Source organism: Tursiops truncatus, chromosome 1 (genome assembly GCF_011762595.2).
Source record: "Tursiops truncatus isolate mTurTru1 chromosome 1, mTurTru1.mat.Y, whole genome shotgun sequence".
Taxonomy (NCBI): domain Eukaryota; kingdom Metazoa; phylum Chordata; class Mammalia; order Artiodactyla; family Delphinidae; genus Tursiops; species Tursiops truncatus.
This window is the reverse complement of record NC_047034.1, coordinates 134405102-134477190: the sequence shown is the minus strand read 5'-3', so window position 1 is coordinate 134477190 and position 72089 is coordinate 134405102. Positions and strand designations below refer to the sequence as shown.

General features: G+C 38.3%; 1 protein-coding gene across 5 annotated transcripts; it reads right to left on the bottom strand.

The window, feature by feature from the left end:
• Window positions 1-16173: 16173 nt before the first annotated feature.
• MYSM1 (Myb like, SWIRM and MPN domains 1) lies at window positions 16174-57383 on the bottom strand. 5 transcript variants are annotated; one of them, XM_019942384.3, is made up of 20 exons: window positions 57291-57383; window positions 53703-53778; window positions 51787-51857; window positions 49764-49841; window positions 49647-49670; window positions 48451-48529; window positions 45600-45698; window positions 42093-42865; window positions 38203-38333; window positions 36980-37083; window positions 35648-35725; window positions 34151-34239; window positions 30681-30735; window positions 30278-30328; window positions 29482-29556; window positions 28670-28858; window positions 27853-27985; window positions 23455-23560; window positions 23219-23276; window positions 16174-21287 (listed from the first exon to the last, which is right to left on the bottom strand). In XM_019942384.3, exons 1-20 carry the CDS (start codon window positions 57353-57355, stop codon window positions 21120-21122), a joined length of 2502 nt encoding a protein of 833 aa, XP_019797943.2. In that variant the 5' UTR covers window positions 57356-57383; the 3' UTR covers window positions 16174-21119. The 5 variants fall into 5 exon arrangements, 3 of the variants coding, with proteins under 3 accessions (XP_019797943.2, XP_019797945.2, XP_019797944.2); XM_019942386.3 differs by having other exon boundaries at window positions 27853-27901; XR_012324595.1 differs by lacking the exon at window positions 16174-21287 and adding an exon at window positions 24885-24933 and having other exon boundaries at window positions 23248-23276.
• Between the last annotated feature and the right edge of the window lie 14706 nt (window positions 57384-72089).

Genomic DNA, 72089 nt, shown 5'->3' with positions numbered 1-72089 from the left:
ATAATACTAATATAATTTGTAATCATAATAAGAGTGATAAAGGCAATAATGATGATAAGTAACATTTACTGAGCTCCTGCTTCATCCCAGGAATTGTCCTGACTGTTTGCATGTATTAACTCATTTATTCCTTTCAGCAACCTTATGAGTTAGGCAGTATTGGTGCCTGAGATTGCCCAAGGTCACACACTGAGTGAGTGGTGGCATGGATTTAACCTGGGCAGTACCACAAAAATAGCAACAGCCAGGAAGATGTCTTTCTTAGATGTGTCGTCTGTTTCTCTTGCCTGACCCTAGGACTCCCTGGCCCCTCACTGGCTTTAACCTTTTAACAGCACTTATTTTAATTACTAGTAGAGAACCAGTAAGATCCGATTATAGGAAATGCAATCTCATTATTATGGCTCATGTGTAGTCTTCCCTCTGAATTTACATTGCAAAAATGGCTGAGCAAGCTCTAGATAGGGCCTTCCCAGGCCTAAATTGGGCAAGAGGAAAGCGTGTCTATTGGCATTGGGAAGAAATCATCCAACTTTTAAGTGCCCCAGAAATCTCCAGAAAGACTAGCCAGGTCTGGGCTAAGCCTAGGGGTTGAGATCCATTTGCGGGTAAATCTGGGGCAGCTGTCTCAGGTAAGGCACACTTCTTTCTCTTACTGCTGAGTCAAGACCTCAAGCCTCCTGGGGTGGAGACGATGTTGGCTACTTTAACTGTCTTGTTGATCATGAACGTGCCTGGGTGAAGCAGCACTTTGGTTCTGGATGAGAGGTGGGTGGGAGGTCTGGAGAAACATCAAAGGGCTTATCAGAGACGATTGGCAGCAGGTAACAGGGATCTAGCTACCAGGTGTGTGTTTTGCCTTAGATTTCAGGCCTTGGTGGAAGGCCCAGCAACATGTGGACTTAGAAGTGTGTTTGGGTAAATTCAAAAAGACACACGCACCCCAATGTTCATTGCAGCACTATTTACAATAACCAGGTCACAGAAGCAACCTAAATGCCCATCGACAGACGAATGGATAAAGAAGATGTGGTACATAGATACAATGGAATATTACTCAGCCATAAAAAGGAACAAAATTGGGTCATTTGTAGAGACGTGGATGGATCTAGAGACTGTCATACAGTGTGAAGTAAGTCAGAAAGAGAAAAACAAATACCATATATTAATGCATATATGTGGAACCTAGAGAACTGGTACAGATGAACCGGTTTGCAGGGCATAAATTGAGACACAGATGTAGAGAACAAACGTATGGACACCAAGGGGGGAAAGTGGCAGGGGGTGGTGTGCTGAATTGGGCGATTGGGATTGACATGTATACACTGATGTATATAAAATGGATGACTAAAAAGAACCTGCTGTATAAAAAAATAAATTAAATTAATAAAAATATAGAAGTGTGTTTGGGTAGGCTGGTGCTAGAATTGGACTGTAAGGTGGGGCCTTTTTCACTGGATGGTTATTAGGGTTGAGGTGTGAGTCACAGGGGAATTTATGGCTTCCTGGATGCTAACCGCTCCAGAGCCCAGGATGTCCTGTATCTCACCCACTCCCATTAAGTTCGAACTGGTTCTGGTATAGGGAAGGGCTGAGCCTGCGTGCAGGGCAGCAGGGTGTCAAGTGGCTCCAGCTTCCAAGGTCAGGGACACCTGGGGCATTGGGTCAGGCCCTGGTGACACTGCACAGCCAATTGGTCATTCTGGAAAGCTGGTCTTTCCCCATGTGCCCTGTGGTCATAGCTCAGAGATGCTTCCCTCCCCTAGGGATGGAGCAACGTAACTCTGGCTGATCACCATCGAACCTGTTTCTGATCTCCGACTGCAGATGTCTGCCAATGGCATCCCTGCCCTCCCGTCTCTCTGGACTCCTGCCTCTCTCTCAAGTCTGTTTGCACTTTCCAAATGATTTCAAACTGACCTCCAAAATGTTCATGTTTCTCCTTCTTTTTTTCCCCCCAATTATACAACTAATGTGTGCTAATTGAAGGGAATTAAAGAAATATAGAAAACCATGGCAGACTCTGGGTTAAAGATGAAAGATTATGCACAGTTAACCTCCGTTCCCTCCTGGAACACCCGTAAAGCGCGGCAAGGTGGTGGTGGTTGGTTTGTACTGACAGGTGTGATGTAGCAGATAAGCAGGAGAGGCCTGACTTAGCAGACCTAGGAAAGTCGGGGGAAGGCAAGAAGTAACCCATTTGCCTTGTAGAACCTCTCCGACCCATCAGGGCTCAGGAATTTATAGCCCGCAGCACAGCTGGAATTAGAGATGAAGATGAGGGTAAAGAGGTGCGGACGGGTAAAACGTACTTTTAAGAAGCAGTTACCTCTCAGTGCCTTCCTGCTCCCTTGGCAGGTAACTGACCCTCCCTAACACCACTAGGTCACTGCCTGTTTGGCACCCGGAGAAGGGGAAGCAGAACTTTTCTGGATTGGGGGGGAAACAGGAGAATTAAGTGAGAGTTTACTTTCTCAATTTTAGGACCCTCACTTTTTCTCCTACTTGGCTCCCCAGGGCTCTGGAAGCCAGGCTTGAAAGCTCTGGATGGGAGATTGGAAAGGACACGAAATGATCAGGGCAGCTGGGAGGGCTACGGTGTCTCCTCCCTTCCCCACATCAGTTCTGCTTTATCTGCTTTTGGTTTTGTTTTGTTTTGAGACAAAAATCCACATACCATAAAATTCACCATTTTAAAGTATGGTTTTTAGTATGTTCAGTGGTTCTTAGTAAAGTCACAAGGTTGTTCAATCATCATCGCCACCATCTAATTCCTGAACATTTTCATCATTCCAGATAGAAACCCTATATCCATTACAGTCACTCCCCATTCCTTCCTCCCCCAGGACCCTAGCAACCATTAATCTACTTTCTGTTTCTATCATTGGCCTATTCTGGACATTCCATATGGTTGGATTGTGACTGGCTTCTTTCACTGAGCACAATGTTTTCAAGGCCCTTCTCTGTTGTGTAGCATCTATTGGTACCTCATTCCTTTTAATGGCTGAATATCATTCCACTGTATGGATAGACCACATTTCGTTTATCCGTTTTCCAATTGATGGCCAAATTGGTTGTTTCTACTTTGGGGCTATTATCTGTTTTACAGATAATACTTGGTTTATCATCTGTCATAATAGCTTGGTCTTTATGTAAGCTTTTCTTTAAACAGAGATCTCTAGCTAAATAAAAGCCTGAACATTACTGACTTAGTGGAATCTCTTCATTTTAGGATTTGAAGATGGTGGCTGTTGATTGCCTGAATCTTTTCATGAGGATTATGAATACACCTCTCTCTAGGATGGCTCCTGACACCCTCAAGGTCTGACCCGATTTCCACATCTATGTGGCACCCCATGCCGTGTGTACCAGCCGCATGGAATCTTCATGTCACCCCATGCGGCACTGTCTTCTCTTGTCACTGTGCCACTGCTGCCCCAGTACCTTCTACCCAGAATGCCTTTCTCTGACTGTCCAAATTCTGCTCTCCATTTTACAGAGCTATCTTTTGTCTAGAAATCCAGGGCTCCCTCCAAGTGGCCCTCTCCTCAAAATAAAAAAAAAAATACCTGCTATGCGGAACTTTGCAAAATGCACAGCTGGGTCCTCTGTCTGAGGGCCAGGAGGAAGGACTGTTGCACACCTAAATCTTGGGGAGGGGGTTGGGCTTGACAGGATCCTTTCTTTTCCTTCTGCAGCCATTAGAAAGCCCTCCAGTCCCACAAAGTCCTGATTTTTCTTCTGTTTTTCTGTTTTTTACTGTAGATGTTCTCTCTCCTACAGAGGAGAGTTCAGTCAGTTCTGGGTCCAGAGATCCCAGTCAGCCTGGAGAATACTCTGCCCTCCCTTTTTTCTTTTGAATCATAATTTCTCTTATTTTTTTAAATTATTTTTTTAACATCTTTATTGGAGTATAATTGCTTTACAATGGTGTGTTAGTTTCTGCTGTATAACAAAGTGAATCAGCTATACATATACATATATCCCCATATCCCTTCCCTCTTGCATCTCCCTCCCACCCTCCCTATCCCACCCCTCTAGGTGGTCACAAAGCACCGAGCTGATCTCCCCGCATCACACAGCCACTTCCCACCAGCCACCGGCTTCACACCGGGTAGTGTACACATGTCCATGCCAACCTCCCACTCCATCCCAGCTTACCCTTCCCCCTCCCCATGTCCTCAAGTCCATTCTCTACGTCTGCGTCTTTATTCCTATCCTGCTCCTAAGTTCTTCAGAACCTTTGTTTTTTAGATTCCATATATATGTGTTAGCATACGGTATTTGTTTTTCTCTTTCTGACTTACTTCACTCTGTATGACAGACTCTCTAGGTCCATCCACCTCACTACAAATGACTCAATTTCGTTTCTTTTTATGGCTAATATTCCATTGTATATATATGCCACCTCTTCTTTGTCCATTCATCTGTCGGTGGACACTTAGGTCACCCTCCCTTTCGCCTGGGGCTATGCTGGCTCCCTGGATGAAAAGATAGTGCTGTTCAAGGGCATCCATCAAAGTGGAGAAAGGGCTTGGATGTGAGCTGCCACTGCCTCACCTGCACCGCTCAGCCAGGTCTAAGGATGATGCCCTGTGGTCCCCATTTGCCTGACAGAGAAATACCGCTTGCCCACAGAATAGGGAGCCCACTTCGCTGCCTGACCTCAAATTACCAAGGCATCTTTGTCGTCTTGAAATGGAGGCTATCTCACTACCTGCTCTACCACTCCGAGTTGTTTCCTCCATGTGTAGGTGCCACGGAAAAGAACACAATGTGATGGATCAGAGTGATTGAGCACCACCCCTCCCCCCCCACCAGCTTTCAGTGATGAAAATACACAGGATGTAAAATGGTAAAGTTACTGAAGCCTCATAATTATCCAAGTTCTGTTGCACTTTTGATGAGAAAAATGCAGTTACGTTTATAGTGTTATGATCTCACCTGTCTTTGTGTTTCTGAGGAAACTGCAGGAGGATGTGTCTTCTGGAGCAAGCGACCCTTGCTAATCGGTTGATTCATGTCTCCAGAAGCTCTCAACGCACTTACGCTAATGAAGAGATGCTGCTTCTCCCAGGCCCTCTGCTCCACCTGCCCTCCGCCCCACTCTGGGGCTCATTTTCTGAACAAACATTCCTGCCTCAATTCTTTTTTCCTCCTTATAATAGGAAACAAAAACACCTGGCATCTGAGTGTGAAAAAACTGATTCACCCCTGCCCCCCGCCAAAAGATCTGCCTTCCATTTTTTCTTATTGTTTTCTTTCATTCATTCAATCCTTTATTCATTCATCAAACTGCCATTCGGTGCCTTATTAATTCATGCTAGGTATCATAGTAGGCACTGCGGATACAAAGTTTAAAAAGTTAGGGTCCATGCTATTCAGAAGCTCACAGGACCGTGAACGTGGCAGAAAAGCAGAGACAAGTGAAAGCCAGCGTGCTTGGGGCCGTGACTGAGGTAAGAAGAGGGTGTCAGAGGGGCTCAGCTGAAAGGATCAACCCAGTCTGGAGGGAAGAGTGGAAGAGTAGAATAATGAAGAGCAGGCTTCTAGGGCAGAGGTGGTGTTTGAGTTTGAAGTTCACAAAGAAGTAAGACAACGGTGGGACAAGGGGAGGTGTCCCATGTAGGGGAAAGGCATGGATAGGCTGCAGGGTGGAGCTGCACGTGTTTGGATTCACCCAGTGGTTCAGTATGACTAGAGCAAAGAGTGCAAATGTGTGTGTGTGTGTGTGTGTGTGTGTGTGTGTGTGTGTGTGTTGGATTGGAAGGGCTGGGGGGCTCGTAAGAGGTGAGGTGGAGAATGGTTAAGGGCACATCATAATGGTCTTCTCAGCTTCCATGTTGGACTTGGTGCAGAAAGCTTGGTGAGCCATTGGAGAATTTTAAGCCAAGAAATGACATGCTCAGATTTGTGCTTCATAAAAAAAATCCTTCTGGCTGCAGTATGGAGGAGGCAGGGGGACCTATTGGAGGCAGAGAGATTAATTACTTTTAAAAATGCAAGGTGTTTTTATGAATTCACTTCTCCCAGGCTTGGCTGTAATGGAAAAGACAGGGAACCATGTTGGAGCAAATTTCTATCCATGAGGCCCATTTCTTCTGTTCTTAGGTAACAGACTAATAATCCCATGGCTTAATCCGCTGTGTTAGGGTACAATGTGGTGCAGAGTCTATGAGCACAGGATTTCTTTGGTTATGCAGAGAAGTCAGGGATTCCCATGAGGTGTGATCCAGGAGCTCTGGCAATGGGAAGACCTTGACTTCCCAATCTGGCCTTGACTGGGTTTGTGACTTGGACAAGTCACTTCTCATCTTTGGGAATTAGTTCTCTCATCCAAAAATGAAGAGATTGAACTAAATTGTTCCTTAGGTTTCTTGCAGCTCTGAAACCAATAACATGATAGTTTGGAGAGCTGACTGTAGAATCATATGGATCTCAGTTTGAATTCTGTTTTTGCTACTTCTCACTGCAAGACCTTGGGTAAGTTACCTAAACATTCTAAAGCTAAGTTTATAATCTATGTATCTATCTATCATCTACCTATCTATATCTATCTATCTATCTATCTATCTATCTATCGATCTATCATCTATCATCTACCTATCTATATCTATCTATCATCTATCTATCTATCTATCTATCTATCATCTACCTATCTATATCTATCTATCTATCATCTATCTATCTATCTATCTATCTATCATCTACCTATCTATATCTATCTGTCTATCTATCTATCATCTACCTATCTATATCTATCTATCTATCTATCTATCTATCTATCTTTGGCTGTGCCATGCAGCTTGCGGGATCTTAGTTCCCCAACCAGCGATTGAACCCGAGCCCTTGGCAGTGAAAGCGCCAAGTCCTAACCACTGGACCTCCAGGGAATTCCCTAAAGCTAAGCTTATTTTATATTATTTTTTTTAACTTAATTTTTTTTATAGCAGCAGGTTCTTATTAGTTATCTATTTTATACATATTAGTGTATATATGTCAATCCCAATCTCGCAATTCATCCCAGCACCGCCAGAACATGCCCCCACTTTCCCCCCTTGGTACCCATACGTTCATTCTCTACATCTGTGTCTTTATTTCTGCCTTGCAAACCGATTCATCTTTACCATTTTTCTAGGTTCCACATATATGCGTTAATATACGATATTTGTTTTTCTATTTCTGACTTACTTCACTCTGTATGACAGTCTCTAGATCCATCGACGTCTCTACAAACGACACAATTTTGTTCTTTTTTATGGATGAGTAATATTCCATTGTATATATGTACCACAACTTCTTTATCCATTCATCTGTTGATGGGCATTTAGGTTGCTTCCATGACCTGGCTATTGTAAATAGTGCTGCAATGAACATTGGGGTGCATGTGTCTTTTTGAATTATGGTTTTCTCTGGGTATATGCCCAGTAGTGAGATTGCTGGGTCATATGGTAATTCTATTTTTAGTTTTTTAAGGAACCTCCATACTGTTCTCCATACTGGCTGTATTAATTTACATTCCTACCAACACTGAAAGAGGGTTCCCTTTTCTCCACACCTCCTCCAACATTTGTTATTTGTAGATTTTCTGATGATGCCCATTCTAACTGGTGTGAGGTGATACCTCATTGTAGTTTTGATTTGCATTTCTCTAATAATTAGTGATGTTGAGCAGCTTTTCATGTGCCATCTGTATGTCCTCGTTGGAGAAATGTCTATTTAGGTCTTCTGCCCATTTTTTGATTGGGTTGTTTGTTTTTTAATATTGAGCTACATGAGCTGTTTATATATTTTGGAGGTTAATCCTTTATCTTCCGCTTCATTTGCAAATATTTTCTCCTATTCTGAGAGTTGTCTTTTCGTCTTATTTATAGTTTCCTTTGCTGTGCAAAAGCTTTTAAGTTTCATTAGGTCCCATTTGTTTATTTTTGGTTTTATTTCCATTACTCTAGGAGGTGGGTCAAAAGGGATCTTGCTGTGACTTATGTCAAAGAGTATTCTTCCTATGTTTTCCTCTAATAGTTTTATAGTGTCTGGTCTTACATTTAAGTCTCTAATCCATTATGAGTTTGTTTTTGTGTATGGTGTTAGGGAGTGTTCTAATTTAATTATTTTACACGTAGCTGTCCAGTTTTCCCAGCACCAATTATTGAAGAGACTGTCTTTTCTACATTGTATATTCTTGCCTCCTTTGTCATAGATTAATTGACCATAGGTACGTGGGTTTATCTCTGGGCTTTCTATCCTGTTCCATTGATCTATATTTCTGGTTTTGTGCCACTACCATACTGTCTTGATTACTGTAGCTTTGTAGTATAGTCTGAAATCAGAGAGACTGATTACTTCAGCTCTGTTTTCACCCTCAGGATTGTTTCAGCTATTTGGAGTCTTTTCTGTCTCCATACAAATTTTAAGATTGTTTTGTTCTAGTTCTGTAAAAAATGCCATTGGTAATTTGATAGTGATTGCATTGAATCTGCAGATTGCTTTGTGTATTATAGTCATTTTCAAAATATTGATCCTTCCAATCCAAGAACATGTTATATCTCTCCATCTGTTTGTGTCATCTTTGATTTCTTTCATCAGTGTCTTATCGTTTTCTGAGTAAGGTCTTTTACCTCCTTAGGTAGGATTATTCCTTGGTATTTTATTCTTTTTGTTGTAATGGTGAATGGGACTGTATCCTTAATTTCTCTTTCTGATCTTTTGTTATTAGTGTATAGGAATGGAAGAGTTTTCTGTGCATTAATTTTGTATCCTACAACTTTACCAAATTCATTGATTAGCTCTAGTAGTTTTCTGGTGCCATCTTTAGGATTTTCTATGTATAGTATCATGTCATCTGCCAACAGTGACAGATTTACTTCTTCTTTTCCAATTTGTATTACTTTTATTTCTTTTTCTTCTCTGACTGCTGTGGCTAGGACTTCCAAAATTATGTTGAATAAGAGTAGTGAAAATGAACATCCTTGTCTTGTTCCTGATCTTAGAGGAAATGCTTTCAGTTTTTCACCATTGAGAATGATGCTGGTTGTGAGTTTGTTGTATGTGGCTTTTATGATGTTGAGGTAGGTTCCCTCTGTGCCCTCTTTCTGGAGAGCTTTTATCATAACTGGGTGTTGAATTTTGTCAAAAGCTTTTTCTGCATCTATTGAGATGATCATATGGTTTTTATTCTTCAATTGGTTAATATGATGTATCACATTAATTAATTTGCATATAGTGAAGAATCGTTGTATCCCTGGGATAAATCCCACTTGGTCACGGTGTATGATCCTTTTAATGTGTTGTTGGATTCTGTTTGCTAGTATTTGGTTGAGGACGTTTGCATCTATATTCATCAGTGATATTGGTCTGTAATTTTTTTTGTAGTATCTTTGTCTGGTTTTGGTACCAGGGTGATGGTGGCCTCGTAGAATGAGTTTGGGAGTGATTCTTCCTCTGCAATTTTTTAGAAGAGTTTGAGAAGGATGGGTGTTAGCTCTTCTCTAAATGTTTGATAGAATTCACCTGTGAAGCTGTCTGGTCCTGGACTTTTGTTTGTTGGAAGAATTTTTATCACAGTTTCAATTACTTGTGATTGGTCTGTTCATATTTTATATTTCTTCCTCCTTCAGTCTTGGAAGGTTATACCTTTCTAACAATTTGTCCATTTCTTCCAGGTTGTCCATTCTATTGGCATAGAGTTGCTTGTAGTAGTCTCTCAGGATGCTTTGTATTTCTGCAATGTCCATTGTAACTTCTTTTTCATTTCTAATTTTATTGATTTGAGTCCTCTACCTCTTCTTCTTGATGAGTCTGGCTAAAGTTTTATCAATTTTGTTTCTCTTCTCAAAGAACCAGGTTTTTGCTTTATTGATCTTTGCTATTGCTTTCTTTGTTTCTATTTCATTTATTTCTGCTCTGATATTTATGATTTCTTTCCTTCTACTAACTTTGGGTTTTGTTTGTTCTTCTTTCTCTAGTTCCTTTAGGTGTAAGGTTCGATTGTGGTTTTTCTTGTTTCTTGAGGTAGGATTGCATTGTTCTAAACTTCCCTCTTAGAACTGCTTTTGCTGCATCCCATAGGTTTTGGATCATCGTGTTTTTGTTGTCATTTGTCTCCAGGTAATTTTTGAATTCCTCTTTGATTTCTTCAGTGATCTCTTGGTTATTTAGTAACGTATTGTTCAACCTCCATGTGTTTGGGGTTTTTACATTTTTTTCCCTGTAATTGATTTCTAATCTCATAGCATTGTTGTTAGAAAAGATGCTTGATATGATTTCAATTTTCTTAAACTTACTGAGACTTGTTTTGTGACTCAAGATGTGATCTATCCTGGAGAACGTTCTGTGCGCACTTGAGAAGAAACTGTGATATCTGCTGTTTTTGGATGGAATGTCCTATAAGTATCAATTAAACCTGTCTGGTCTATTGTGTCATTTAAAGCTTCTGTTTCCTTATTATTTTTCTGTCTGGATGATCTGTCCATTGGTGTCAGTGAGGTATTAAAGTCCTCCACTATTATTGTGTTACTATCAATTTCCTCTTTTACAGCTGTTAGCATTTGCCTTATGTATTGAGGTGCTCCTGTGTTGGGTGCATATATATTTATAATTGTTATATCTTCTTCTTGGATTGATCCCTTGATCATTATGTAGTGTCCTTCCTTGTCTCTTATAACATTCTTTATTTTAAAGTCTATTTTATCTGATATGAGTATTGCTACTGCAGCTTTCTTTTGATTTCCATTTACATGGAATACCTTTTCCCTCCCCTCACTTTCAGTCTGTATGTGTCCCTAGGTCTGAAGTGGGTCTCTTGTAGACAGCATATATAGGGGTCTTGTTTTTGTATCCATTCAGCGAGCCTGTGTCTTTTGGTTGGAGCATTTGATCCACTCACGTTTAAGGTAATTATCAATATGTATGTTCCTATTACCATTTTCTTAATTGTTTTGGGTTTGTTTTTGTAGGTCGTTTTCTTCTCTTGTGTTTCCTACTTAGAGAATTTCCTTTACCATTTGTTGTAGAGCTGGTTTGGTGGTGCTGAATTCTCTTAGCTTTTGCTTGTCTGTAAGGCTTTCAATCTCCATCGAATCTGAATGAGATCTTTGCTGGGTGGAGTAATCTTGGCTGTAGGTTCTCCCCTTTCATCACTTTAAATATATCATGCCACTCCCTTCTGGCTTGTAGAGTTTCTGCTGAGAAATCAGCTGTTAACCTTATGGGAGTTCCCTTGTATGTTATTTGTCATTTTTTCCTGTTGCTGTTAATAATTTTTCTTTGTCTTTAATTTTTGTCAGTTTGATTACTATGTGTCTCGGCATATTTAACCTTGGGTTTATCCTTCCTGGGACTCTCTGTGCTTCCTGGACTTGGGTAGCTATTTTCTTTCTCATGTTAGGGAAGTTTTCGACTATAATCTTTTAAAATATTTTCTGAGGTCTTTTCTTTCTCTTTTCTCCTTCTGGGACCCCTATAATGTTGATGTTGGTGTGTTTAATGTTGTCCCAGAGGTCTCTTAGGCTGTCTTCATTTCTTTTCGTTCTTTTTTCTTCTGTTCTGTGGCAGTGATTTCCACCATTCTGTCCTCCAGGTCAGTTATCTGTTCTTCTGCCTCAGTTATTCTGCTATTGATTCCTTCTAGTGTGTTTTTCATTTCAGTTATTGTATTGTTCATCTCTGTTTGTTTGTTCTTTTATTCTTATAGGTGTTTGTTCTTTAATTCTTCTAGATCTTTGTTAAACATTCCTTGCATCTTCTCGATCTTTGCCTCCATTCTTTTTCAAGGTCCTGGATCATCTTCACCATCATTATTCTGAGTTTTTTTTTTCTGGAACGTTGCCTAGTTCCACTTCATTTAGTTGATATTCCTGGGTTTTATCTTGTTCCTTCATCTGGTACATATTCCTCTGCTTTTTCATTTTGTCTATCTTTCTGTGAATGTGGTTTTCTTTCACAGGCTGAAGGATTGTAGTTCTTCTTGTTTCTACTGTCTGCCCTCTGGTGGGTGAGGCTATCTAAGAGGCTTGTGCAAGCTTCCTGATGGAAGGGACTTGTGGTGGGTAGAGCTGGGTATTGCTCTGGTGGGCAGAGCTCAGTAAAACTTTAATCCACTTGTCTGCTGATGGGTGGGGCTGAGTTCCCTCTCTGTTGGTTGTTTGGCCTGAGGTGACCCAACACTGGAGCCTGCAGGCTCTTTGGAGGGGCCAATGGCAGACTCTGGGAGGGCTCCTGCCGAGTAGTACTTTCCAGAACTTCTGCTGCCAGTGTCCGTGTCCCCATTGTGAGACATAGCCTTCCCCTGCCTCTGCAGGAGATCCTCCAACACAAGCAGGTAGGTCTGCTTCAGTCTCCTATGGTGTCACTACTCCTTCCCCTGGGTCCTGATGCACACACTACTTTGTGTGTGCCTTCCAAGAGTGGAGTCTCTGTTTCCCCCAGTCCTGTCAAAGTCCTGCAATCAAATCCGTCTAGCCTTCAAAGTCTGATTCTCTGGGAATTCCTCCTCCTGTTGCCAGACCCCCAGGTTGGGAAGCCTAACATGGTGCTCAGAACCTTCAATCCAGTGGGTGGACTTCTGTGATATAATTGTTCTCCAATTTGTGAGTCACTCACCCAGCAGTTAGGGGATTTGATATTATTGTGATTGTGCCCCTCCTACTGTCTCACTGAGGATTCTCCTTTTTCTTTGGATGTGGGGTGTCTTTTCTTGGTGAGTTCCAGTGTCTTCCTGTCGATGATTGTTCAGCAGTTACTTGTGATTCTGGTGCTCTTGCGAGAGAGAGTGAGCGCACATCCTTCTACTCCAACATCTTGTACCAGTCTCCTAAAGCTAAGTTTAAAATGGGGATAATGAAACTTCTTTCAGCGTTGTTGTGGGGATTAAATGTTATACTGTTATGTATAGCATTTAGAACTGTAACTATAAATGGATGATGCTATTATTATAATACCTTCAAAATGAAACCTTGAGAAATGAAAATGGCTACACTGTAGATACCATGAAACAAGGATGCTCACCCCAAGATCACACAATGTCAAGGCACTAGGCAACCAAATGATTTACAGTGTTTACACATTCAGCCTGATGTACAACCTTCTCTGACTTTGTAAAGCCAATCAACACTGCAGGGCTGAGATCATCGTGCTCATAGACTGTGATGGAGGGCCCTCTAATGGCTTTAGATATCAACATTTTCATTAAAAAGATTGAACAAATGTAGCTTTGTGGATTTATAAGCTAACAGCAAAGATTTGGGGTTCGTTAATCTTAGACAAAGCTAATAAAGCTAATCTTAGATTAAAGCTAATAAAGGGCCATTAATTATATCACTTCTAATAGTAATTCTTTAGTCAACTTTTCCATAAAAGTCATGTTCTGGGCATTTATTAGATCTTGCAGTTCTGAAAGACAAAATTACATTTTAAATTAAAACATAAATTATATTGAAGATTTGAATTGCACATATCTTCAAAGTAGTTCTTTATGCCATGAAATTAAAAATAATTTGGAATCACTCAAAAGAATGGTGCAATAGCAAAACTGTGGTTTTTCTAGACGTAGCCTTTCTACAAACTTGACTGTATGACTGGGCGATGCCTTGCTTCATTTCCATGGACCTCGGTTTCTTCATATTAGAAGATAGAACTCTAAGCCTAAACGTTTCCAAGGTCCTTTCCAACTTTTAAGATTCTTTGATTTTAGGCGGATACGTTATCCATTTTCTTTTAATACTAGGGCTCTGGCACAGTAATTTAAAGTCCATTTGAAGATGAATTCATAACATTTTATAAAACCAACCTTAGCCATCTGTAACAGAGATGGCTAGTCACTAACAAAGATTCGTGTTCTCCTTCCACAGTGTAGAATCTTGTGAAGCAGCTGTGCAATCAGGACTCCATTGAGCAGCCCCTCTTGGCATCAACGTAGGACCATATGACTAGTTCTTACAGAAATGTGAGCAAAACCGATGTGTGTACTCCAAGCCAAGGTCAATTATCATGTGTGATTCTGTTTTTTCTCGACCTGTCCTCAAATGGATTACACCTGTGCTACTTAGCGTCACAAGATGCCAGAGCTACATGTGAAAGGAATCTGGGTACCCGAATTACCTGTGGGAGTTGAGCTGCTCAGGGGAGCCACCCAATCAGAACAGCTGCAGTGCACTTTGTGTGAGAAATAAACCTACAGTGTTAAGACACTGAAAATTAGGGGTGGTTTGTTCTAGCAGCTAGCTTTAATTATCCTAACATACTCTCCAAATCTGTGACGTTGCAATCTAATTAGAGGTTTTGCCTGAAAGGAATCTCCCTGTCTCTCTCTGTCTGGCGGTGCGGGGGGTTGGGGGTGGGGGCGGGGGTTGTGACAGAGAGGATTAGTCTACTCGTTGTTTTGTGATTAGGAAGATGGTTCTGAAAAAGGTCTTATCAAGATTTCCTTTATTTTGTTACACAAAGGGAGTCTGATGTGGACAATCTTCTGGTTATTGATGGTTCAAGATGCCACAGTTACTGCTGAGTCCTAATTATGAGGTGTTTTGGAACAAAAGAATGTTCAATGATCACTAATCTAGGTAAAATGAACTAAGCAGTGAACTCGCTTTCAGAAACTGTCCAATTCTTCCTCATTTTGAGGTGAACTTGTTAATGGGGGAAGGTGGGAGAGGAATCATGGATTATACCCAGTAACAGCTATCAGAGTTATTAACTGATAAGGTTCGTTTTTGATAGCAGGGAAAATATGGAAGACAAAAGCAAGTTTTTTATTTAGCTATATCTCTTTGCAAATATGGACAATATTGTATTTAAGCTAGCATTCTATAGGAAGATAATTGAGAATCATTGATGTAGAAACACATCAGCAACAGTAAGAAAAACCATTATTACAGTACAAATTGGATTGTGGGACAATGCTGGTCTGGAGCTACAGGCTATGACGCTGGCCAATCAGAAAATTATAGCAAATGCTTAATTAGCAGGAATCCATAACAGCTGTACAGCCTCGTGGAATTAGCACTCCTAGGATTTTATTATACTTTGCCACCTAAATTACTTTCATTTAGGAGCCTGAATTCAAATTGGTTCTGTAAACAAGATGATGAACGTGGCTGTACTACTATGAGAAAAATTAGCTTGTGGACATTGAAATTTTTTTTTGTAGATACTAACAAAATGTAAGGGGTACATAGATCTTTATCTAGCAATTAAGCACCTAGGAATCTATTCAGAGAAATTTTAGAAGTGTGCAAACAAAAGTTATTTTTCATAGAAAAATGGGAACATCTAAAGTTCATCAGTTGAAAACTGATCAAATTAATTATGGCAAATCTATACTACAGAATGCTATGTACCTCTTGCAAGGAATGAACAGATGTTTATGTGCTGAGATGGAAAGAAGTCCTCAATAAAAGGACAGACATTGAAGATACATATGTACTGAATATACACAAGTCTGATCCTGTTCTGTTTTTGAAATTGATAGGTTTTGCAGAAAATAAGGACTGGGAAGTTAAAGACCAGTTAATGAGTTAATTCTAAGGTGAGAATTTTCTGTTAATTTATACCTTTCGTATCCTTAGTTGACTGAATGTGAATTACCTTCATAATTAACATCTTCATGTACCCTACCCTCTGGCCAAAGGCTCGCCACTCTAAATCTTTTTTCATTCCTTACTTCCATGCCTATGCTCTAAGATCACTTCCCTACAGAACATCTTCCCCAAATGTCATTTTGGTTTAAAGGCGATCTCTTCCAAGCAATTAATCTCACTGCTTACATTCTAGAGAATTCTCATTTATCTAAACACCTCTGACCCTTGAAGTCTTACAGGCATTTATAATCAGTTCAGTTTGTATCCTAGTGTCTTAGCTACCTATGTTAGGTTTTATGTTGCCCACTTATTAGGTAGTAGGTAGTAGGATTCTTGTGGAAAGCAAGCAAGACATTCATCTTTGTGCCCCTACAATGCTCAACAAATGTTTGCTGAATTAATGGGGCATTGTTTGTAATTCAGTGTCCATGCTGCTGATGATTTAGAAAGCAACCAAATGATTCACCACTTTACTTTCAAAATTTTATTTATATAGAATCTTCAGAATGTTTCCCTTTAAATTTTACAAGCTAAAACCCCAAAGCTCAAAATGATATATTTTATGTCACAGTACATAAAATAAGTACAAGGAGGAGAGTTCATTTTGAAGAAAAGCTTTAATAATTGTACAAACATTAATATTTACAATATTCTTTATTACAGATATAGACAACATGGCATATTTAAAAGCACAAAATAGTTGAAATCATTATATCTTATTACAGAACATTCCAAAATTCAAACTAATAAAGAAATCCATAAACACTGATAACATCTGGGGAAAACAAGAGCAACAGGTTTACCAATAATCATAGTAAACTTATACATAATACACAATTTACACATCAAATCCACAAATTTAAAGATATATATGACCTATCTATTTAAATCATGCTACAATCTAAATACTACTTTATAATCCATAGGTTGAAACAAATGTTCTGTGGTAACCTATGAAACAGGAATACAAACTATAAAATCATAATTAACATACTTCTTAATTCCTAAGAGAAACCCCAGGAAACCTCAAAGACGGCAGATCAGGCATTTTTTGCTGAAATTAAAGTTCTTATGAATATATTCATAAATATAGTCAAAGGTATAAAAATAAAACCACCCAGATACCATGAGTTCATTTTACCTGTTCAAATTTAGTTTGGTATAGAGCCCCTGGCATAATCACAGCTTCTCTGGGATATTCTGACTTTCTCCTGACTTAGGGGGGATGACATATTTATTCTTTGCCTTGCTCCAGAAAGGATTTAAGGTAGCTTAAAAGATAAGATTTAGAAAATACCAGAAAGCACAAATTATAGGTTAAATGAAAAAACAAAGAGTTTGGGGGAACAGCACACATAAAACCATTTAAGAAAAGGTCAGGAATTAAGCTAAAGTATATTACATTATTCTCCACAGTGATTTTCTGGAAATATTCCAAAATGTGGTATTAATTTGTAAGAAAACTATTAAACCACTGGTAAATTGGAGATGCAGATCAAATTTCTTTGTTAAATTTTGTATTAACCCTGATGAAACAGATGATGTTACAAATGTATGTGCTTTTCTCTTCGTGCTTGTGAGAAAAAAGTTTTCCTAAATGTCATAATCTGTGACTCTATAGATTTAGTGCCTAGCTCTGGGTAGAGAAGTGTAGGTAAAAAAAAAAAAAACCCCACAACATTTGGGTACCCTGACTTAATTTCTACTGAGAAACCCACCAACTGGATGCTTGTTGATGACCTGAGGATGGTAGCTACCTTCCGGGTGGCCAGGTGTCCTATGGCTCTTTTGTAGGGACAGAACAAAGCATCAGTTCTAGGGCCTCCTGACTGCATCAGTTCCTCCAGGTCCTCCAGCTCACTTCATTAGGACCCAGCAAGACAAAGAAGAAGGTAAACTGAAGAGCAGGAAGCCCACTCAGGTTGGCATGCTGAGACCACAGCCTCCTCTGCTGCCCAGATGGTCTGCATGTCACAGCCCTTGCCCCAGTCCTTTGGGGGAGGAAAGTTATGGAGAGAGGGCTGGGGCAGCATTAGTCAGCTTCTGGGAAATATGAATGGGTTTGTTCAACTCTATTCTTCAGGCCCTGCTTTCAACACATGACAATGAAGGATCTTGTACCTATACACTGTCAGGTAAGAAGTGAGGGAGTGACGATGAAAATAAAGGGCTTGAGGGAAATGCAGGAAGAAAAGACGGCGGGACATGTGGCATGAGTTTCAAAACTATTGATTAAGAATAGAATAAAATATCTACCTGAAAACTGAAGTTAGCCACAGCGGCCTATCGTTCTTTGGGGGATGAATGGTCCCAAGTAACACTCCTGAATTTTGGTCACATCAGTAAAGAACAAAGTTCAAGTCTATGGATCTAAAGCTGCAGGTACTGCAATGTTCTTGGCTGTGTGGCAAAGCTCCTCTAGGGTTTGTGAGGTGGGCTTATAGGGGAGAGGGTAGTGACTGCCATTTTCCCAATAGCACCCTTCATAGTATAGGCAGGGCCAACTTATCTATTATGCACCAGGTCTCAGGCCCGTAATACATTTAGAGGCCCCCCAAAATGTTTTAATTTCTTTTAAATTCATAAGAAAAAAACCAAACTTTTAGATTTAAGGATGTGTTTATATATAAAATTCATTTTATACAAATGCAACTGTAACATTATTTTCTAATTTTTTATGGAAGAAGAGGCCTAAGAAGGCAAAAGTGTCTAAGGCCTATGAAAGTCATAAAGCTGCTCTGAGGGCCAATGGTTCAAGGCTAAAATTACAGAGGGGTAAGGAGAGTCTGATCTTGTGGGTCTTATTCCACTGATTTTTCTTTTTTTGAATGTTACTTTGGGATTAGATTTTTAAGAGTGCTAGGTCAAATACGAGTGAAGTATTTGTGTCAATTTCCACCAGGCAAGCTGGAAAAGGAAAATAAATTAAGCTCATTATTTTATTGTCACTGTGCAAAAGAAAGAACCAAATCAGGATGAAGAGACTTGGATGTTTTCAAGTCCCATCTTCACTCTGTAAACATTACTAGAGGTAGGTTTCCCTCTGAGACCCTGCCTCCTAAACTTCCTGCATTACACTGCCACCCTCAGCCCTAGACTTCCTCTGTGCTTCTCAAGGCCTGGCTCCTACTGCCCTCAGCAGGCCAAGGTTGGCAGTGACATGAATGTGGGCACCTGTAGTTACAAAAATGTTTTAAGAATATGATGAGAAAAAAAAAAAACAATGAATGAGGGAGGGGCGGAGGAAGATATCAGATTTTAATATAAAATTACATGATGCAAAAAAAAAAATGGGGAAAGATTTATACCAAAATGTTAACTGTGCTCTCTGCTTTTTAAAAAATATTTTCTCATAAATGTACTCTGTCATGAGAAAAAAAAGTATTATTTTAAAAACTGTTCTCTCAAAGCTCTAAACTCTGAATATTACCACCTTTGAGAGCTCCTCACAGTATGGCTTAGGTTACTAAATGTGGTGAACCACTAGCATGCAGAGGACCCAGACTGAGAACAGAACTTTTATCAATTTCCACTATTTTCCAACCCCAATTCATCAATATTACTGGGAAATGTCAAGCAAGAAAGCTAACTAATACCACTTTCTAGGATCTGTTCCTGATACAACGAAGAAAGTATGTCAAAAGGAGGGGTAGAAAGGAACAAATCACTACCCTTTTACAGAATCACAGACTTTCTGCCCTTGAATTATAGGTGAAGATTCTGAGGTCCAGAAGTTTATGTGATCTTACCACTGCCACACAACAAAGCTGGTAAAAGAATTAGGGTAAGAACTCAGGTTTCCTGATTCTTGGTCTATAGCTCTAATAAGCCCAGTCCCAAAAGTAACTGCTTTGTAAGTTATGTTTCACCGTTTATCCTAAATACATATAGAAAAATGGAAAATACTACCATTTTTCTTTACAAACATTCATTAATTTGGGAACTGTAACATCTCAAAATACAAGCTCCAGGTGGGTAAGTCCAACAGTCAGAGTGAATCATAAGATTTTAGACCTGAAAGGATGCAGGGCAGATAATTTAGACCTCGGTTACACATGAATTTAGGCCCAGAGAAGGTAAACTATATCCCTCAAATCACAAGGTTGAGTCAAGACCCAGGTCATCTAAAACTGGCTCACTGCTCCTTCCAATACTGACTTATTTTCCTTGGATATTCATTAAACCAAAAAAGGTAAAAATACAGAATCATATGCAGATTAGAAGTAATAAAACTGATATTAATAAGAATGCTTGGGAAAAGGACATAAGTCAATTCTTTAGTTAACAGAAGTAAACTAAAATCTATCAGAATAAATCAGGCAGCATCACTACTAACTTTCATTTGAAAGCAAATTTAAATGTAAATCACAATTTTTAGTTTTATTGTTGTTTGAAGATGATGCAAGACCTTTCAATGTCTCAGGCTCATGCATTTGAAAATAAATTCTAAATGTTTGCAATTCTCTGGAGCAGGGTTTGGAAGATAATGGCCAGCAACCTGTTTTCTGTGAGGCTCATGAGCTAAGAATGGTTTTATGTTTTTAAAGCGCTGTTAAAAAACATAAAGAAGAATGTCTGATAGAGATGGTGTGTAGCCTGCAAAGCCTAAGTTACTGACTAATTGCCCCTTTACATAAAAAGTCCACTGATCCCTGTTCTGGATTCAGCAAGTATATGAAACGGGGCAGAATACATGATATGTCCTGGAAGGATTTTTTGTTTTTAAAATTAAGTCTGATTTATTTAAGCTTTATTGTAATCTGCCTCTTTTTCCTCATAGCAGGTAGTAGGAAAAAAAAAAAAGTCTAGTTTAAGAGTTATGATTACCTGTGTTCTAGTTAACCGAGCCTTTATCACACAAATGAACATAAGTGGACCTATAGTTGAAGCTTATTATGTTATGTATCTGAAATCCATACAAAATGTTTCAGCTGAGAAAATGGCATATCCTATAGTAGTGTTGTTATACAATAAAATGGAAGCAAATATCTGTAATTAAAAAACTGGTAATTTGATTCTCTCCTTTAGATCTCCTGTCTGTTTTGAAGATTTTCTCCTGATGCCTCCCCTGTCCTCCCACAGCATGTCCTTAGATTCATTAAACCAGCAGTTCTCAACCATGTTAATTATGCTGTGACCACCCACCCGCATCTCATTTGCAACCATAAACAAGCCTCACCAAAACACATGAAAAGAATGGAAGTGCTCCTCACGAGACAGGAGATAGCAAAACTGGAATGACTAGTTCAGGGGGAAATAAAAATCTGAGACACAGCGCACTTATCAATCTGAAGACAGCAGGGAGGCTGCCCTTCAGTCCACACCCTGCTGACCGGGCCGAGGAGGACTAAGCGCCACATATGAGTCCATGTCTCTTTCTTGTCACATGGTTTATGTGGCAAAATTTGGATTTCGTGAACTAGCACACACACACAAAAAATCAAAGCTGTACCACTATTAACTAAATTACAATAATTTCAAGGCTATATAACTCTGAAAGTACGGTCTACTGTGTCGCGGTTAAGACGTCTTACTTTAAAATAGTCACGTTAACAGCGCCTTTGGCTCCACAGCACACTTCTCTTCGGCCACTCCATTCTCTGGCTGGCTTTTGTAATTGGAAAGGAATAAATTTTCTATTTGAGTCAAGAATTCTTCAGCAATGAAGCAATTGGCCACTTTGCTCAGAGTTTTCCTCAGACACTCCAAAAGCTAGTTGAAAAGAAAAGTTTTATATTTAAACACAAAAAGTGGTGAGAAGAGGGTTTGCATCACTATCACTATTTTATCCCTTTCCAAATCTCCCATTTTCTAATGCTTAAACGAGAAACATTCTCCTTAAATGTGATTGAGGATAGACATGTGTTTAATAACTGTACAGCTGAAGTGCAGGAAGCCATTGCTGAGGAATGCTTAGCAAAGCTTGTCCTGAGCCCAGCTCAACAGAAGCAGCACATTCTTCAGTCCGCTACAAATTGTTTGTGGAACTTCTATGGGTTCCCAGGACGCCAGGTGCCTCCCAACTGCTGTCCATGTCCTCATCTGCCCTCACCCCACCCCCATCCTGGGGCAGCGCCTCTCCCCACAGCGGCCTTAAATCTAGGTATGTTAGTCCAGCACCTCCTTGGTGAGTAATTCTTTGAGACTGGGGGGTGGTGTGGGCGTCAGGCCTGCCTCTTGCAGGGCCTGGAGCCGGGCCTCTGACTGGCATTTGTCCAGGCCCAGGTGCCAGGAGAGCTGCACTGTGGCCTCCAAAAAGGGTACCAGAAAAGGGTGAGGGCTCTTGTCCCCCAGCAGCTGTAGGGCCTTCTCACAGCGTGCCCAGGACTCCCCGGGGTCCTCCAGCTCCTGGTGGCACACAGCCAGCCCCACCAGGGTCAGCAGAGGGCCGTCTGGGCCCGAGGGGACACCCAGCTGGGCCTGCAGCTGCCAGGCGTTGGCCCAGAGCGCCAGGGCCTCGCAGTAGAGGCCAGAGGAGGTGAGGTGCAGCTCCTTTCTGATTTTATATAAGGAGATAAAACTGAAATTGCATGTATGATGCTTTCTACTTTGGACAAACTTGTGACTTTGCTTCTTTTTTTAGTAGTTTTATTTACAAAGCCATGAATCCTATGGGATAAAAATCTATGGACATAAAAATACAGGATTCTACCATTTCAAAAATAGAATGATGGAGTCTATTTCCTGGGAAATGTGCATATTAATCTTCCAACAGAGCAAAGAAAAAGTGGCTATAATAGGAGGGGGTAAAAAATATTAAAAAGAGGGACTTCCCTGGTGGCACAGTGGTTAAGAATCCGCCTGCCAATGCAGAGGACATGGGTTCGATCCCTGGTCCCAGGAGATCGCACGAACAACTAAGCCTGAGAGCCACAACTACTGAGCCCGCGTGCCACACTACTGAAGGCTGCATGTTCTAGGGCCCGCATGCTGCAACCACTGAAGCCCGCCCACCTAGAGCCCGTGCTCCACGACAAGAGAAGCCACTGCAATAAGAAGCCCGTGCACTGCAGTAAGAGTAGCCCCGGCTCGCTGCAACCAGAGAAAGCCCACGCGCAGCAATGAAGACCCAACGTAGCCAAAAAAAAAAAAAAAAAATTAAAAAGAAATTTAAAAATTTTCTATTCCCAAACTGTTACCAAAGGAAAAAAAGACCAATGTTGCCAATCTTACTGAAATTCATTATACTCATAGAAACAAAACTAGAAGTGAAATAAAATAATTCAAGACTCTTTTTTCCTACCAGAAAGTTAAGTAAAATGACCATTTAAATTTAATTGTTAGATTTATACTACCGTTTTTAAAAATGATCAATTGTTAAAGCTAAATGGAAACATGGCACTTTTGAATTTAATAAAATAAGAAAAATGTTCTCCATTGTGTACAATAATAATGTGCTAAGAAATTTATCAGCCAACATGGACAAACTTTTTCTAAAACAGCATTATTTCTATATGCAAGCATGGGTGCCAAAACATATTACTAATTATCTCCTAGAAATTAATTTTAGAAAGGAAAAAGCAATGAAGGAAATACACAGAAAAGCGTATTCACAAAGCATTAGGCATCATGGGAAAACACATCAAGATGAATAGCTTTAGAATCTGTGAGCAATGAAACCAATTAAAGTGAAGGCAGCTTACTTTCTGCAAACAAGTCAGGTCAGAATCCCGGCGAAAGATTTTATCCATGGGGACACTGCTGTTGGAAGAAATATGAAAACAAACCAATGAAACAAATACTATAAACGAATCAGTTTTGTAATAAACTATCACTGATGCCATACATCACAATTTTATATTTAACTTGGGTTTTCCCTACAATGTGATTTAATGAGAAACACTGCAGATGTGCAACCATCTCAAACCACAGTACATACCTCCGGGATAGCCTGTATTTTTCTATTATCCATTTTGTCTTTTCAAGCACTAATCCCCACCGAGGTTCTTCTAACATCTGTTGTACTTCAAATTTATAAGGTAAACCTAGAAAAGCATAAAGCAGCACATTTTTACATTTTACATTTTCTTAAATCTCCAATCTCCTTTTAATTACTTAAAATTCCCTTCCGTGTTTTCATAACCGCAGCTTGGCAGACCAGCTAATTAAACAGCACGTTAAACATAGTGGGCATTCATTAAATATGCACTGCCTGGCTGAACTTGGTTCATCAAGTATATTAATGCCAAGCAATTAATAAAGAAAAGTAAAAGTGCCATTTGCATGACAATTCTATGCAAGGAACTGTGACAGGTAAGATGATCACATAATTTATCATCCAAACCAAGACACTTTGGGAGTGAAAGCTGGCACTATTAATAATTGTGCCAGAACCACAGGCTTAAATTGGGACTGACCTAGGCAAACCAAGATATATTCCATCCCAGTGATTTTTTTTTTTAAACACATGTTATCAAGCTTACAGCACTGCTATAAGGTAGGTAGCATTATTCCTATTTAACAGATAAAACTGAGGCTGAGACAGGTTGAATAAGCTCTTTCCACTAGTAAAGCAAAGAGCTTGGATTTCAAATCCCACCAGGCTTGCCCGACTTCTGAGCCCACATTCATTCCACCTCCCTCTACACGCTGATCTAAGACTAGACAGGGGCTAGGTTTAATTCTGGAGAGGCAGTAACTGCACTTGAGTCATGCTAAACTCTGGAGGAAACAAGTCCAAGGGGTAGACATCATGTACGTAAGTCAGAAAGGAAAAAATACCAAAAGATGAGCCTACTTAGACATTTCTCACATATCTTTCAAAATCTCCATGTAATTGTATTTGCAGTATATTAAAGGCTCAGCTGATTCATTACCAAAGGCCAATACCATAATAATAATAACACTTATATAATGCTTACTATGTGCCAGGCTTTATGCTTTTTATATAGATGTAAGGCCAGTTACATAAACTAGCTACCAGTGTTGTCCCCAATGTTTTTTTTTTTTTGACGAGGACACTGAGCCACAGAAAGGTTAGTTATTAAATAACCTGTTCTTGGACATATCTAATTAGTAAGAGGTAGAGCCAGGATTTGAACCCAGGTAGTCTGGCTCGAGTTTATGTTCTTAATGTTTACATTATACTGCCTATCAACTTGCATTTTTGCCATCGTAGGCTTTTCGAGTAAACAAAATGTCAGCAAATCAGAAGGTATTAGGGAAGGTATTAAGAAAAAAATCATAATTCTACTTCCACACAATACAAGCATAACTTGTCAATGTGCCCTAAAAAGGCTTTTTTCTCCCCATTTTTTTTTCAGGTGTATGGAAGGAGAGAAAGGAACAGCAAGCCTGATGATAACTGACCTTTTTTCATTTCTCAATTCTCTTCCATTTCATTTTCCCCCTCCAGGAACTTAAGAAGAGTGACACATTATAGTACATAAGCTATTACACAAACTCCTTCTGTGATAACAATCATTTACTTGATATGTTTTGATTACCTACTAAGCACAGACAATAGCTATGATCATCACTACCTATTTTAGACCTATTATTTACTAAGCACTGTACATACATTACCGACAGCCTCTACAACCTCCTGTAAGCAAGTTAATAATATTTTCTCATTTTACAGATTTGGCAAATGAGAATGAGAGGGATTAAGTAACCTGCCCAAGGTAAAATAACTAATAAATATCAGAGTTGGGATCTGAATCCAGGTAAGCAACTCCTACTCTTAATGAAAGTAAAAAATGAGACTAAAAGAGAGGTAAATAAACAAATACATTTTCAGTCTGTGCTCATAAAAAAAACATGAAAATACACACACACACAACACGTCATACATCTCTATTTGGTATTAAGAACATCTTCTAAGTTAAAAAAATGGCACTAAAACCAGTAAAAATTTCTTTTTGTACTGATTATTTTTTGATATGCTTATTATTTTTTTAATTGAGGTATAGTTAATTTACAATGTTGTGTTATTTTCAAGTGTATAGCAAAGTGATTCAATTATACATATGTGTACTGACTGTTTTTATTCACTGAAGTGTCAGAATAAAACGAATCACTAAGTATATTTCTGGCCTATTACAAATAGAGAAAATGATTAACCATTAGATATACTGTAAAGATAGGACTTGGGTACACACCTACTAGAGGGGGAAAAAAAAAGAATGAATCAATGAATGAACAAATAAATAAGTAAAGGATCCAGTTCAAAGTACTGTAACACAAGGTATCCCAGGGCTTCTAGGAAATTTTAATTCTTGAACCAGAAGGTTTCCAAGAAGAACAAAGAGAAGAACCGAGGATTAAGACCTAACAAGCAGTGTTAACAATGGTCAAGTCATGTAAGAGGCAGCTCTGCCCAAGAGAACTTTCTGCAATGATGATAACGTGGAATACTTGTGTGTTGTGACAGTAGCTTATGTGAGAATCCAGCACTGTGCCCGCTAATCTTTCAGGTGATTCTTTCCCATTTGGGGTAGTCTGTTCACACACAGGCATCGGTCTTTATCTTGCTAAATAATAAATTTGAACCTTCTACAAATCTTTGGAGTCTGCTCTCTAGGCAGCTTTCTGCTCTCTGGTACAATGTCTTGCAAATTTAGTTGCCCTGGTCTCCTTGCTCTTACCTCCATCACCTCAACTCAGGGTCTGCTAGGCTCTGGATGGGTTTCCGCCTTGTGCCACACCTGGAAGTTCTTTTAAGTCAATAAGCTAGGTTAACTTGGGCTCACTTTGTTTCTCATCTCTCAGGAATCATATTCTTTCACTGTCTGATGTTATATCCTAAATACCACTGTTCTCTATATTTTGTCCAGTTTTTTGGTTGTTTCAGACAGGTCCTTGTTACTTCATTTTGGCCAGCAGTAGGATTCTAGGAACTGAATTTTAAACTTCATTTAATTCTAATTAATTTAAACAGTCACACATAGCCACATGTGACTGTATTAGACAGCATCAGAGTAGAGGCTCACTCCCCAAATCTAGCAGAATGTGACAGTAAGACACGGTTTAAATTGAGAACAAGTTCATTGTGATTCTTCCTTTTGTTAACTTTTTGTAAAATTATACTGGCGTAAAGAATGATGTATACATGTGATATGTTCAAAATGGGCATTTTGGACTAAAGTTAATGTCAATACTATTCATTCAACAAAAACCTATAGAGCACTGACCACTCCTTAGGTGTAAGGCAACTGATTAGGTACTACAGGAGATACAAACAAGACATAGTTCCTGCTCTTTGGGGCTCACAATTTAGTGAGACAGGCTAAATAAATAAATTATATTAAAACACGAAAGCAACCACGAAGGCAGGAAACAAATGTTGCAGGTGCACGAAGCACAGAGCAACTAATAGTAAATGACATGAGGGGTGGCAGTGCTGGGGTCTTTACCAAAGAGGGTATTTTTGTGACATTATTAAGAGAGGGTATCTGAGTGACATTATTAAGAATGAAGAAATTAATTTGTTAAACATTCATTTAGTACCTACTTTATGCTGGGCCCTGTGCTAGAAACTGAGAATAGAAAAATGAGTACAATATCATATCTACCTTCAAGGGGCTCATGAGCTAATGGGGAAGAGTAAAATTTAGAGTGACAGTATCCAGAGAGGACAGTCAACTAGAGCAGTGGTATTAAGGACGAAAAGAGAGTATCCTAGAGACGTAATTGTTTCCTCTAATCTTTTCCTTCCATCCACACTCGCTTCTTACACTCCCCTACTTTTCCTAGTCTGCTACACTAATTCTCTACCCAGCCAGTTGACTGAACAGCAGTGGACATAAATCCCAAAGGAACCAAGTCATATGATGGGCTAAACCAACCAAATTCTTTCTTGAGAGAGACAGATATAAAAATAGTTAGGCACTGTTGAGCCTAAACTGGGAGATCATGGATAGCTAGTGGTAGGGTGGTCATTATTCTTCATTATTATTATTTTTTCATTTGAATGTCATTGCAGAGAAAGCCAATCTGCATTTATCAAGAATTTTCAAGAGAACAGAAGAGACTTTGTCTGTTTTGCTTACTGCAATGTCTCCAGGACCTAATACACACACACTGCTTGGCCATAAGCTTTCTCTACATTGTAATGTTTTTGCCCAGTGGCAATGGTAACACAGTGGGAACTTTAATGCAGAAGGAAATCATAAAAGGAAAGAGGGTGGCTGCACTACATGGTATGCAAACAGTGATTCCCTAGTTGAGGACAAAAACTTTTCCATCAAATTGCTTTCAACAGGTATAAATTCTGTGATTTGTAAGATTCAAAAAAAAAATGAAAGTAGAAGTAGGATTGTTTTTGTTGAAAACTTACGATAAGAGCCATCTGGGCTAATTTCATCACTTATAACCAGGCAGGTAATCTGAGAATAAGGTAAAGGATTATTTCTATTATAAGGACTAACAATCATTCCAATGAACTTTGCACCGCCTCTGGAGAAGTAACTCTACAATTTAAAAAAAAGTATAATTAGTTTCAACCACATAAATTTAAAACTCAGTATTTACCCACACCAACATTTTAAACATCCAACAGAGGAAAACGGAATGCAAAAGTACTTCACTTCCAAACAGCAACTAAATTTATTCCATACCCTAAAACCTTCAGGCCAAAACATGTCCAACCCAACCTGAACAGATTCTTTTTTTAAAGATCACCCTTAAAAAGATCACCTGGCCTGCAAAATCTATATTTGCCATGAATGCATTTACAAATTATATTCACTAGCCCCTCAGCTGTAATCTTTATCTATATGGTAATAATTTACAAACAGCTGCCTACAGCAGAAACATCCAGATATCAAACATAAAATTGCAGAATAAAACAAAACTCTGTTTTTTCCAGAGGTGCAAAATATATTATATTTCCAATTATTTCAATTGTACCCAGTCCCTGTCTTAGTTATCTCCTTCATTTTTAAAGGCTCTGGGGGGAATTATCACTGTTACTTTGATGTCTTGTTTATATTAAACAGAATAGCTAATTTTCTAAGTGTTTAAATAAACATGTATTACTCTTGTAATCACTTTGCTAGAAATGTTAAACGTGTATTTATTTAACAGAAAACAACGAGAGGGGAGAAAATATGCAATCATTTACAGACTACATACAAAAAGACCTATAAACACACCTGGTATTTGGCTTGAGTGTCAATATCTCGTAAGGAAGGATTAGGATCAAAGGCAGGATGAGAATGATACCATCCAATAACACTATAGCCCCTGACAGCCAAGGTTTCTGAGGCTTGTGTTTGTGAGACGGGATCCATCTCACACTGTAGTCCTGTACTCAGACTGTTACACGGTTCTGCTGCACAGACCTATAAAGGATTAATCCTTAAATGATTATACTGAAATCTTGTTAATTCTACTGTTTCAGTCCTTTCATACACAGATACAGAAACTTTTAAAAGCCAAGCCTTTTATCTGCCTATATAATAGGCAGCCTTTAACTTGCAAACGAATTACTCTCCAAAAGTGTGATTGTATGCAAGGAACTCAAAATCCATTTTCCTACTCAAGACAAGTTACGGGTTAGTCTCCCAGGTCGGCCTGTATAGTATCTGTTTAAACACAGTCTTTTGATGACCCCTATTACTTATGATAATAATTTCTAGCAAAATGATGTATACCAAGTTTCAATTATAAGGTTATCGCATGCTTCCTGGTCTCTGGCCTCTTAGGAGTTGAAGCTTTTAATTGGCAAAGGCAATGAAGAACTGAGGCCTGGTAATGTTCCCTCTTTCTCAGTGGTAAAAGGAAACAGGTGCTCAATATATGGAATGTTCAGTCACCTCTGGGAATATATAACTGTCCATATTTGCATATTCTCATTTATATCACAGATAAGGTTTATATGTTAATTATACACACTGAAATCTATAAAAATATTTGGTATGGCAGCAGGGCTAAATAATTTTAAAAATTTTAAGAGAAAACTTACCTCAACTATCTTATCAACTTCTGAGTATCTTCCTCCTAACAGACCAATCACTTCTGCCATAGAAACATGAGCATGCTAAAAGAAATACAAGATAAGACTTAGCCCAAACATACAAACCAAACCCACCTGACCAAAAAATCAGAATAAATCTCACTTATCATAGAAGAGTCATTTACAAGTACGGTAATTATGCTTCTCTAAAATGAAATAGCATAGTAGAGGAACCAGATGCTAGGCTCAGCACACAGAGACTTAAGATTTTAGACCTATCTGTACTGCCAGCTGAGAGGCTTTGAACCAAACATTGAAACACTCCAAGATGCCATTTTTTTCATTTACAAAATGAAGATACCATTTGCTCCGCCTACTGGGAAAGGTATCATAAGGATACAAAGTAAAAATCACTCTGGGTCCTCCTATAGAAAACACCATAAACACACACAACCATTGGAGATCTCTGTAGTTTAGTGCAAAACAAGGAGTCTCCAAATTATAAGAGTTGTGCTTTGTTGCAGTTATCTAGAAGGCAGCAGACAAGAATACTAGGAAATTAAAATCGGGTTAATGATGATAAACAGTCTGCAAAAACTCACATTAATTTATTTTCTCTAAAATATGGAAACATGCAATTGTTTGGCTTTTCTCCAAAAGAAAAGACTTATTTTTTAGATTCCTTGTAAAGGAGGATAGTTAAGATCCAAAATACACGTCTTCCATACTCTCTCTTATGCCTGCAATAAAAATACACAAGAATAGAAATCAGAATAACTAAGTAAACACAATATAATATCCTTACCAAATCCATTATTAAAAGTGCTTCTGAAGCCACTTTCACCTGAAATGGCTCCTGAAATATAAAAAAAAAAAAAAAAAAAAATGGGGGAGCATAAAAATAGAGATTTTGTTCTTCCTATCGGAATGCCCACCCTTTTCTCCTTTATCTATCACACCAAGTTCTCACCACCAACCAAGGCTCAGCACAAATCAGACTTTTAAAGAAATACATGTACAATTCAAAGCCCTAGCATGCAGAAATTCTTTTCTCATTTTCCATCTGTATCACTCATCTGACCTTCAGTGTACCCTGCCTTATCCAACCTTTCTTATACACATGCCTTGCACACACAGAGAAAGAAGAAATATTTCATGTCTGAGAGGAGGGTATTATTTACGGTCATTCAGTGATGAATGAGTAGTACCTGCTTTTCTTCACTGAAAAAATTACAAGGTATCAGTTGGAAGGGATCGAATGAGCTGGAAAAGGAAAAAGAAAAAAAAAAATCATTCCTAATATAATTTCAATAACATAATCAGGAAAATAACATTCATTTACAAATTTGAAAATGTGTACCAATAATCTAAACCTAAATTCTGTCTAAGTGAAAAAAATATTAAACTAGGAGAACTTCTTGTGATACAACCCTTTTGAAAGAAGCACTTGTCTTTCAGACTTGATTAAATATTTGGGGAACAACATAACCTTTGGGAAAAAGTAGTTTTGTTGTCTTAATTTCTTTTAACACCCAACGAGGAGAACATTATAAATGGCCAGACATGTGTCCTACACTGAAAGTAGGTTTCAAAAGTTCAATGAAAACCTAAACCTGACATAAGATAGGAAACAAAGTTCAAGAAAGATGGAAGTTTCTCAGAAACACCTCTGTCAGTACAATGTGTTCAGCAGAGTAGGGACTCAATAAGTATTTGTTGAATGAATAAATGACAAACAGTTCTGTTAAAGAAATTAATGGATATCAAAAGTTCTATGATAAACTCATCTTTTACAATGAAAAAGTATAAAAGATGGAAAGAGGGACGCCTAAGCAAGGCTAGATACAAAAGCATGTGCAAATTTGAGAGAAATATTAGAAAGGCTTTGGCCAATAAAGAATTGAGGTTTGAGAAAAATATTTAAAGTGTTTTTAGGCTACAGTCAGAGAAAACAAACAGCGAATATGTTCATTTTAACAACTGGAAAAGAGCAGAACTATTTAGTTCCTATTCTACCAGACACTTAGTGCTAGGAGATCAGACACTTTGTTTTGCTGAATACTGTATTGCAAGTACCTAGAACAGTGCTTGACACACAGTAGGCATTCAAAAAGTGTTTGCTGAATGAGGAAGATCTTCAAGTTAGAAAGTGCTTAGTCAATGCAAATAAAAAGAAATGAAAGGTCAAGATAGATGAGAAAATAGAAAGAAAGCATATGCATCCCAGAGCACTTTGAAGAACCATCATGTGAAACCACCATCAACCCTTTTTGAGGAACCACAGAGAATGAAAAAATTATTGGAGGACTAGGAATAGGCAATTATTGGGTCTGTTTTCAAAACACAAAAAAAGCAGCAGAGGAATTAAATGTTGAGTATCAGGAAAATTCTAGAAAAGGTTATTAAACAGCTGATTTGTGAGCCTTTAGCAAGTGAAGAGGTGACTACTAAGAACAATAATGGGTTCATGAAAATATGTCATGACAGGTACGCCTAAATTTCATTTTTGATAGGAATGATCTGCTAGAAACTAGCAGACTCATAAAGACTCAAATATACTGTTACTAAATGTAAGCAAGACATCTGCTATGATTATTCTTCTGCATAAGATGAAGAAATAGAGTTAATTGTGGTAATATATAGCTCATTGAACAATGATGTCTGAGGTTTACATTTATCTCAGTTAAACATTTTAATCAGTGATCAATGATAGAAAAGGCAAGCTTATTGAAATGTTGATTCAAAGCTACGAAGAAAAGTGGATCTGGATTCAAAAAGGTCCTCACAAACTGGAAGAATGACTTGAAATTACAGTAAGTATGTCTCACATTTAGATCCAGAAAATCAAATGTGTGGACACTAGATGAGGAGTCCTAGCTTATGGACAACTGTATTTTCTTACATAGTTAATCTCATTTAATTTATTCTCACAACTCTAAGTTTTGATTTTAAGTTTAGAGAGGTGATATATAATGTAATGGTTAGGAGTATGGATTCTTAAGCCTTAATGCCTGGGTTAAATCACACCACCACCATTAACAAGCATGGGCAAGTCACACAACCTCTTTGTGCCTCTCAGTTTCCTCATCTATAAAATGGGAATGATTACATTAACTACTTCATAGGGTTGTTATGAGGATTAAATGAGTTAATATATATGAAGTGCTTAAAACATAGCCAACAGTGTTAGCTATTATAGATATTATTTTATAAATGAGGACCCAAGGCTTATAAAGGCTTTGTGTAACTTACCCAGGGACATACAACTGGTTGAGTATTAGGGCTCTTTCCATTGAAAATAACCAAGTGGCATTCCTGGATGTCTTGTTTTAAAGGGACGCTGACAAAACTATAGTCTAGGGCTTCCCTGGTGGCGCAGTAGTTGAGAGTCCGCCTGCCAATGCAGGGCACACGGGTTTGTGCCCCGGTCCGGGAAGATCCCACATGCCGCGGAGCGGCTGGGCCCATGAGCCATGGCCGCTGAGCCTGCGTGTCCGGAGCCTGTGCTCCACAACGGGAGAGGTCGCAGCAGTGCGAGGCCCGGGTACCACAAAAAAAACCAACCAAACAAACAAACAGAAACCCCCCCCCCCAAAACTATAGTGTATTTCATGGGTCATCTGCAAGAAGTGAGGGTCTACAAAATCAAGGCATTTAACTTATTTGGTGACCCTTAATGTTACAAGTTAAATATTTTAAATTATTAAAGAAAAAACCTAACATTCAGCATCAATCAAAGAGAGAATTAGTCATTTCATGAGGTTACCTGTTCATAATGTCTAGAAGTTAAATGACCACCTGTCACAAACAAGGCCCCCTTACAACATACGTTGGATCCTATATTCACTGAACATGAACAAACATACGTTGGATCGTATATTCACTGAACATGAACAAATTAACACTTTTGCTCAAGGTCTCCGAAATTAAAAATTTCAGTAGTTTTTTTAAAAAATTTATTTATTTTATTATTTTATTTTATTTATTTATTGTTTCTGGCTGTGTTGGGTCTTCGCTGCTATGCGCAGGCTTTTCTCTGGTTGCGGCGAGCAGGGGCTACTCTTCGTTGTGGTGCACAGGCTTCTCACTGTGGTGGCTTCTCTTGTTGCAGAGCACGGGCTCTAGGTGCGCGGGCTTCAGTAGTTGTGGCACGCAGGCTCAGTAGTTGTGGCTCGTGGGTTCTAGAGTGCAGGCTCAGTAGTTGTGGCACACAGGTTTAGCTGCTCCTCGGCATGCGGGATCTTCCCGGACCAGGGATCGAACCCATGTCCCTTGCACTGGCAGGCGGATTCCGGATTCTCAACCACTGCACCACCAGGGAAGCCCCTTCAGCAGTATTTTTTTTTTTTTTCTGGTGGTACGCGGGCCTCTCACTGTTGTGGCCTCTCCCTTTGCGGAGCACAGACTCCGGACGTGCAGGCTCAGCGGCCGTGGCTCACAGGCCCAGCCACTCTGCGGCATGTGGGATCTTCCCGGACCAGGGCACGAACCTGCGTTCCCTGCATCGGCAGGCGGACTCTCAACCACTGCGCCACCAGGGAAGCCCCAGCAGTATTTTTAAACTTAATGTGGACAATGTAATGTTGCAATATCAGATATCCCTTCCATACATTTTCTAATCATTTGTGATAAGTTTAAAAAAAACAAAAAATCACACTTATATAATGTCACACTATACCTTTTTGTTGGCCTTGGCACTTTTGAAGATTTACCAGGTTTGCATTTTTCCTCTTCTCTTCTTCTTGCCAACTCCTCAGCAGAGAGATGCTAAAAAAAAAAAAAAAAAATACCATTTGATCAAAGAGTCCATCAACCACTGAGAGGGAAAGTTAATAAAGAGACAAAACAGCATAAAGCTAAAGAGCACAGACTCGGCAGCACCCTGGCCAAGTTACTGAAGCTTTCTGTGTTTCAGTTTTCCTCACCTTTAAAATGAGAACCATAATAGTAATAATAACAATGTCATGATGTTATTGTGAAGATTAAATGAGTTAATGTTTCGAAAATATTGACAATAATGTCTGACACAGTAAGTCCTTTATAAATATAAAATAAAATAATTCTCTTTCATTTCATTTCTATTACCAATCTTATATTCCAGCCCTTATGAACTATGTACCTTTTCCAGAATATATCTGGTATTTTCCTATGTCTGTACCTTTGCTTATGCCTCTCCTTCAGCTTGGGGTTGCCTCATCCACATTTCCACATTTTGAGATTCTCCTGCTCATCCTTCAAGTCACAGATGAAAAATCACATCTTCTGTGAAACCTTCCCTGATCTCACCCTTTGGGAGGACCTTATATTTCTTGGGACCAATCTCATGGAATTTACCATAGGTTTTACCTTTCCTACTAGAAATGTAAGTTCCTGGTAGGCAGGAACCATGTGTTACTAATTGTTTTGCCTAGAATAATGCTCAGATGTGAGGCTGGGTGCAGGGAATGGGGAAGAGAAGGAAGAGAACTAACATTTACTGAGTACCTGGTGTATGCAAAGGCTTACTGAGTACCGAGTATTAGGACCTTCATACATTTTATTTCACTTAATTCTCACAACAATCTTTGAGGGAGATGTTATTATCCACACTTCATAAATAAAGCCCTGAGATTCGGTACAGTTACCCAAGGTAACAAAGCGAGTAAGTACACATTCACATATTATTTCCATTTGACTGCACTGGTTGTTCACAAACAAATTATATATGCACAGAACACACGCGCACACATACACACATACACTCACTGCCTATGTTTCTTTTTAGGAGCATAATTTTTGTTAGTAGAAATAATACTTTAACGTTTGTAATTCAATTTACGTCTAATGCATGGGACGATATTTTAACTGGTATATCAGAACATCATTCAATGACTTTACTGAAATGAAGAGGGCACAACTCCCTGGCACCTTGGCAGATATTCCAGAGCTAGAGACCAGAATATAGAGACCGATAATCAAAGTTCTGAAAATTAGTCAAACTCCTAGTTAACTGTACCATCAGTGCCTTCTTTGTTGTTTACTGATGACTTCTAGGCAAACAAATTAACATGGGAAAGAGACATATATATACACACACACACATAAAACAAGGGTAATATATGTGACATTAAGATATACAAATGTATACTGACAAAACAACTTTCACTTTTGAGTCACCTGAAGGGATCAAAGTTACCTCAAACGTTTGTCCTTCTAAGTCTTTTGCATCACACCAATTTCCCCACGGGTCTCGGACCCTACGTCTCCTTGTGCGCTGTGATGAAATTAAAAATAAAGCAAAAGGTCACAAAATTAGCTTGGACAAATCACAGCACATTAATACACAAAACCAAAATGATAATTTTCTAAAATTCAATTTCTCCATTAAAATACTGTAATACCTGATCAGCAATGCCTGACTATATTTTATTAATTTACATTGAATAGTTAGCACTCTGCTCAGAAATAAATCAGTGATGATTTTCTAAATTTCATTTCAATTTCTCTTTAGTTTTCATTTCCTTTCACCATTTGGGAGTTACAACTCTAGGACAAGAATATTTTTTAGGACCAAAAAGAATCACCATGAAAATGACTTTGTGGTAGAAAACTTGCAAGAACACACAGCCAGAGGTATAATATTGAAAACTAGAAGCAAAATAATTATATCTCAGGCTTAGGAAAAGATTGCCTAGTTAATACAAGTAGTAAAAAATTATAAAGTTGGTTGACTGGATTAGTAATATCCAGTTTTGCAAACATCAGTACTGAAGCCTTTAAAATGGACTGGCTGCCAGAAGCCAGTGTATGACTAGCACCACCTCCAGCAACTGTATATGAAAACACCCTTTCTTAAAAAAATAAACTAGGTAGAAATGGTTTACAGCCTAAACACTGAGAAAAATACCTACTCTATCATCTATACTTTTTCCATTTATCTTACCTATTACCAATTTAACCTATTTTATCAGTAAAGTCAACAAGACCACAATATGACTCTGCCTTTTAGGAGACTTGTTGGATCACTTATTTTCAAAATAAGATGCATGCATTTTAAGATACTATAAAACTCACTAACGTCAAGAATTAAAAAATAAAGGCTAAAATATTTTGAATGGCACTTCTACAAAGCTAAATCTTACGGTAAGAATTTTCAGCAAACAAAAAACAAATGAAAGAGAAAAAAGAGCTAAACTGTACAGTTTTAAAAGATATATTTAAAAAAAAGATATATTAGATACAGAAATCAAAACAAAGCAGTCTAAGACCACTTTAGCAAAACATCATGCTTCTGTGTGAAGTCTGTGTGTGAATTTTTAAATTTTGGGGGTTTGTTTTTTGCCTCATAAATCAACATGAAACTGAATGGAAACCAAAAAAGTGAATGGCTTGGGTGAAATAAAAGCGAAAACATGTTCTTCTACTAGATTGCCATTTGTTAAACAGGGGAAGAGAAGTAGGCGTATCTTTCTTAACAGGGTAAGGAGCAATCAGGAAAGATCATTTAGTGAGAGAAGGGACTGCTTACCATAGATTGCAGACGCTGGGCAAGTTGGTACGCTTCTACTGTGTCTTTTCTGTCTCTGATTCGTACTTTATCAACTGGTTGTGGCCTGTTATATACAGCCTGTTCTATTGGAATCCAGGAAAAACAAAACAATCTATTATTTTGTGGAACTCATTTGTTAAATAGGAAGGCACATCTATACTATTAATTATAAGCCAATATCTAAGTTTTTAAAAAAATATGAGCTTATTTCCACAATACACATTTGATGTGCTACTTGGTAGTTCTCACATAAAAGTATGCTGTTATTATAAGGCAATCGCAATAAAATGAAACATTTAGGAAATGGGTCATTTGTTTAATTTCTGATTAAATGAGTGCTAAGCCCACTTTGTTAACTTTGCAAGTCTAATACAGTAAACATGATTTCATTTTTCTTTTAGTGGCTAAGGAAGGTATGACACCTTAGTTTTCCTGTAAAGCCAGTCCTAACACCGTGCTTTGGGCAAACAAGGATGCTGAAATGGAGGACAGATCCCAGGGCAGACTATAAATTCTCTCTCTACATGAAATGAAATAATCTCTGACAGGAAGTTTTCTGGTTGTCTTTCCATAGACACAGAATACAGAATATACTCCTCTCAAACTATGGGTTACAAGCTTCTAATTAACTTATCACTTTGCAACTATAGTTATTATCTTTCTTCAAAATTGTCATGTTAATTCAATAAAAGGGAGGAATACATTTAAAAATATGCTTAAATTTGAGAAAAACTAGGGTGAAAGAAACTTTCTACCACGAAAAATATTTTGGCACTTTTATTACATTTAAGTGTAGAGGTTCATAAATTATTTTCTTTATTTAAACACCGCTAGACAGTATTTCTAGCATTAATTTCTAGTATTTCCAAATCAAATGGGCTTTGATTGGACTTTTCATAAAATTACTTTTACTTGACAAAGAACTGCATCCTTAAATCATTTCTACCAGTTAGACTGAATATTCTTCCTTTAAAAGCATACCACCAATTTTCAATGTAGGTTAAAAGGAAATATAGTTTATCAACAGAAATCTGTTTCAAAACAAAATCTCAATAATACATTTATTCTATAACGTTATAGCATCTTTCTGTATTCTATATCTATAATAAGTCTAACTTGAATTCTAACTATCAAAGAAATTAATGGGTGCTATAAGGATAAAAAATGTCGAGTAAAAGATGTTGTTGGGTTTTTATTTTTACCACATCCAAAATTGATTGCTCCTATCAACTCGAGGTATGTATGAATCCGTCCAATACAATTAACATCCCCACAGTTCTTCAGGCCAGGACGTACTGAGGTCTTATTTAAGTATTTCGGTTTGCATATCTCCCTAAGAGATGGAAGTACAATTATTTTGGATAAATAAAAACATAAAAGAAGATTTCTGGGGGAAACTTTTAATATTTGAAATATTTTAAAAATGTACCCCCTCTCAATATGTAATGTGTACAGACAACGTTAATACATAATACGCAAGTGTACTTTCTTTTCTGAAATAAAATCTCTTTCAATGATACAGCAACTTACAAGTATAGTGTGAGTTTTACAAGTATCATTTCTTCCCCAATATTAAATTCAATAGATTTCACTTATCCCAGGACTCTGAAGTTAGAGCGTTATTTATCTACAGATCCAAATGCAAGCCTGAATCTTTGAATAAAAAGGGTATATTCATAATATATTGAAAATATTTAGTATTAGACACTCTAATTTTTAATAAATTGCTTAGGTTCTTTTACTTTGCTGGACAACATCTTTTAATTACAAGCTACCTTGTAAATGCTTGAAAGTTTTATATTAGTTTTTAATCATTATGCTAGTAAATATTAAGTGCTCTCAGTGGAAAACAGAAACAGATACTACAGGGCATTCTAAAGGAATCAAGAAACGCACAAAGACTATGAAAGAAATAAGGTTTCCATAACAAAACACATATTTACTAAATATACTTAATGTACCATGTTAGATGGTACAACATAAAGTTTAAGTAACAGAGAACTTAATAACAGTAACAATTACTGAGTGCTTATAACAGATACTGTACTAAGGGTTATATACAACTCTACAAAGCAGATTTTATCATTCTTATTTTAGAGGAAAGGAAACAAGTAGGTGAGAGGGATTAAAGCACTGACTTAAGAAACTGACAAGATTCAAACACAGACTTTATAAACCAAGTATTCAGATATATCATATAACATAGGTATTTCTTAATCAATCTTTATTCTACAAATATTTATTTTGTGTCGTATACACCAGGCACTGTTCTAGGCACTAAGGATACAGAGATGAATCTGAAGTTCCTGAACTTACAGACCTTACATTCTAATAGTCAATAAATTAATGAATAATATATACTATGTTGTCAGGTAGCAGTATGTGCTAGGAAGACACAGTAAGAAGGATAAGGGGATAGAAATATGTACAGACTATTTCAGGTAGGGTGTTTAGGGAAGGCCTAAGCAGAAACCAAATTGAAAATCATAAATTCTATAGAATTTCAGGGAGGGTAAAAAGTAATCTGTGATGTGGGAGGGTATCAGAAGTTCCATCACAAAGGTGAGATTTCAGTGTATCTTGAAAGAAAAGTAAACAAACTGTGCAAATGAAGGCAAGAAAGCTGGAATGGGCATGGCATACCCAGCTATCAAAAAACTATACGAATCTATAAACTGTATTGGTCTAATTAAAGATTATCCAAATTGAAAGGCTTTAAACAAAGAGCTTAGTACTAGTACAGCACTGAACAAATAGTAAGGCCTCTACAAATATCTGTTTATGATATAATGATGATTCACTCTTTCAATCTGCCTTTGTATTCCAAGCATTGTTCTAAGCACTAGGGACGTAACAATGAACAATGAACATGGAACCTACATTATCATGGGGGGTTGGGGAGAGAGGAGACAACACACAAATAAAAATATAATATTTTCAGTGGTAATAAGTTCTATAAGATACATAAAATGCAGGGTTAGAGAATGAGAGGGAGGAGATATGTGAGTTACTATAGACACAGGGTGGTCAGAGAAAGCCTCTAATTTCCCTTGAGCAGAACTGAAATAGAAGAGGAAGCAAGATTTACCAAGATCTGGCGGTGGGGGGGGGGGGGGGGGGCGGCGGGGGGAACATGCAAGGCAGCATGAAAAGTCAGTCAAGGCCCAGAGTTGAAAGTGTGAAAATAATTGGTCAAGACTGCAGTCTCTGGAATCACCTTCACCTAATGTGACCTGTAACAAGTTCCTTTTCCTCTCTGAACCTCATTTTGCTCATCTGTAAAGTGAGGACAAGGCTGTCAAGAGGACTAGAGATGACTTAAATACAATGCATTGCATTTGGTAAGTATTCAATAATGATACTGATTACTATTCTAAAAAAATATTCCCCTAAACAGGAAGTTAACTGCAAAGGATCTTTTAGCAACAAACAAATCTAGCAGGACTTTTTTTATCTTTAAAACTTTAACTCTTCTATTTTTTTTAATACTGCCTCTAGTCTCTAAACACTCTCTTCTATTTGTGAAGAGAATAGGTTTGAGTTCCTGTTCAAAACATTCCTTTTTGCTTTCACACTGTTTGGCTAAATCATCATACTGAAACAGCAATATTTAACTGGTTTCATGAACTAAGGCAAATGACGTTAGGAAACTACTGCCATATAATTTATGCTATCCATATAAATTATTCTGCCTCATAAATCCAAAATTCAAAGTAACAAATGAAATTTGATTACAGTAACATTAAGTAGTCACTGATAATTTATAGACACTTTTGAGTTAGTCATTATTTTGAAGCACTTTTATTTTGGCCATTCATGCTCTTATTTCCAAAAAAAAAATTAGATACCAACAGAGATTTAATTTAATTTGTCTTTTTTAATAGTGTGAATTAGGCAATGTGGAATAATGGAAAGAGTGATTTACAGAGTTGAGACGTGCACTGAAGTCCTTCTTTTGTCAGCAGCTGGTCTGTATAATTCAAGGCGGCTCCCTAAACCTCTCCTGACCTCAAGATCATTCTATCAAATAGAGAAAATACCACCTGCCTATTTTACAAGATTGTTGTGAGGAATCAGATGACAGAGAAAAGCTTTCTGTAAACTATAAAACACTATACAAATGTCAGGAGTGGTTCCTCATAGGTATTCTTTACTTTGATACCACCCTTACCTAGAATTTTCCTAACCTCAACCATTTGCAAGATAAACGAGAGTCAAGAACAAGAAAAAATTCTTTCTTTTAGAATAGGGCTATCTTTAGATTTCAAAATACTTAATATTGTGTGGGTAAAATGAAAGTTACTAATTTAGTAAGCCTGGTTGTTTTCCTTTGGTAATCTTCCTAGGTTACAGCAGAAGCCCTCTGTAAAGATGGCTCTATACAATTCTGTAGCTCCTAAAGCAATAAAAATTATGCATGTTTGATGATGTCTTAATTAAACTATCATGAAAAATGCAAATAACTTTCAGAGCACTTAAGCTAATAAGGTGGGAAGTTTTTGGTTTGTTCCCCATCCCTGAGTAAATAATTCAAATAAAAGGCACTGAAAATTTAGAGTGTAAACTTAATATATCAAAAAATTCCTATATCCTGATGAAGGAATTATTAACACATTATGTCACAAGTTCAAAGTTGAAAGCATTTAAGGCAGCTATTTAGAATGGTTTCTGAAATCTAGCCACATTTAATGATACTATCCTGTCACCAAGGTTTCCTCTCCTTGTACCTCAAAGTACATCATAAACTAAGACATTCTCCCCCTTTTCCCATGCAGTTAGTGTTTTCTATATCTTCCTAACATTGTCCTAAGAAACCGCTTCTTAAGGCAATCATCTATCCCTTTTCTTCTAGGACCACAGACTCTTAAAGAACAGACAGATGGGTTAAGATAGCTATAGATGACAATATTTACCAAAACTTTCAAAAGATTTCATTATGAGAAATTGTAAGTTTTGCCTATTGAAATATATAATATGTTACAGCTCTCTGGAACACTAGGAATATAAAATACTAAATTCTGCATAGGCCTAAGTAAATACTCTAGAGTATCGTAAGTTTTAAACCAGCACCAAAAATACAATTTTTCCTTACCACTGGTCCAAAATATAATTCCGAATTTTCAAATAGCGTTCTGGAGTTTTAGCTTGGCGTCCCTCAAAAAACTCAGGAATTGCTTGTTTTTCTTCCTCTTGAATGATATTTCTATCAATTTCTATTTCTTGTTCTGGTGGCTTAAGCTCTTCTTCCTCATGGCTCTCCTCCTCCATTTGGCAGGAAGAATGAAAAAGCAATTCATTATCACTCAAGTCTTTCTGAACTTCACAAGGCTCTGGAGAAGGTAACGGCCTGGCATCATCTATTATTCCATTTCCATCATGCTTATTACAGTTTTTCATCAGTTTATTCCATTTCTGATCATATAATTCAACTGATTTTTGGTCACTGGTGGTGTGATTTTCAGTCCAAAATGTATTTCCTGAGCTTGAAAGTGTTTCCTTCTCACCTTGCTTTATATTCTGAAGATACTCCTTGGAAGATTTAGAAATGGGATCTTCCTGGCTGTCAGAAGCAATGAATTCTCCTTTACTGGTTTCATGACTTTTATTTTTAGAGATATCTAATAAGAGATCACTGCTAAGATTCTTTTGGGGAGCGTGAGAAGTCAACTCATCTGCCTCATCTGTGATGTCTACTTCTTCATCATCAGATAACTTTTCAATTTTTACAGCATTCCAGTTGGGATCAGCACGACCCCTTAAACCTGATGGTGTCCATGCCTTTGTGCCTTCAGCTTCATTTTTCATCTGAAAACCACTGCTGTTTTTCTGATTTGCTGTTTCCTTCTCTGGACCATCTGATTTTACCTTATTAAAAATCAAGATAAAACCTCCATAATATTAGCATTTTAAAATGTAATCACTGGCACAAAAAAATAGGATAGATACAAAATTATTAAACTGAGTACACGTCAATGGTATATTATACCTTTACTATTCTTTTCTTTGAAGGGTTTACAACTGCATTTTAAATGTAAAAGATCATCATTTCAAATTTCCATAAATATATTTGACTCATTCATGGTCTGGTGATTTTTATTAATCAAATAATCATGACTTACTATTCAATACTTAATTTTCAATATTAAGTTTAAAACAGGAATCTGGCTCAGATCAGCCATAAAGAATGAACCAAACAACCGTCATACAAGGTATTCTCTAAGATGTTTGTAAAGGCTTATTTCTCAGAATGTCTGATACCTCAGCTGATCATTTTTTATAATGCTAAAAAATCCTTTAGTTAAAGGAGTCTATCTCACATATCTTCACTTAGTAAATTAAAATCATCTTTTATTTAAATACAAAGACAATAGAAACAAACTGGTTTTTGCAGGTTCATTTAATGTAGCTCCAATATTATAGAACTTATAATTTAAGACATGAAATTATCTATCATATCTGCTATTATAAACATAAATATCTTGTAATGCAATAAGGAAAAGAAAATAAATGTCAATGAGTATATATGATTTGAAATAAAACCTTTGTTACATATAGAGTTTTTGAAAACTCTTGTACGACTGATATACCCAAGGGATGACAGCTTCCAAAGAGAGATTATTTCTAGATCCTTTATCACAATAGACTCCCAGGATGTCATATTTGAGGTTAACTGGCTTACTATGCAGAGGAGAAGGAAAAGGTAGCAGGAGGGAAAAGGAGATTTGGACATTTAGCCTGAAATAGCCTTTAACAACCTTGCTATTTATTTGAAGTCTCCAGTTTTTAGCTTAAGAATTTAGATAAAATTTTGCATTATATTTCATTATATATTGTTTCTTTTAATATTAAAATGTACCCTTTCACCTCAAGCCTTTGAGTAAAACTGACACTACAAGATGCCCCGCACATTCTAGTCTGAGGAGCACAGGAGTAACAATAAATCAGGGGCTTCCCTGGTGGCAGTGGTTGAGAATCTGCCTGACAATGCAGGGGACAAGGGTTCGAGCCCTGGTCTGGGAGGATCCCACATGCCGCGGAGCAACTAGGCCCGTGAGCCACAACTACTGAGCATGCGCGTCTGGAGCCTGTGCTCCGCAACAAGAGGCCGCGACAGTGAGAGGCCTGCGCACCGCGATGAAGAGTGGCCCCTGCTCGCCGCAACTGGAGAAAGCCCTCGCACAGAAACGAAGACCCAACACAGCCAAAAATAAATAAATAAATTTATTAAAAAAAAAAAAAGAATAACTAAATTAGGCTTATTCTGTTCCATAATACCTTAACCTTAGCAGGCTGTCTTGAAAATACTTTTGCTGATTAAAAGAGGTAGTAGATGACTGATTTACAATGAATCCATTCCATTACTTACTTCCTATGCCCAAATGACACTAAGTTAGATAAATCTTGTATACAGGGTAAACCCCATTACAGCTGACCCTTGAACAACAAGAGGGTTAGGGGTGCCAACCGTCCACACAGTTGAAAATCTGCATATAACTTATAGTTGGCCCTCCGTATACGCGGTTCCTCACCATCTCCAGTTCTTCCACATCTGCAATTCCGCACCAGCAGATTGTGCAGTGCTATAGTATTTACTATTGAAAAAAATCCACATAGAAGTGGACCTGCTCAGTTCAAATTCTATTTACATTAAAAGAAAATGTAGGGCTTCCCTAGTGGCGCAGTGGTTGAGAGTCCGCCTGCCGATGCAGGGGACATGGGTTCGTGCCCCGGTCTGGGAGGATCCCACATGCCGCGGAGTGGCTGGGCCTGTGAGCCATGGCCGCTGAGCCTGCGCGTCCGGAGCCTGTGCTCCGCAACGGGAGAGGCCACAGCAGTGAGAGGCCCGCGTACCGCAAAAAAAAAAAAAAAAAATGTAAACAGTCAACCTTATCTATTTACATTAAAAGAAAACACCAAATTTCACTTAAGGGCCAACCCTATTTACATTAAAACACCAAATTTCACTTAAGATACTTTCAAATTCTATATAATTATGTTTCGAGAACTCAAGCAGAACATATTAGAAAAATTCTAAGTATCAAAACTACATGGTTGAATATAGCACAAATTACTTGAAAGACTAAGGAACTAGACCATAACTACATTTCTGAACACTGCAATTTATTAAAGTTTTCAGACAATTCTTCATAATAATTGTACAAGTTTCATTGCTATTAAAAAGATTTCAGAATCATGTTAGCATTTTTGGCCCCTAAGTTCTAATCATTCTTAAAAGTTTAATGCAAATATTTGAAAAGAAATTTAAATTTCCAGGAAACAATGACTTCTAAGGTTTTCTCTTTGGAATATTATTTGCTTTATAGGATGTTTTTGAGCAATTAATATTTTGTCCTATTTAACTGCATGAAATGAAGTGGAGTAAAATAATAATGCCTATTTAATAGCAACACTCAATACATTCAATATATGCTTTGAGATTTTTGAAGACAAACATTTATAGGGTACTTTATGGGTATAAGTACTTTCACTATAAAAACTTTGAACATTAAGACTTTAATGCTTGAATTAAAGAAGTATTTCTGCTTATTAATTTTATTTATTTAAAATATTATCACTAGGGTATTTATATTCTGCTTACCTTATTTTTAAAGTACTGTCTGGCATAACTCTTCACTTGTAAAACACTGCGACTTCCAACTAGCTTTGCAATTTTGGTCCACCTTCGGCCAAATTTAGCCTATGTTATCAAAATGGAAAAGAAATAGCTTTTGATTAGCTTACTTAATATTCCAAACTACTGCCATATTAAAAAAAAACAACCCTATCTTTATTTATTTTCTAAAGCACACAATGAAGCCTCACGTACAATACAGTTAAGTCAAAGCCCACATTCTTCTTTTCAAATCTTGACATCTGAAAACAGACCAAAATGATTTAGAAATTTTTTTTTATAGCTACCTAAATGAAGACCCATCACTTCTATGTATTCCTAACATTATGTATTAGTAGTGTACATTATGATGTTCCAAATTTAAGATAACTTAAAAAAAAGTGCCTAAAAGGGAGGCAGGTTATATTTTCCAATTGTAGAATCAACTGAATATGTTCTGACACTAATTTCAAAATATTTTTTTTTTTACCCAGATTCCATCTGTTACAGTAACTATTACATGTTCCATAGCAGATACTTTTACACTATACAGATATCACAGTAAACTGACTTACAAGAGTGAATCACAAATGAAGCGACCTGCAACCAACATCTCCCTACACCCCTCCACTGTCAAAGGCTGTATACCTACTTATACTGAAGCTGTGCAGGGAAAAACTGAGAACTTGAGGGAGCTCTGGTGTGTTCTGCAGTACAGACAGGAACGCATTATAATTTTAAAGCGAGACAGAATTTTTAGGTATCAAGCCTATCATCTGATACATAAATCTCCTTTACATTATCTACAACACAAGATATTCTCTACTTCTCAAAGTAGCTCAACAATCCTTTCTTAGAATTCTTAAAACTATTTAAAGAAAAAGAAAAAAAAACCCACAACAATTCAGAGAAGCTGATTCCAGGGCCAGATTTACAGGTCAGACAGTCATGACTTACGGCAATAAATCATCTTCAAAGTTCTGACCTAAATGATAAACCTTAATTTATACACTTATTTCTGGTATTCATTAGAAAATCTGACATATGGACAATTTCTTAAAACTGAAAGTACTTCTGAGAAAATGATTACTAAGTATAAATTAATTATTTAAGATTGTTCTTAACTAATACCTAACTGAGATCAACTTACTGAAGATTTAGTTATCTGTATTGTGTGATGAAGGCAAATAGGTAACGTGGTAGCATGGATCACTTTTGGAAACAGGAAGGATTTGGATAAAGTTTGACTAGTTAGGATTGCAGGGGCTTGGACACTATGAAAATTGGAGAGGGGACACTAACAAGAGGAGCAAAGAAAACATTTACCAATTTAAAAAGAGAGCAAAGGGACAAGACAGAGAAGGAAAAATCTTTCATCATTCAGCACCACATAATTTCCTTCTCTCAAGCCTGACAGAATTCAGTCTATAAACAAATGATACTAATAGGTTAAAAAGCTGGGAATACAACCAATGGTTCCATGTATTTTTGTGGGAAAATATTCTAGGTTTAAAATATCTATGTATATAGATAGATAGGTAGATAAAGATATAGATATCTACGTATGTACCTAAATAAATAGACACTTGCTTTTACAGGCACAAAGTATCTCTGGAAGCATATACAAGAACAGATGACAATGGTTACCTGAGGCAAAGAGAACTAAAGGTTGAGACAGGAGTCAGAGGGAGACTTAACACCCTACAACTTTACGTACCATTTGAATTTTGAACCATGCAGATACAGCCTTTATAACTACCACCAAAGTCAACACTAACCTAAAAATTCACAACCCGTGTGTGTGTATGGGTGTGTGTGTGTGTGTTCTGATCTTTGGTAATGAACAAAACACCAAAGTTGTCAGCAATCTTAAATAAATGACTAGTTAATTAGATTATATAAATGATAATCATGCAACAGACTAAAATACCAATATAAAAAACATCAACAGTACAGGAGAAAAATCTCAGGAGATAAAACCCTCAAAATAGTTTATGTATTTATATAAAACATCACAGAACATAGATGTCATGGTGATGTTAACTACAAAAATACAAACACATTTTATTTCCCGTCACCTGCAGAAATATTAACAATGATGTTTCAATTTGCATTCATGAATCCTACATATTACATAAATATTCTATATATATAATATATAAATATATATAATTTCAAAATTAATTAGTACAATACTGGGTAACATGTAAGAAAAAGATATAATCTACTATTGACAGTTAAAAAAAATTCCTGCATGTTTTGCTAAGCTTCATTATATTACGGAGTTTTCTCATAATCAGAAACTTATGTACATATTTTTCCATTATGCAACTTGTGGACGTTTAAATAGATCTCAGTGAAACACTCATGCAAAAATAATGTTTCTGGTCTTTAATTACACCCACTAAAATATTTAGACTGTGTGCACAATGTCAAATATCTGAATTAAAAAAAAAACTCAGCTGATCACCCAGACGGTTCCAAATATACATGTTTTTTCCCTAGAGAAAAGATCAGGTAACCAAATAATTTTGCCTTTTAATCCAGGTAGTTGGTGTCATGTATGCAGATATAGTACAATCTCTTGGATTTTATTAATACAAAAAAGGGGTGAAAATCAATAATGATCCAAATCTATTTTAATATTTTATTTACTGAGGTATGAGTTAAAAGGAATTCACCTATATTATACTACAAACATCACTCTAACTACAGAAAAACTATGATCACTGTAATTAGAAAGAAATTTCCAGTCTCTATAAATTAATCTAACCTTATAATTCTATCAATATTTGCTTCTAGAATTACTTTACTATAAAGTAAAAATTGCTCTATTTACCAGCCCTTGTTCAAACAGCTCTTTTTCTTCTATCGTCCACTTTACTGAGTAACTGGCTGGTTTTGTAGGAGAGTGTACCCTGAGGGGAAAAAGAGGAGTTGCAAAAAAAATTTCTGAAATGGAACATTCCATATTTATGCAGTCAAAGGTTATACATAGCCATGGGCTAAATTTAATACTTTGAGTCTAAGAATTAAAAAGAGAAGAAGAAGGCTGCAGTCTCCACCTGGGGGAACAGATTTGCCCTGTCTTGTATACTTCTCTAGCTCAGGATGATAGGAGCCCCCAAAAACATAATCCTTGGGTCTGAGTGAAGATAATACTAAAAGACATCAAAGGAAGTCAATGTGATAACAAATAGGCTTCCTCAGACTGGACACAAAGCAGCAGATGTTAATATATTTCCAAATCCAGAGTTTAAATTGGCTTGTCAACTGGCATGTCAGAGTTTAAATTGGCTCCAGAAATATCATCTCTCTTATTCTTCTACGTAAATCTATGTAAATGTCAAGCCAGAAAACAGGTAAAAATACTATGACATTACATTTATTGCTTTTGAAATGCAGGACATTAAGAAATTAAAAAGTGATAAAACTCATTAATTTAATTCAAGCAAACCATTAATCTTTTCATTGACTTTATTTGGTTTCTGTTGTTTGTTCAGCAAAATGCAAAAGCCAAAGTCTGCTCAGGGCTCAAACTGTTGGTAATTGGAAATCTACCCTGTAAGGGATTATAAACATGGAAGTTTAGAAACACTAAATAACATCAAACTTTCTTCAATTGTAGGGAAAGGGTGTTTATAAAACAGTTAATGCTTAATTTCTCTAGATAATTTTTGAAAGCCACAAATTCAATTTAAATTTTTGTTTGAAACGACTGAAAACTAACTGACAGGGCAACAGGAATCAAGTCAATTCCTAACATATTAAAGGGCAGCTTTATAAAAATGTTCCCCACAAATCCCTAGAAAACCACCTTTTTGTAGGGCCCTAAAAAAATTCCGACAAATAAATAACAATAATAAAATTATCTTGTGACATTCCAACATCTGTACAAGAAATTTTGACTTTATATTTTTGTATAACCCAAGGTCAAGAGGGCTTTTCTACAGGTCAGCTATAACTTTTTGCTTAATTTTTCCATAACTTTTAACTACTCAAAAAGATTTTAAAATATAAAACATAAGTACATACATGATTTTTGCTGGTTTCTGCAGACTGCACCACATGAAAAAAGAAAATAAGGAAGCTTGTGAAGAAGTTTTTAAAAATACAATTCAGACTTTTGAAAGTATTATAAATTGATTTTACCTCTTCATGTATTTTTTATCATCTTCCTTTTGATCAAGCCAGAATTTTCCTGGAAGTGACTTTTTGGATAAATAATACCTGTGTAATTATTAAGGAACTTTTAAAAAGATAATAAAGTCCTGTAATTTTTATGCAACTTAAAGCAGGCACTCACATACTTGTGAAAGTCACACTTGAATTCTAGCTAAACCAGGTCTGCAAAAATTATGACAAAAATGTTTATACCTCACAGGGTTGTTATATGGATTAAATATCACATGTGAAGTCACACATGACACAGTACCTGCACAAAATGTGTGCTACATAAAAGTTAGTTTCTCTTCCTTATTTAGTGGCTAAGAGAAGATATATCCTCAATGTTTTATTTAAATCTTTTTTCCTAAAACACATGGAGAATGTAACAGATGAATCTGATTGGTTGTCCAGGGTAATTTAGGAGTATTTGCTTTCATATTTCTGAAAGTAACAGAGAAGACTTTAGGGTTGCTCTCTATCCTAATAAAAATAACAAGCGCTTGGGTCAAATTTACCAGAGAGTCTCCCTCTCAGACTTTTTAAACCTAGCCTATACTGCAATACTTTAGATTAGTCTGAGATATTCTTCACTTAACAAATATTGTATTTTGTGTACATGTATTGTGTACATGAGGCACTATGCTAGGTACCAGGTGCTGAGGACAAAGAGAGAAAACATTAACCCTGTCCTCCAAGAGCTCACATAGCTTTTATTCTCATTATTTTGTTTCCAAATCTGGCAATGAACGAGTGACTACTTAAATATTCATTAATCTAGAATGGCACTGTTCAACGTATTAGCCAATAGCCACATGCGTAGCTACTGAGTACGTGAAATGTGGTTAGTACACACTGAGATGTACTGTAAGTATAAAATACACACTGGATTTCAAAGAGTATAAAACAAAGAATGCAAAACATCTCAATAATGTTTATATAGTGATTAAATGTTGAAACAATATTTTAAATATACTGGGTTAAATAAAATGTTATTACAATTATGTGGCTACTAGAAACTGTAAATGATATGTGACTTGCACTATTTTTCTACTGAAAAGCAATGATCTGGGCTATAACTGTAATGTTTGGGGAGAGTTAGAGAGTAAGAAAGCCTAGAAAGGGCTAACCTATGATAATTAAAGGTACAAAGACACCCCGAAAACAATGTAGCAATAAATGGTAATAAAAAGGATATTCTGGCTTAAAGAGGAGATAAAAATCCATGAAACACAGGTGAGTTGAAAATAAACCACTCACTACTATTAGAGTAGTATTAATAATCTTTATTAATCAGAAATCTTTTTGTTCAATCCTTTCATTTTACATATAAAAAATGGAGTCCTAAAAAAGTTAAGTTGCAAATGTCACAAATAGATGAAAGAAATAAGGACAAGAAGCCAGTGGCTGAACTGTGAATAAGGACCTACAACTTCTGGTGCAAAAAATCTTCATTCTATAGTTTTATGCTTTTTACTTGGATTGCTCCCATTAACACCTGTAAATCGGTAGAGTAAGAAGTGAGAACTTTTACATATTTTAATTCTATGTCCTTGGACAAATTCACGTCTCATATAACTGAAAATGGAGGTTTAGACTGAATGATTTGGACTTTGACTAAAGATTCTAGCTGATTTAAAACACTCTACAGGGAATTCCCTGGCGGTCCAGGGGTTAGGACTCCATGCTTCCGCTGCAGGGGGCACAGGTTCGATCCCTGGTCAGGGAACTAAGATCCCACATGCTGCGTGGCGTGGCCAAAAAAAGTTAAAACATGAAACACTCTATAATTTCTACTCAATATTAAGATAGTATAAAGAGTTGGTTGACAACAGAAACTCAAAAATAGTGAGTCAGATCTCAGACTTAGTGGTAAAACAGAATAGGCAGGTAACACATTATATACTAGCAGTTATATACTATCTAGCAACAGTGGTCTCTTCTGTAAGTTTTGCATTTATGGATTTTTAACCCTGAAATCTTTACTTTCCTCATAATCATTAAAGGATACTCTTCTTCCAACAACATTTTCTCAATGACAGCTCTGTTCTCTTCACTGATGGTGCTATCCAGAGTCCAAGGCTATTAAAAAAAGGAAGAATAAATTTCTTTATTTACTGCTTTTTGAAATTATCTTCTGTTTTGTTAAATAAAAATACACAATACAATGATTACAAATAATAAAGCTACCATTTACTGAGCACACAGACATATCTTTGATGCCCACAATAATGCTATGAGATAGGCATTACTTCTTCACAGATGCATCCATAAAGGCATTCACTGACATTTCAAGCAGGAGAGAAGAGACTTGAGCCTTGGATTCCAAGGCTCAGGCTCCTACCCATGATAAAGTAATGATGGCTATCCTGTATGAGGAACTTTTACGTATTAGGCATTTTGCTAGATACTTCACCTATTCCCAAAACTCACCACAATTCTTTATTTCCCTTAAGCCACAACCTTTCCTTAAATAAACATACTCTTTTTTAACTCTCAAAACTTAAATATTTTCAGGCCAGGTCTCTTCTCCAAGCTCTATTTAGACTGTTATAACTAACCGCTCACTCAAAATTTCCACTTGGATTTCTAATAGGCTTCTTTTTTAAAAAAAATAAATTTATTTAATTTTTTTATTTTTGGCTGTGTTGGGTCTTCATTGCGGTGTGTGGGCTTCTCACTGCAGTGGCTTCTCTTGTTGCAGAACACAGGCTCTAGGCTCATGGGCTTCAGTGATTGTGGCATGTGGGCTCAGCAGTTGTGGCTCGTGGGCTCTAGAGTGCAGGCTCAGTAGTTTGGGTGCATGGGCTTAGTTGCTCCGCAGCCATGTGGGATCTTCCCAGATCGGGGCTCGAACCCGTGTCCCCTGCATTGGCAGGGGGATTCTTAACCACTGTGCCACCAGGGAAGCCCCTCTAATAGGTTTCTTAAACTTAACATATTCAAAATAAAACTCACCATAACATACATTCACCTGCTTCTCCCCCTGCCTTCCCAATTTTGTAAACAGTACTACTAGTCACCAAGCTATTCCAGCTAGAAACCCAGGAATCATCCTGGATTCTTTCCTTTTTCCTCAATCCCCGCACCCAATTTACCAAGCAGTTCTACCTCCAAAACATAATTCAAATCTGTCAACTTCTACCACAACCTTAGGCCAAGCCACCACCAAATCGTGCTTAGATTCCTACAAATGTTTCCTAACTAGTCTCTTTGATTCCCCTCATTTGCCTTTCCAACCTTGTCACAGCTGTCATCCCCTCCTCTTTCCCACTATATTCTAGACACTGGGTTTCAACCAGAGCCTTTGTGCTGCTATTCTTTCTGCCTAGAATATTTTTCATCAATTCTTCACATATCTATTGTTTTCAACTTAAATGTCACCTCCTCAGTTTCCCTCACCAACTTTATCTAAAGTAGATTCCCCACCCTGTAACTCTCAGTCAGCATCTTGCTTATGTCCTTCATGATCTATAATTAGTCTACTTGTTTACCACCTGACTTCCCTTTAGAATATAAGCTCCTTGAGAGCAGGACCATGTCTGTCTTGATTACAGGTGTATCCCCCAAACTTGGCCTAGTGTCTGGCACATAGTATGTACTTGATAAATAACTGTTAAATGAAGAAACGAAGCATGCAATGATCCCGATTTTTTAGATGAAGAAACTAAGGTTCACAAATCTGGTAAGTGGTAGAGCAATGATTCATACCTAAATCTAACTGGCTCCTAAGTTGATTCCTAAAAGGCCATTTTTTCAAAGTCAAAAGAAGAAAGAATAAATTCCTTCTATTTTTAAGGAGAAAGGTTTCAATATATTACCTCTGTGACTGCTGAGAACTAGCACCAAGTTTAAAAAAAAAAAAAAGAGGTACTCTGGGTACTGAGTAATGGCTTAATGCACCTGATATTCCCATAAAATACTTACAATAAGACCATTCTCAGTTCTCCACGATGAGTCAAGATAGTGGTCTTGTAAAACAGATGCTGTATTTTCATCACTTCTGTAATAATTAAGAAAATGGGTATGAAAGTGAGATTATACCAGTTAATTAACATAATTTACAGAGCACAGTGACTGGGAGGTTTCAGATGTTAAGCAAATATTTAGTTCCTTTCCCCCCTTAACAGATTTAACATTGCAGATGCCTGCTCTACCTTTGGCCTGTGAAATATATAGTGGCTTTAAGCCACCCTATTTCAATTGCTAAATATCAGACTTCTCCTTCTCCCAATAAACAACTTCATGAGGGAAAAAATACCTCCAAACAGCAACTACAACATATTCTGTGGCTATGAACCAACACTTCAGATTTCTTTTGATGAATATGCATGTGTATACAGGAATTCAACTTTACAATTAATTCTTTTAGTTATATCTGAAGCATAGAAGCCACCCATCAACAGTACCACCCTCAAAATGAAGAAAAAGCCAGAACAGATAGAAGAACCAAAAGAAAATACTCAAAGGAGGACAGTAGAGTGAAGAGATAAGAAATGTGATGCTTTAGTAACAACTCACATAAAAAAAAATTAACTTGGGTTACTTGGGGGCTTTTCTATGTTCATGGGGGATTAAACTTGAATTCTCACTCTTTTCACTAATTAGAAGTTTCTAAAGTCACCCTGTTCACTTCATATGGAAAAAGCCTGCACAGTTAAGTTTGAGGAGGCCCAATCTGTGATATAATTAAATTTAATATTTGCTTCTGTACGTTTTGAGGTTATAAAGTTTCCTAGTTACTGACTTTTCTCAGTCTAGTGTAAAGAATTTGTACCTCTTAGACTGCAAAAACCTATCTACAGGTTTCTCTCCATCTGGCATATATATAAGGTTTATTGTCTGTCTCATCCAATAAGAATGTTAGCTCCATGAGAGCAAGTACTTAGTTTGGATGACTGCTATATACCCAGGGCTTGGCATATAAAAGATAATCAATATTCGCTGAATGACTGAATGAACAAGATAGGTGGGGCATGGATCACACAGGTCTCAAGGAGTTAAGGAATAAAGATTTTATCATAAAGCTAATTGAGGACTGAAGGGAATAACATGATAAGATCTGGATGTAAGAAAAGACTGCTCTAACTTCAGAAAAGACTAGAAGGGGGTCAAAGAGACAAGAAGTGGTTAAGACGGAGTGATTATATAGATACTAGAGAGAGGTGACAGTAATTCAGACCTAAAGAACAAACAGTGTGAACAGGAAGAAGTGATCACATTTGAGAGGATACTCAGAATCAACAGACTCTGATAGAAGGAGAGAGGTAAGGAAAAGGGATAAAATCTAGGTCTGTGCCTTGCATGACTAGGTGGATGGTGCCACTCATCGAACTGGGGAACTTGGAGAGGCAGGTTGGGTAAGGAAAGTTTCTATAAAGTGAAGCTGAGGTGCTTGTGGCAAGTCCAAGGGCAAAAAGATTCAGAGAATTGGATAAATGGATGTGAAGCTCAGGAAAGAGATTTGGGAAACATCAGTATGTATTGGGTGGAACTTAAGAAACTGTTGTTTTTGTAAGTCAAAAATGGTGGAACGTTGGGAAAATTTCATATGGTCCAACTTAACAGAAATTTAAGTCTTGAGAGATGGGACTGTGTGGTTAGTGAGAAGTCTTACGACAAAAATCCCTTGGAACATTATGATTAGAAGAATAAGCAGAAGAAATGGAGGATGACAAAGAAGGGAAACCAAAACATTTCAACGTCATCTTCTAACTTTGGTAACCAGCACTTAGCAAGGACTTAAAAGTGTTTTCACTTAATCCTCAAGGGTTCCACAGATGTTATAATCAGCTGTAACTACACAATTCAGAGGGGCAACTAAGTGTTCGCTCACACCAAATGCCATATGATCAGAGCCACCAACACCAAGGAGCAACTTTCACCAGAATATAATGTTAATGATGCTCTGTGGAATTGTGTAAGGCAATGGCTCTGACCATCAGGAACCAGTAATCTGTTATTGGTTGCCTGAGACTAATATGATTACAGGTGCCACCAGCAGACTTAAGGCTCAGCAGAATAATGAGAAAGGAAAGAAAAAGGAAAAAGAGAAATAAAACACGATCAGAAAAATAAAGAAGAACCCATGGAAAGGGGTAAAGCCAATGCTCTCAGATGATCGGGTAAAGCCAACGCTCTCAGATGATCTTTAGTGTTTCCAAGGCCAGCTCACTTCTCTCTGGACTGCAGATAAGAATCCCTCCCATTTATTTCACACACTTATTGTGAAAAGTAAATCAAATCATGCATGTAACAGCACTTGATCAAGATTATCTTGATCTACGCAAATGTGAACAATGATTGTTATTAAAGGCTTCCCATTTGTTTGTACAGACTCAGGCTGCTTCGCCTGAAGATTTGAGAGAGAATGACTAAATGAACTTTAAACCCACTATCTTGGTGCCTCATGAGCAGGGTTAGTACTCTTCTCCACAATTTACAGAGGCGCTATTATCAGGTTGGACCATGTGAAATTGCTATTTTATAGGTCAAAAATGGTCTAAGATTGGCAGTTTTACATGGTTCAACCTAGAGACTGCTAATGAAGTTGTCCATAGTTACAAGCAACATAGATGGCTGAGTTTAGAATTGAGGTCTTCTGATTCCTGACCAGTCTAGGCCTCTTCCATTACTAAAAGAAGATTCTGAAAGCACATTTTTAAAATGGCATGTATCAACTTCTCTCTCTGCAAGCGAGGAGTCAAACAGCTAGATGTCTCAAGCTGGAGGATGCTGTTTAAAATCACACTGGCCTGCTCTGCAGGAACTGGTAAATAAATTATGACCCCCTCACTGGGTCCTCAAAATACTATCCCTGATGGGATGGTAAAGAACACAACATTTACAGAGCCCCTACCTTGTGCTAGAGCACATCCCATAATTATTTCATTTTATCTTCACAATAACCGTATGAGGTACATAAATGATTGTCAGCTAACACATGAGCTGAGGCCCAAGGTCACACTGCTAGTAACTGGCAGGGTCAACCCAGAGCTGTCCAACTCTGAAGTCCAGCCCCTTTCCTTCAAGTCACGCTGCTTCTCGGGAAGTTTTTCTTAACTATCCCTACATGGAAAAGGTAACCGGTGGCCGGTAGGGATAAAACGACACGCCCAAGGTCACACGGCCTGCAAGCGATGGAACAAGACTCCTAAGCTCGGGTACTGTCCAGGGGCCGCCCTTGTTCTAGTTATGGTTGGGCGGTGGCAGTAATGGAAGAAGGAATCTAATTGCTGAAGAGTGGACAACGTGCTAGGCGCGGCCGGCGCCCTCACGGCATGCCGGTAAAAGGTTAAAGGGCCGTCGGTCACTAGCCTCCGGTACCCGCACCCTGGGCTCAGGAGGAGCCCGCAAGCGGGATGGGCGAGGCGTCTCCCTCGCCGCTAGGAGACCCTGGCCCAGCGGATGGCCTTCCGCTCCCCCGGCCCCTGCCGGAACCGCGGCCTTTCTAGGATACCCTCCTCACATCTGCGCCCCTCCTCGTCTCTGCAAGACCCAGTCTCTACGCCTCACCCAGACTGTGCCGCCGCTGGCACCACGTCCCCTTCGATATCCACATCCGCCTCTTCAGCCGCCATGATGGAACCTGAGCCCGGCCGTCTTCTCGAGATATCCCGCGAGAGGTGGAGGGCCTGAAGGCGGGGTCCTATGCGTCACGGGGCGGAGTCGAAGCCTCGGCCAGCCCTTCCCATGATCAGCGGGGCTTTCAGTGAAGCGGCGCTTTCAGTGAAAAAGATGCTGCGGAACCGCGTGGCTTGGTCGTTTTGACTTTTGTTGACTTGTAAAGACCTTGGCAAGTAACCCAGGCTTGGGTTTTGAAGAGACCGTGCTCTTGCATAAATTCTTTGGCGCCTCACTTCTCTAATTTGTAAAACGGGGATAATAGTAAATATCTAGTGTGCTGAAAAGATCAAGTCAGACCTACTTTGAACTGTGAAGGTGGCAACAGTGACCCTTACCTGCTGGTTTTCTTTCTTTCTTTCTTTCCTCCTTCCTTCCTTCCTTCCTTCCTTCCTTTCTTTCTTTCTTTCCTTCTTCCTTCCTTTCCTTTTTTTCTTTTAAGAGAAAGATTATTCAGCACTTACTGAAGTGTTGAACAACATCTGTTTTAAAATTCAAAAGAACATTTAAGAATGTAACTTACGATTGCATATTTTATTTCACAGACATCTTTACAATTAATTTAAAAATCACTCTCATGACCATTGATCTTCACAATAACCCACTGAGGTAAGCAGGACTAGTGTCCGTCACACATTACAGATGAGGAAACTGAGGCTCAGAAAGCTGAACTGACTAACATAAAGGATAGACAGCTAGTCAAAGACAGAACTGGGACCAGAATCTAGGCCTTTTGACTCTTTATGAGTACTCACCCTCTACAGATCATGTTGTTAGGAACTATGAAAGACAAACACCATTTCTCTCAGAGAATTTATGGCTCCTCAAGAAATTAGATATTGGCCTATGTATTCTTCTGCCTTACCATCTATCACTCACATTATTGTAGCTGTTCATTCACTTGCTTCCACCGTTGGATGGTGAATTCATTAAGGACAAAGACTGTATCTGCTAGTCTTTGCACTAGTTCATATACTACCAACATTCAACATGGTGTCTGACACACATAAGGTGTGCAATAAATATTGAACTGGTGAATGAACCAATCAGCTAATGGAATGAGTTCACTTCCCGCACTGTTGTGAGTTTGTCCCATCTCACCTTTGTGCTCAAGCCATAAGATGAGCTGTACTATGAATGTGATGGCAGAAGATGGAGAGAAAGTTTTGTAAAGAGGGAGATCCAGTGCTCAGAAACTGAATAATTCTCCATCCTTAGGTCACCCTGAGGGTGCTTTTCCTGTCGCCAAAGGGCTTTTCCAATGACCAGTCCCAGTGGTAACTGGCATGCCTGTAACAGAGTAGGCATTCTAAGATATCTGTTGGATGTAATTTACAGCAAGTTTAGATAGATGGATATAACCAGATAGTCAAAAGAAGATAGATGCTTTTCATTGATCTTTACATAGCAGGCAAGATGGGAAGCCTGGTAGTACTGTTTGGATACACATGATATCAAATGCCTTCTAGACCATGACACAGAATACTGTGTGAAGAGCATCTCCTGCAACACAGAACTGAAGGCTTTCTGGCCCAGTGCCAGGCATCAGTAGGCATTAAAATATATGTGGAAGGAAGGAAAGGAAGTCCTGCACAGAATTCAGATATGTCCCAAGGCCTTTGATATAAAGGCCTCCCTAAACAGAAGGACTAGTGTGAAGCCTCTCCAAACATACCCCACACTATGCTTTTGGTTTGCTGGCTTTATGTGAAACAGGCTCCATAAGGGTCTAGCCCAACCCCACCTGCAAGGATACAGCTATAACCCCACAGTCGGGTGTACTCCTGAGGCCTGGTCTACTATTTATAATTCCTTGTTCTAGAGGTCTGCAACTCTGTGACTTGTTTAAAGACCTATTTTCTCACCCATTTTCTGAAGAATTCAGAGTTCAGAATTCACAAATATTTGTATTCCTACTGTACTCAGTACTAGGGAAATGACATTGAACGAGATGCACTCAGTCTCTGCTCTCATAAAATCTATCAAACATGCAATTTCAAGATGATGTAATAAGTTCTATGATGGAGGAGTTACAGGCTGCTGTGGGATCACGGGGGGTGGTGGGCACTTATCCCAGAATAAATACTCTCCTATACCACATTTTTGAGGATGATATTCATCAGTTAAAATTTGAGAGTAATGCTCTAGACTCTGGGGACTATGAAATAGAAGACCCTGTCCCTAACTTGGAGAAAAAACCAATGGAAAAAGATTAGAAGAAATAGTGTCTGATCCTCACACAGAGCTTAAAGACAAGATCTGAAGGGCTCAAACTGTTTCCAGGTAAACTTAACTACATTTCCCCTCCCTCACCAAAAAGCTCAAAAGTACTTATAAGAATACAAAAATAGGTAAGCCAGACAGAGAAAGAAAAATATCGTATGATATTGCTTATATTTAGAATCTAAAAAAAAGAAGAAAAGGATACAAACTTATTTACAAAACAGAAAAAGACTCAAAGACATAGAAAACAAACTTATGGCTACCAAAGGAGAAAGGGTGGTGGGAGAGATAAATCAGGAGTTTGGGATTAACATATACACACTACTATATATCAAATAGATAACCAACAAAGATCTACTGTATAACACAGGGAACTATACTCAATATTTTGTAATAACCTGTAAGGGAAAAGAATCTGAAAAAGATTATATATACATATGTATAAGTATATGTATATGTCACTGTGTTGTACACCTGAAACTAACACGACATTGTAAATCAACTATACTTCAATAAATTTTTTTTTAAATACAGAAATACCCAGCACCCAATAAATTTCAAAATGTCTGGCATCCAATTATGAGGCATGCAAAGAAGTAGGAAAATATGACCCATAATCAGAGAAAAAATCAATCAATTGAAACCCACCCAATACTGTCACAGTTATTAGAATTAGCACACTAAGGCATTAAAATAGTTGTTATAACTGTATTCTATATGTCTGCATGTTAAAAAAGTTAAGTAGAGATGTGGAAAATATAAAAATAATGAAACTGAACTTCCAGAGATGAAAATTACAATGCCTGAGACAAACAATACACTGGGTGGGAATAATGGTAAATTAGACATTGCAAAATAAAGGATTAGTGGACTTGAGCACATAATCAAAGAACTATCCCTTTCATTTTAGAGGTGAGGAAACCAAGATTCAGATAGAGTTACATAGTTGAGTACCAGAGCTGGGATTCCAACTCGAGTCTTTCTCACTCTACGCTTACTCTGTTATATTTTCATTTACAACAGAAAGAATAGGGTATTTTGCAATACTATGTGAGATATTTTCACATTTGGTTTAAGAATAAATCACAGTCAGGCATCTCTGATTTCTTTGAGGTGCTTAGGTCTAGAAATGAGTAGAAAGTGTATTCTGGAAAACTGTCTTGGGTTTCAGATTTTCTGTCCCCCATTAATACACTCTATTTGATCCTAAAGTAGAATTAGCAGGAGGTGGCATACCTGTAAATCCTCCTGAATGCTGTTAGAGGAACATTCAGTCAATTAATTGTCTGTCTCATATCTCAGCTACATTGTGTTTGAATCCTTTGGAGAGCTCATTTCCCTTTTCTCCATTTCTGGTGAAAAAAGATCACTGCATTTTTATTGAAAAAGCAAAGTATAATGGCAATATTATTCCATAAAAGCCGGCATGTTAATATTCATTCTAATTAGCTCAGATTTGTAACGTGCTTTAAAAGTGGGAAGTGTCATACAACTGCTCACTAATGTTGTTATTACATTATGATCCAAACTGTCAGCTAAATGATTGCCAGAGATTCAAAAGAGTTCCCATTTTAAAAATAAAATGGCCAGTTAGTGGGGAGGAAAACCACTTTATCTAAATAGAGGTGAGATAACAGATGAATGCAGACATAGAATTATAGGCTACACTTGGCAAGCATTGGATATGAATTGAATTGTTCCAGGAAAGCAAGCTGCATTTTATTTTATTTTCCCTCCCCAATTCCCTGAAATCACATAAGGTAGCTACTGAAAAAGCTGTTCTCAATATGTTGTAAGGAAAGTCTGCCAATGCACTTCTTACATTTTAATTACAGTAATGTTACATTCATCTGACGTTATTCGGAAGGAGAAGAAAAGATGCCAACATTAATGAGCTCCTACTATGTGCCATGCATTTTGCATACATTATTTCCTTACAGCCCTTTGAGGCAAGGAATTGTTATTTCCATTTACAGATGTGGTAACTAAGGTTCAGACTCGTTAAGCAATTTACCCAAGGAAATGTAGCTTATCATCTTTTCATTACATCATGCTATCTCAGGTTGGGTACTAATAGCATCATTCAGAATTGCATCTTTTCTTCTCAGCAGCCCCCAGTGGAAGGATCATTCCTCTTTCTCAATAGCTCCAGGAGGATGAGCGGGGCTGGCCAGGCTTGGGTTTCATGCCATCCCAGAAGCCAGGTGGACTCAGTTCCACCAGCACCACATGGAATAAGAGGAATGGTGGCTCCCCAAACAAAATAAGGGTACCATTTCCAGAGAGAGGAGGAATGGGTGCTGGGTAGGTAAGACAGCAGATGCCCACTGTACAGTTTCATGTTGCACGTCCCCTCTGTTCCCCCAAGCCTTGGATACAATCTGTGAACCGCTACAGGCTCATGTTAACATTGTTATCAGGCAAATTATTCAGCCTCTCCAGTCTCCTGCTTCTTCATTTGTAAAATGACCTATGAAATAATCTCTTCTGGGCTAAAATTCTTTGATCCTGCTCTTATTCAACTCACAGACATTTATTGAACATTGTTATGGGCAAAACAGGGGGATGGGAATGTCGGAGTGTGCATGTGTTTACATATAGTTCTCTGGACCACAAACAAAATATGCCCTCTACATTTTTTTTTTTTTTTTGCGGTATGCAGGCCTGTCACTGCTGCAGCCTCTCCCGTTGCGGAGCAACAGGCTCTGGACGTGCAGGCTCAGCGGCCATGGCTCACAGGCCCAGCTGCTCCGCGGACCCCGAACCGGGGTACGAACCCCTGTCCCCTGCATCGGTAGGCGGACTCTCAACCACTGCGCCACCAGGGAAGCCCAGCTTTCTACTTGAAATCTGCATCTCTTCCCCCATTCCCAGCCCATCCACATTCTCAAGGGCACTCTGCCTCTCTCCATCCCTCCCCTGTCCCTCCCTCCATCTCTCCCTCCTTCCCTCCCTTTGAAAGGGCTGGTCCTGACTGAACTCTGGTCTTCTTTTGCCCTTTTGAAACTCTGGCTCAGAGTTGCCAAATCTGATTTTTCTTTTAAGACCAGCCAGAAATCAAGATTAATTTGTGAAAACCAATTCAAGTTTTTTAAAAATGCTGTTGAACCAAACAAACACTTATGTGGGCTCTATCTGACCTGCGGTTTGTGACTGTTGTCCTAAATCCTTCTCTCATACAAAATGTAATGCTTCAGTGTTTTTGTTTTCACATATGCTTGTCCTGCTATTAAAGACTTCTTAAGGGCAGGGAAAATGCTTCTGTTCTTCATCTTACCCATGACATCTAGCACAATGCCTGGTACACAGTATGCACTTAATAATTGTTGAATGGATGAGCGAATCAAGTGGAAAGAATAAGGCCAGAGTTTTGTTTTAATTGAAAACAAAAAAAAACTTACTTTATAAACACATAATCAATGAATATTTTAAATGAGAAATATATATGGCAATTGAATTATGATCCTGACCAAAAATACACAACCCAATAGACAAGGGGAAAATTATAAACCTAAATAGATTCCCAAAGTCCCTTTCCGTTACTGAGGGAGAGACACATGAAGTTCTACTGCCTGACTATTTATTTAGAGTCTATACTTTCGGGCGGAACCAAGGGGAGGCAGAAATTAAATAATTAAATTGAGGGAAATAGTTCACTGTGTATTGATCCTAAAGGACTCTTTAAGATCAACACCTGTGCTGACTCTCATTTCTATAACTCACATGTGATAGAATCCTTGTGCACAAAATCCAGTCCAGTGTCCTTCACTTCATCATCTTGGTAGCTCCATTTCCATGTGAAAAGTCAGCTTTAGTGTTATCTCCTCACTTAACATCTTCCTGACCAGCCACATACAAACCGCCCCCTCTTCCACGAGCCTAAAGCTATAGTGCATGCTGTGTCAGGATGCCATCACTCCAGCATGTAATTGTGACCCTGCCCATGTCCACACTAGCCTGGGGCCTTTTTTGAGGACGGGGACCATGTATAGGTTATCCATGCCTAGCACTTAGTGGGTGCTCAGTCAATGTTTGGAGAATTGCATCAATGACATGTCCTCTATATTAGGAAGCATATTATCTCCAGAGCTCCAAGGTATTCAGTTCAATCCAGTAAGTGTTTATTGAGCACCTATTATGTTCCTGACACTGTTCTGAATGCTTGGGATATGCCAATGAATAATAAAGACAAAGTCCCCTACCTTGGTGGAACTCGCATCCTAGCAGAGGGGAAAAGAAAATAAACAATGAACATATATTAATTAATTGTATATTTGTTAGAAGTGTTTGAGTGCTAAGGAAAAAGAAAAAAAGTAAAACAGGATAAGGGGCCCAAGAGTTCAGAGTGGTGGAGGCCTGCAGGATTAAAGAGGGGGCTCAGGGTAGGTGCTATTGGAAAGGTGGCATTTGAGCAGTCTTGCAAAGCTGAGGGAGTTGCCCATCTGATGTCAGCAGAAAGGGTTCAGGTGGGAGAAGCAGCCAGTGCAAAAGACTCCAGGTGGGAGTGTACCTAGTGGAGGCCAGTGTGAAGGAAAGTGAGCAAAGAGGAGAGCATTTGGAGAAGAAGCCAGACTTGTGATAGGACCGCATTTTGTAGAGCTTTAGGTGTCATTATAAGGACATTAGTTCTCACACTTAGTGAATCTGGGAGTTATTGCAGGGATCTAGAGAGATTAAAGACAGATTTTAGCAGTATGAATTCAATGAAATTTACTTAAGATTGCATACTGAGTGGTTGATAATATATTTAATGTTTCTTAAGAAACATACAACATATGTCAGATTTCTTAAGAAAAAAATCCCATCAAATATAATGGATACTTTGGTCAAAATAATTCCTTTTTTCCAGGATTATGTATGATCACCTTTTTGTCTCTGCTGACTTATTTCTCCTTTTTTCACACTACATTATAATGTCTCTTTTGAACAGCTATATCAACTGCTTGAGAAATAGACTGCCATAAAATTTCCCATTAATTTAAAGTGTGTGTTTTAAGTATGGAGGTTCCCTAAAAACTCTAAAAATAGAACTATCATATGACCCAGCAATCCCATTATTGGGCATACACCCTGAGAAAACCATAATTCAAAAAGAGACATGTACCGCAGTGTTTATTGCAACACTATTTACAATAGTCAGGACATGGAAGCAACCTAAGTGTCCATGGACAGATGAATGGATAAAGAAGATGTGGCACATATATACAATGGAATATTACTCAGCCATAAAAAGAAATAAAATTGAATTTTTTATAGTGAGGTGGGTGGACCTAGAGTCTGTCATACAGAGTGAAGTAAGTCAGAAAGAGAAAAACAAATACCATATGCTAACACATGTATATGGAACCTAAAAGAAAAAAATGGTTCTGATGGACCTAAGGGCAGGACAGGAATAAAGACGCAGACATAGAGAATGGACTTGAGGACACGGGGAGGGGGAAGGGTAAGCTGGGATGAAGTGAGAGAGTAGCATTGACATATGTACACTACCAAATGTAAAATAGATAGCTAGTGGAAAGCAGCTACATAGCACAGCGAGATCAGCTCAGTGCTTTGTGACCACCTAGAGGGGTGGGATAGGCAGGGTGGGAGGGAGAGAGATGCAAGAGGGAGGGGATATGGGGATATATGTATACGTATAGCCGATTCACTTTGTTATACAGCAGAAACTAACACAACATTGTAAAGCAATTATACTCCAATAAAGGTGTTAAAAAAATAAATTTTGCATTAAATACATTCATTAAAAAATAATAAAATAAAATGTGGATAATAAGACCTACCCACTGCAAAGGGTTGGTATGAGGATTAAACTTTGAGTCATTATATATGAAATAGCTTCATTTTTTCTGAAATGTTATACAGATACAAGGGGGAAGCTTTCATTAACACAGGTATCTCCGTTTTGCATTAAAAAATGTACCCGACCTGTGGATTATACCAGGAATTAGCAAACTATGTCCTGTGGGCCAAACCTGATCTGCTGCCTTTTTTTGTAAATAAAGCTTTATTGGAACACACATACACACAAAATAAAATGTGTGTTTTAAACTCATAGAAGAAGAGATCAGATTTGTGGTTACCAGAGGCAGGGAGAGGGTGGGGAGGGGGGAGGGGGGAACTGGGTAAAGGTAGTGAAAAGTTATAAACTTGCAGTTATAAGATAAATAAGTACTAGGGATGTAATGGACAACATGATAAATATAATTAACACTGCCGTATGTTATATATGAAAGTTAAGAGAGTAAATCCTGTGAGTTCTCATCACAAGGAAAAGATTTTATGTATTTTCTGTAATTTTGTATCTCTATGAGATGATGGATGTTCACTAAACTTACTGTGGTAATTTTATGATGTGTATAAGTCAAATCATGATGCTATACACCTTAAAAGGTGCTGTACGTGAATTACATTTCAATAAAACTAGAAGAAAGGATACCCAAGAGAAAAAAATTTTTTAAATAAAATGGGCGTTTTGACTCCGCTGAGAGGGGCCTTAGTCTATATGGTGTATGCTGATTACTCTGCTAGATTCAGTAGCTACTGAACAAAATCTTGCCAGCACTGCTAAGAAGTTCATACCTAATATAGAAACTGTTTATCGGAAAGCAAGAAGACAAACGCCATGAGGCAGAGGTCTGTGCCTGGCACCATGGAGGTCTGATGGGGCAAGGCTAATTCTGTGCAAGTTAGGAAAGAGAGACATCTTCTGCATGGCCCCATCCTCTTAGCCCATCTTTTACTCCAGCTGTTGCCATGGCAACCAGCATCACACAGGTATAATCTGATAGCACTACTCATCTCTCATTTTCTGTACCAGGACTTCTATGACTCATGCACAATCTGGGAAAGCAAGGATGTTAACATCCCATAAGGCAAATAATGACCCATGGGGAGCAAGATTTGATGAGTAAATGCTCCTCTCTTCTATCCCACGGGTAATAATTCTGAAGCGCATCCTGTGCAGATCCTCAAATGATCCCTGTAGGATGGAGCCCCAATTGCTTACAAAAAGGAACAAAGCAATAACTTACTCTTCTACTGACTTGGTCTTCTTCACTGTTAAACTCTTTCCAGTCCTCCTTCATAATCTTTGGGACTCAGATAAATGACCCTCTTCAAGCCCTGGTCCCACACCCTTTTTTCCTGGGGAAGCCCAAGCTAATACAGTGGTGTTAGACCTGGGTTTTGAAAGCTAAGCATGAGTTTTCCAAGTATAGAGACAGGGACAGCGCATCCCAGGCAAAAGGAAAAAGCAGGAGCAAAGACAAGGAGGCACGAACAGTACAGGCACATCTAGGGATTTGCAGTAACCAGCTGTGGCTGAAGCATGGGATGTATGGAAGATGTGAGGAGAAAATTTCTAGTGGGAAGGTTTGTTGATTGAGAAATACTTATCAGATATACTAAGCTGAGAATATTGAAAAAACGTTCCCTCAAAAGTTTTGTTTGTTGTTTGTTTTTCATCATAAGCACCTGCATTGCTCTTCATTTCTGAGAAATCAATGGCCCATGGACTGGATAATAACTTTCAGCCATGCTGAAAGTTGAAGACAAAGTTGAATATTTGGGTGAAAGACCAATTTCTGGAAAATAAAACTGCTCTTAGTGTGCATATTATCTACAGGTATATAAAACAATTTACAACTGTCTTATTGTGACCAAAAGAGGGGGACCCCAAAAAATTTCAAGGAAGTAAAGTAAATGGAAATGAATTGTGTAATATACATTGTTATTAATTAGTAAAATAACAGTGAATTTCATTGTTTTATTATGGTGAACAAAAAAGTTTTACAAGTGCTTTTGCGTAATAATTCCCACCTTATTTACTTTTATTTACCCATTAGGTCTTAAATTCTTTAACTACAAATACTCTTAGGGAGGGGTGGTACACTTACATTTGAAAAGGAATTTTGGATCTCTTTATTTTAGTACTATGTTCTGATTTATACAGTAATGACCATATTTCATCAAATCTTAACTTCATTATAATGGATAGTAAGTTATTCCCTTATTTTATATGCCATTAAGAATGAAAAAGCACCCTCATGCCACAACCAGAGAGCAGCCTGCGCCACAGTGAATAGCCCACGTGTCACAATGAAAACTCTGTGTGCATTAATGAAGATCCTGGTTGCCGCACCTAAGACTTGATGCAACCAAAAAAAAAATAATAATAATAATTAATTAATTTAAAAAAATGAAAAAACACTGCCAATTACATTTTGACATGCTGTCAACTGTAAGATGCATCCTGATTTCAGAGATTTGAGAAAATAGGCAACGTAAATTAGATGTCTGCAATTTCATTTCCCTTGTCTGATTGTGAGCTCTGGGGGAGATGGGAATTTGACTTGCTCAGCTTTGACTTTTTCCACACTGGTACAGTTCCTGGTACATGTATAGTTGATATGTGTTCACCAAATGTTTGCTGAATTAAACTAAGCAGATCTCTATCTATCTTTACCCATGGTTGGTATCCTACCGCAGACTAGGACATTCCTTGGGATGAGAATTTCTTCACCCATCTCAGAACTCTGCATAACGTAATCACATAGACCTACTACTAGTCAGCATCAACAAAAATATCATATTACCATCTTTTTGCTTATACTCAGTTGAGAAGTCAATGTGTGTGAAGATTTTCCATAATGTGTTTTATGTATGTTTGTCTCCATGCCACAGATCATATTCTATCACATTTATAAGAAAACCAAGGCCCTCTTTTAAAAAATCATTGTTTATAAGTGGTAGTAAAACTAATTTTAAAAGTACAGATATTGTGTTAATTGTTTACACGGGAGGGTGTGTTTGGGAGGCCATATGCTGTTTGTAACTCTTCTAAGCCTTTGAAAGGATTTACGTAGAAAGAAAAAATTGGACATCAAGGAATTATTCATATACATTTTTTTGTGGTTTTCATTTAAGGCAGGAAGGGATTTTGCAAGGTTTTCCATGCTTTTATTTGATTTAATTTCATGCTCACTGAGGCTCATTTCCGTCACAGCCACTGACACCTTGAAAATCACACCTGTGATTTTCCTCTGCTAAGCAGCCCAGATGATATTTGGTAAGATTCTTGGCATCTAAGCTCCATGTCTTGGAAACAGACCTCCCTGCATTAGTGAAGATTCCAGGGCATTCTTCTTACTGATCCAACTAAGCCTTTGAAAATGTACTATGACCACGAGGATTTTTCAGCCTTAGTCTGGATCTGGCATAAAAGGAGCTGGGGACCTTGGAAGGCTCTGATGCCTGGGGTGCAGTGGTTACACCTCATTAGCCCCAGAGCAGTGGCTCCTTTTCCCCCTTGCCCTCGTGGTCTACACCTTCCTATCCTGGCCCATGGCCTGGACTGCCCACGCCTCCGGAAGACAGCACTGTCATCTGACGTGCTTCCCGGGAGAGTACAGACAGACACACGCCCACCCTCATACTCCCGCTGCAGGGATTTCATCTTTATTTTTATTTTGTCTGCTCGCGGCTTGTCCTAACTTAAGAGCTTAGGTGGATTCTCTGAATGGAAAAGATGATGTTTGCCAGAATGAACAGTGAATGGAGGAGTGGAAAGTGAACAGGAGGGAATTCTGGCTTTGCCTTTACTGCCATGATGCATTTGAAAAGTACTCATCCTTACTGGGTCTCTGTTGCATCATCTGTAATGGTGGGGAAGGATCCCTACCTCGGAGGGCTGTTGGGAGGATGAAATGACGTGAAACAAAATGAAATAAAGACAATGCAAGTGGAAAGGCTTAGCCCAGGGTATGACACAAGGTAGGTACTTAACAAATGTTATACTGCCTCAGGCGACAGTTGGTCTTGGCCATGGCTGTGCTCTGAACACAATGCGTCTGGCTTTGACCATAATGTCTGCTGTAGGTCTGTGTTCAAAACTGTCGCTCCTTCAAATGGACACTAGCTTGCCTGTGAGGTGCAGCTGAGGATGTCACTGGGGACCAGGCAACTGCTGCCTGCCCGGGGAGGAGAGATCTGCATTTCTGGTTATCATGGCCCTTTGCTGTCAGTTGCCGCCTGAGACTGGTATGGTCTATATTAAATCTGAGATCGTACGGCCTTGCCCACATCCTCCCCGTTCAGTGAATAGGATAGATAGACTCTAAAGCTGTAGAATGATTTAAACACGAAATCTGAGGTCTAACAATTCCCCTTCAGGTTGTGCAAGCCAGAAGTTTTAAAATCACACGAGGGGCTTCCCTGGTGGCGCAGTGGTTGAGAGTCCACCTGCCGATGCAGGCGACGCGGGGTTTGTGTCCCGGTCCCGGGGCATCCCACATGCCGCGGAGCGGCTGGGCCAGTGAGCCATGGCCGCTGAGCCTGCGCGTCCGGAGCCTGTGCTCCGCAACGGGAGAGGCCACAACAGTGAGAGGCCCGCGGACGGCAAAAAAAAAAAAAAAAAAAAAAATTCACACGAGAACGATTTAAGGGAAAAAACATTCATTTCTGTTCTTGGCAAACACAAACAGCTAATGTTTTGCTAGTCTGGTTTTCTTAAATGATCTTTACTTAGAGAAGGATCCATTGCCCAAAGAGGGTATCTGGGTCGGGAATCTGCCAGTGGGAAAGTGAGTGGCAGATGCTCTGGAGTTCAGATGGTTGGGGGCTCAAAGGCCTGCCCTGGTGTGTGCTGGCCTCAGAGGGAAGCCGGGCTTTAATGGGCCTTTCCTGGATCTCGATGCTCCACCCAAGGATCTGGAAATGAAGAAATCCCTTTGTGCATTTGTCTCCTTCCCTTCAGATGACATATCCCAGCAAAGGGGTAGGGTCTCTGCTTAATACCTCTTGTCTTCTCTCTTTCTCTATTTTCTCTCTGCTTCCTATCCCCCTTTCTCCATCCTTCTCCTGCCTCCCCTCTTTGAGTAAAATCTAGAGCAAAGTGTCAACTCAGAAGGCAAAGCTCTCTGTGTTCAACTCTTATGAACTGTGTGACCTGGAGCAAGTCACTTAACAGCTTGGAATCTTTTAAAAAAATATCTTGAAAAATAGGGGAACCATATTTTTCGTGTATCCAAGCATTTGTAAATTAACTTATTAATCACATATCTACTAAACACCTTTGGATGTCAGGCCCTGGACTGAAGATACGGGGGATGTGGATACAAAGGTGATTAAAATACAGTCCCTACCCGATGGGTGATCACACTAGAGTGGAGAATGATACTCAACTCACAGTGCTGTCTCAAGAATTAAATAAAATAATGCAGTTTAAAGTATTTTGTGAACTGAATAGTTCATTATGAAAAATAAAATATTAACACTTCTGACTTCCTTTTAGCAACTTCTAAAAGGCTTAACTTCTGCCATCAAAATATCTCCTTGGGTTGACCTAGACTTTCAGATTGCAAGTCCTTTTGGAACTCGTGGAATAAAGAACACATGGCCATTATGTTAGGTATGACGGACATTTGACGTCTCCTGCAGAGACCTAAAGGAAAAGGGCTTAAATACTGCAGAAGTGTCTTTCTTTCTCATGTAACAAGCCATGCATTGGCAGACCAGGGCTGATGTAGCAGCTCCTCCTTGGGTCACTCAGTGGCTCCCTAAGGTATCGCCCTTCTTGGGATGATCCAACCCGGCGGAATCCAAGGTGGCTACCAGCATTACAGCTGAATGTCAGCCAGCAAGGCAGAGGTAAGAGGCAAAGCGGAGAGCACCCCTTCCCTTTGGGAAGTTGCCTACCTCCTTCTGCTTATGTCCCATGAGCCAAAATTTAGAATTAGGTGACCTCACCTACTTTCAGGGGAGGCTGGGAGATGAAATCTTTATCCTGGGCCCTCTGTCCCACCCCACATCCAAACTGTCAAATGTGTCCAGAATCCAACCCCTTCTCACCATTACCCCGTTTTGACTATGGTCCAAGTCACCATCCTTCTCCTTTGAATGACGGCAGTAGCCGCCTAACTGGCTTCCCTGCTTCTACTCGTGTTCTCACCTGAAATCTTCACTCAGCAAAGAATGAATCTTTTAGAAGTCCGATTTTTAATTTCTTTACTCAAAACTCTCCAATGGCAGGTGAGACTCTCAGAATGAGATTCCTGTTACTGTGACCTTCTCCCCTCCTCTCTCACCCACTCCAGCCACACTTGCTTCCTCGCTGGTCCTCAGGATGGCAGACACACTCTTGTAGGATGCTTTTTACTGGCCATTGCTTCAGCCTGGAACACCCTCCAACTCAGATATTTACATGGCTTATTCCCTCACCTCCTTCAAAACTATGCTCAAAAGTCACTTTCTCTTAGAGGTTTACCATTACTACCCTGTTTAAAATGGCAAGCCCCGTTTCCTCCCTTTACCTATCTACCTTATGTATATATTTTCATATTAGGTACATTTTCTATTATTTGGTATACTTTACTTATTTATTATCTTTACTGTTCTTGTGTATCTTCCTTTGCTAGAAAGACAGCTCCATGAACACAAGGATTTTTATCTTTCTTTTAAACTGATGCA

Coding starts and splice junctions, on each gene's coding strand:
- MYSM1 (XM_019942384.3), bottom strand. CDS start 57,355: ATGGCGGCTGAAGAGGCGGATGTGGATATCGAAGGGGACGTGGTGCCA. Junction 42,866..45,599: donor GACAGTACTTTAAAAATAAG/GTAAGCAGAATA, acceptor ATTTTTAATAAG/GTAAAATCAGATGGTCCAGA. Junction 29,557..30,277: donor CACTTTTAATAATGGATTTG/GTAAGGATATTA, acceptor TATTTCTTTTAG/CATGCTCATGTTTCTATGGC.